We start from the raw sequence: 72089 nt of genomic DNA, 5'->3' as shown, positions 1-72089 counted from the left end.
GCTGCAGCTCAGTTTCAGGGTCTTGGCAATCTTCTTAAAGCCTAGACCATATTTATGTAGAGCAACAATTCTTTTTTTTTAGATCCTCAGAGAGTTATTTTCCATGAAGTGCCATGTTGAACTTCCAGTGACCAGTATGAGAGAGTGAGAGCGATAACACCAAATTTAACACACCTGCTCCATATTCACACCTAAGACCTTGAAACACTAACGAGTCACATGACACCTGGGGGGGGGGGGTGGCTAATTGGGGCCGATTTGGACATTTTCACTTAGGGGGTGTACTCACTTTTGTTGCCAGCGGTTTAGACAATAATGGCTGTGTGTTGAGTTATTTTGAGGGGACAGCAAATTTACACTGTTATACAAGCTGTACAGTCACTAGTGTTGTCACATGAAAAGATAGAATAAAATATTTACATAAATGTGAGCGGTGTACTCAATTTTGTGAGATACTGTATGTTTAGTCTTGTTTATAAAAAATACATACACACACACTATAAATATATATATAGATAGAGAGAGAGAGACACACACACATTCTAGTTAATGTCCTTGTAAAGTATTTTTCATTAAAAATTGTCTCTGTATTTTTTTGCCTCCTTCTGTCATCCTCCATCAACTCCCAAATCTACACTTTAGCCCGCAGCCCAAAGCCCATTTCTGGAAGTTAGGTTAGAAAAAAATGTAAATATATGGGGATTTGGAGAAGTCCGAGATCAGTAAAAAGTACTTTTTTGGGTTAAGAACACATACCTAAATTGGATTTTTTTAAACCAGAGTTTAGTGTCACTTCTTACCATCTAACAAAAAAGGAGAGTAATTGGCTGCCTATTAGGGGATGGAGGAGGCCGGATTTTTTTATACACTAAATAATATTTTTTTTCAGTAGAAATTCATACACATCCACTAGTTAATGGTCCTACTACATCCCTCCTTTTTCCCTCATGTCTGTTTTAAAACGAGCAGTGCATCTTATTTGCAGTCATGTTCACTGCTCTATGTACACTGCACAGCACATAGCCCAAAGTTCATAGCCCTAGCCCAAAGCCCTTTTCAGGAAGTATGATCATTAAAAAATAATAAATGGACCAGAGTTTAGTGTCACTTCTTTACCAACTTACAAAAAAGCAGTGTGATCGGGCGGCTATAAGGGGAGAAGGAAGCCCATAGCCTATAGCCCCGAGCATAAAGTCTAAAGCCCAATGCCTAAAGTCCAAACTTCCTAGTCGAAAGCCCATATCCCAGAGCCTAAAGTATAAAGTCCAAAGCTCATTGCCCAAAGCCCATAGCCCAGAGCATAAGGTCTAAAGTCCAAAGCTCATAGTCCAAAGCCCAGAGCCCAGAGCATAAAGTATATAGCCCATGGCCAATGGTGCATGGCCCATGGCCCGAAGTCCAAACCTCCTAGTCCAAAGCCTAGAGCCTAAAGTATAAAGTCCAAAGCTCATTCCCAAAGCCCATTGCCCAGAGCCCAAAGTCCAAAGCTCATAGTCCAAAGCCCATAGCCCAGAGCATAAGGTCTAAAGCCCATAGCTTAAAGTCCAAAGCTCATAGTCCAAAGCCCATAGCCCAGAACATAAAGCATATAGCCTATAGCCCATGACCCATAGCCCAAAGTCTAAACCTCCTAGTTGAAAGCCCAGAGCCTAAAGTATAAAGTCCAAAGCTCATTGCCTAAAGCCCATAGCCCAGAGTCTAAAGTCCAAAGCTCATAGTCCAAAGCCCATAGCCCAGAACATAAGGTCTAAAGCCCATAGCCTAAAATCCAAAGCTCATAGTCCAAAGCCCATCGCCCATAGCCCACAGCAGGAAGTCGGATCAAAAAAAAAATGGAGATTTGGAGGAGTCTGAGATCAGTAAAAATCACTTTTTTGAGTTAAGAACACATACTTGAATTGGATATTTTTAAAAAAAAAAGTTTAGTGTCACTTTTTTAACATCTAACAATGAAGGAACATGATTGGCCGGCTATTAGAGGAGGAGGCCGGATATTTTTTTTTTTTACGACACTAAATAATATACATTTTTTAAATCCATACACATCCATTACCTAATGTCTCTGTCATTTATTTTAATTAAGTAATTGCTTATTGTGTTTTCTGCCTTCTTGCAACATCCTCCATGAGCTGCCACACCTCTCCGTTTCTCCCTCCCTTCTGTTTGTTTGGAACAAGCAGTGTATGTTAGTTGCAGTCATGTACATTGCTCTATGTACACTGAAAAGCTCATAGTCCACTGTCCATCCCAGGAGCGAGAAACAGAGAGAGAGAGAGAGAGAGGCTATGCTCCTGCGTACAGAGAGGACCATGGAGAATGAACGTAGCCACCCTCCAACAGAAAGTCACATCACAGGGTAAAAAAAAAGGAATTTGGAGATTAAGAGGGTGAGAGCAACAGAAGGGACTTTTTTTGAGTTAAAGTGATTGTAAACGATCACCTTGTAAGACAACCTATTCAGTTTAACCACTTCAGCCCTGAAAGGTTTACCCCCTCTTCATGACCAGGCCATTTTTTGCACTGCGGTCCTTTAACTAACAAATTGCACGGTCGTGCCACGCTGTACCCAAATAAAATGATGCAATTTTTTCCCCACAAATAGCTTTCTTTTGGTGGTATTTTTTTTATCTCAGCAGTTTTTATTTTTTGCGCTATAAACAAAAAAACACCAACAATTTTGAAAAAAAAAAACTATATTTTTTACTTTCTGCTATAAAACATACTCCATAAAAAAAAATTAAAAAATCTCATTTCTTCATCAATTTAGGCCAATATGTATTCTGCTACATATTTTTAGTAAATAAATCCCAATAAACGTATATTGATTGGTATGCGCAAAAGTTATAGTGTCTACAAACTAGGGGATATTGTTATGGAATTTTTATTTATTTATTTTTACTAGTAATGGCGGCGATCAGCAATTTTTATTTTATTTTTTTTTCTTTAGTGGGAGTGCGACATTGCAGTGGACAAATCGGACACCTGATACTTTTTAGGGACCAGTGACACTAATACAGTGATCAGTGCTAAAAAATATGCACTGACACTGTACTAATGACACTTGCAGGGAGGGGGTTAACATCAGGCGTGATCGAAGGGTTAAGTGTGCTCCAAGGGAGTGCTTTCTAACTGTGGGGAGAATGCTGTGACTGGAGGAACACAGAGATCTGTGTTTCTGCTTAGCAGTGCATTTTTAATCACACTGATCGCTGTATAAATGTGAATGGTGCCAAAAGTGTCCGATATGTCCGCCATAATGTCGCAGTCACGATAAAAATTGCAGAACGCCGCCATTACTAGTAAAAAAAAAAAAATATTAATAAAAATGCCATAAAACTATCCCCTATTTTGTAGACGCTATAACTTTTGCGCAATCAATATACGCTTATTGCAAATTTTTTTTTGCCAAAAATATGTAGAAGAATACATATCGGCCTAAACTGAGGAAAAAAAATGTTTTTTTATATATTTTTTGGGGATATTTATTATAGCAAAAAAGTAAAAAAAAAGTGCGTTTTTTTCATATATGTCGCTCTTTTTTTGTTTATAGCGCAAAAAATAAAAACCGCAGAGTTGACTAAATACCACCAAAAGAAAGCTCTATTTGAGGGAAAAAAAGGACGTCAATTTTGTTTGGGAGCCACGTCGCACGACCACGCAATTGTCAGTTAAAGCGACGCAGTGCCAAATCGCAAAAAAACGCTCTAGTCTTTGGCCAACCAAATGGTCCGGGGCTTAAGTGATTAACAACACATACCTGAACAGAACATTTATATATTTTTTTAAACCAGAGTTTAGTGTCACTTTTTGCAAGAAAGGAGCGTGATTTGTCCGGCTATAAAGGGAGGAAGAGGCCGGATTTATTTTTTTTATTTTTTAACATCTTGCAAAAAAAAAAGAGTGTGATTGTCCAACTATAATTAGGAAGAGGAAGCCGGATATTTTATTTTGATTATTAGGTGTCTGTTCACACTGCCCGCACATCAAACTGGAGCGGTCCAGTGTGCAGGCAGCTGTCCATTCCGGTGTTGTAAAACATTCTGTGACCTATGCAGAACTTCAACTCGCGTCACTTCCTGTGCGGCTACATCACTCACACAGCTGATCATGGGCTCCACTGTGCATGCGCTGCTTCACTGCGTCTATAGCGCGCATGTGTAGACTCTCCTTTCAGTCGAGAATAATTTTAGACTCGAGTGGGCGGGCGGAGGCTGTGCGAGTTCCTTAATTACATTATCGTCAGCACTGCCTCCAGCCCCGCCCCTAATACGCATAGCACAGTCTATATCAATGGGATATGGTCGAGGAAAAATATAGAGCTGCACCTCCTTTAGTCCCGCCCCCGCCCCCCTAGCCTGCGCTGGTGAAGGGGGGTGGGCCCCTTGCATAGCACTGTCTATGTACATTGTTCTGCCATCAAACGCACCCACTGTGCCCATTAACTGCATCCACTGTGCCATCACAGCCAATGTGCCCATCAAACGCAGCCACTCTGCCCATTAAATGCAGCCACTGTGCCCATTAAACGCAGCCACTGTGCCCCACCAAACGCAGCCAATGTGCCCACCAAACGCAGCCACTGTGCCCATTAAACGCAGCCGCTGTGCCCCATCAAATGCAGCCACTGTGCCCATGAAACGCAGCCACTGTGCCCATCAAACGCACCCACCGTGCCCATCAAATGCATCCATTGTGCCCATCAAACGCATCCACTGTGCCATCGCAGCCACTGTGCCCATCAAACGCATCCACTGTGCTATCGCAGCCACTGTGCCATCAATTGCATCCACTGTGCCATCAAACACAGCCACTGTGCCCATTAAACACAGCCACTGTGCCCATCAAACGCATCCACTGTGCCCATCAAACGCAGCCACTGTGCCCATCAAACGTAGCCACTGTGCCCATTAAACGCAGCCACTGTGCCCATTAAACGCAGCCACTGTGCCCATTAAACACAACCACTATGCCCATTAAACGCAGCCACTGTGCCCATCAAACGCATCCACCGTGCCATCAAACGCATCCGCCGTGCCATCAAACGCATCCACCGTGCCATCAAACACAGCCACTGTGCCCATCAAACGCAGCCACTGTGCCCATTAAATGCATCCAGTGTGCCATCGCAGCCAATGTGCCCATCAAACGCAGCCGCTGTGCCCATTGAATGCAGCCACTGTGCCCATTGAACGCAGCCACTGTGCCCCACCAAACGCAGCCACTGTGCCCATGAAACACAGCCACTGTGCCCATCAAACGCATCCACCGTGACCATCAAACGCATCCACCGTGCCCATCAAACGCATCCACCGTGCCATCAAATGCATCCACCGTGCCATCAAACGCATCCACTGTGCCATCAAACGTAGCCTCTGTGCCCATCAAACGCAGCCACTGTGCCCATTAAATGCATCCACTGTGCCATCGCAGCCAATGTGCCCATCAAACGCAGCCACTGTACCCATTAAATGCATCCACTGTGCCATCGCAGCCACTGTGCCCCACCAAATGCAGCCACTGTGCCTATTAAATGCAGCCACTGTGCCCCATCAAATGCAGCCACTGTGCCCATGAAACGCAGCCACTGTGCCCATCAAACGCATCCACCGTGCCCATCAAATGCATCCACTGTGCCCATCAAACACATCCACTGTGCCATCACAGCCACTGTGCCCATCAAACGCATCCACTGTGCTATCGCAGCCATTGTGCCATCAAACGCATCCACTGTGCCCATCAAATGCATCCACTGTGCCCATCAAACACATTCACTGTGCCATCACAGCCACTGTGCCCATCAAACGCATCCACTGTGCTATCGCAGCCATTGTGCCATCAAACGCATCCACTGTGCCATCAAACACAGCCACTGTGCCCATCAAACACATCCACTGTGCCCATCAAACACATCCACTGTGCCCATCAAACACAGCCACTGTGCCCATCAAACGTAGCCACTGTGCCCATTAAACGCAGCCACTGTGGCCATTAAACGCAGCCACTGTGCCCATTAAACGCAACCACTATGTCCATTAAACGCAGCCACTGTGCCCATCAAACGCATCCACCGTGCCATCAAACGCAGCCACTGTGCCCATCAAATGCATCCACTGTGCCCATCAAGCGCATCCACTGTGCCCATTAAACGCAGTCACTGTGCCCATTAAACGCAGCCACTGTGCCCATCAAACGCATCCACTGTGCCCATAAATTTCCTCCATGTCTTTTTCCGTCCTCTCTCAGGCATCCAATCACAGCGCCTGACGTTTCAACCAATCAGGTGACAGGTAACAAACCCGAGCACCTGATTGGCTTAGAGGCGGTTCAGTGTTAACAAAGCACATTCATTCGCTTTGCTAACACAACACTGAGTGAATAGCGAACGCACAGCATGGCGCCCGCTGTTCACCTTTTTGGGCGTCTATTAGAGCCTATGGCTCTAATCATGTGCTTCCAAAAAATGCCCCTGCCACTGTAATTCAGGATTACAATGCAATGCATGAATCTATCTATGGTGAAAGAGTGGTGCCAGGAGAGACAGGGCAGGGCCCATGCGCCCCTTATGGACGCACCGCCACTGCTCCGTGTACTCTTTGTTCTTTTTTGAAAAGTGTGCTGTAGATAGAGCATGTCAAGCCGTAGCTGTGCTCCCTGGAGATATGCTGATCGCCCATCCGTGCTGCTGGAGGGAGCCCAGACTACCATAAATGAGGGACCTGCAGACTTGGTCATGGTGAGTGAGACCATCCCATATCACAATCCATCCACCACGAGGACAGGGACCCCCCCCCCCCGAGGACAGGGACTCCCTCCCCCCCCCGAGGACAGGGCAACCCCCCCCCAGAGGACAGGGACCCACTCCCCCCCAGGATAGTGACCCCCTCCTCCCCCCTGAGGACAGGGAAACCTTCTCTCCTGGGGACAGGGACTCCCTTCTCCCCTGAGGACAGGGGCCCTCTTGGCCACTCACCTGGGGACAGGAACTCCTTCTCCCTTGGGGACAGGGACCCCCTTCTCAGCTTTATCTCACCTAGGGACCCCATCTTCCCTGGGGATCAGGACCCCACCTCCCCTAAGAACAGGAACCTGATCACCCTGTGTGTGCCAACCTCACTGCCCTGCCTTCCATGTGTCCTGTGTGAGGGCCCTCCTGTGACAGCTCTTATCGGGACTTCATCCCACTGTGTGATCCCCTACATGACTGACCCCTCTGTGTGCACCCCTTACATGGGGAACCCCTCTGTTTGCTCCCCCTACATGTCTGCATACTCTGACCACCACCTGTACCATTTCCACATCCTGTGACTGCCTCCTGTATCCTGTGCACACGTTCTGACCACCTCTTGTACCATGTCTGCAGCCTCTAAGCACCTCCTCTATCCTGTCCGCAGCCTCTAACCATCTCTTGTATCCTGTCTGCAATCTCTGACTATCTCTTGTCTTTTATCGTGTCTGCAGTCTCTAAGGGGGAGTCTGGAGAGGAATCAAGAGTGAGAGCATCGCCAGGATTGGGATTACGGGAGGAGTCAGACATGTACGGACTGTGGAGAAAAGACTATAGAATAAAGCCCAGAGCCACCAACCTGGAGCCGTCTAACTGAGCCCTGCACAAAACCCTGATGTAAAGGGGAACACTGATGTAAAGGGCAATGCTGCAGACCCTGATGTAAGTGGGAACTCTGATGTAAATGGGAATGCAGTGGACTCTGATATAAGGTGGTCTCTGGTGACCAGAGCACCCCTTACATCAGAGTTCCTCCTTAGATCATGCTCTGCAGCATTTTCCTTTACATCTGAGTTCCCTTGCACTGTAAGGGTGAATCCTGCCGACTCTGATGTAAAGGGGATTGCCGGGAAATTTGATGTGATGTGGGGGGGGGGGGGGGACTCTGGGGACCAGAGACCACCTTCCGCAGAGTGAATACACTAAGGTAAAGGGGGGGGATGTTACTGAGATAAGGGGAAACCTTTATATCAGTGCCCCCTTACATAATTGTATTCACTCCCCCCCCCCCCCCGTACATCAGTGACCCCCCCCCAGACTGGCCTGACAGCGCTGTCACTGACCTCCTCTCCAGTGCAGTGTGCAGGGCTCAGTTAGACGGCTCCAGGTTGGTGGCTCTGGGCTTTATTCTATAGTCTTTTCTCCACAGTCCGTACATGTCTGACTCCTCCCGTAATCCCAATCCTGGCGACGCTCTCACTCTTGATTCCTCTCCAGACTCCCCCTTAGAGACTGCAGACACGATAAAAGACAAGAGATAGTCAGAGATTGCAGACAGGATACAAGAGATGGTTAGAGGCTGCAGACATGGTACAAGAGGTGGTCAGAACGTGTGCACAGGATACAGGAGGCAGTCACAGGATGTGGAAATGGTACAGGTGGTGGTCAGAGTATGCAGACATGTAGGGGGAGCAAACAGAGGGGTTCCCCATGTAAGGGGTGCACACAGAGGGGTCAGTCATGTAGGGGATCACACAGTGGGATGAAGTCCTGATAAGAACTGTCACAGGAGGGCCCTCACACAGGACACATGGAAGGCAGGGCAGTGAGGTTGGCACACACAGGGTGATCAGGTTCCTGTTCTTAGGGGAGGTGGGGTCCTGATCCCCAGGGAAGATGGGGTCCCTAGGTGAGATGAAGGTGAGAAGGGGGTCCCTGTCCCCAGGAGAGAAGGAGTTCCTGTCCCCAGGTGAGTGGCCCAGAGGTTCCCTGTTTCCAGGGGAGAAGGGAGTCCCTGTCCCCAGGAGAGAAGGTTTCCCTGTCCTCAGGGAGTAGAAGGGGGTCCCTGTCCTCGGGGGGGGGGGGGAGGGGGTCCCTGTCCTCGGGGGGGGGATCCCTGTCCTCGTGGAAGATGGATTGTGATATGGGATGGTCTCACTCACTATGACCAAGTCTGCAGGTCCCTCATTTATGGTAGTCTGGGCTCCCTCCAGCAGCATGGATGGGCGATCAGCATATCCCCAGGGAGCACAGCTACGGCTTGACATATTTTTCAACAGCATATTTTTCAAAAGAACAAAGAGTACACGAAGCAGTGGCGGTGCGTCCATAAGGGGCGCATGGCCGCCGCCCCGTCTCTCCTGGCACCACTCTTTCACCATAGATAGATTCATGCATTGCATTGTAATCCTGAATTACAGTGGCAGGGGCATTTTTGGAAGCACCTGATTAGAGCCATAGGCTCTAATAGACGCCCAAAAAGGTGAACAGCGGGCGCCATGCTGTGCGTTCGATATTCACTCAGTGTTGTATTAGCAAAGCGAAGGAATTTGATTTGCTAACACTGAAACGCCTCTTAGCTAATTAGGTGCTCGGGTCTGTTACCTGTCAGTCACCTGATTGGTTGAAACATCAGGCGCTGTGATTGGATGCCTGAGAGAGGACGGAAGAAGACATGAAGGAAATTTATGCATACAGTGACTGCGTTTGATGGGCACAGTGGCTGCATTTGATGGGCACAGTGGCTGCGTTTGATGGGCACAGTGGCTGTGTTTGATGGGCACATTGGCTGCGATGGCACAGTGGATGCCTTTGATGGGCACATTGGCTGGGATGGCACAGTGGATGCCTCTGATGGGCACATTGGCTGGGATGGCACAGTGGCTTCGTTTGATGGGCACAGTAGCTTCGTTTGATGGGCACAGTGGCTGCGTTTGATGGGCACATTGGATGCATTTGATGGGCACAGTGGCTGCGTTTAATGGGCACAGTGGCTGCGTTTGATGGGCACATTGGCACAGTGGATGCGTTTGATGGGCACAGTGGATGCGTTTGATGGGCACGGTGGATGCATTTGAATGGCACAGTGGCTGCTTTTAATGGGCACAGTGGCTGCGTTTGATGGGCACAGTGGCTGCATTTGATGGGCACAGTGGCTGCTTTTAATGGGCACAGTGGATGCGTTTAATGGGCACAGTTGCTGCGTTTGATGGGCACAGTGGCTGCGTTTGATGGGCACAGTGGCTGCTTTTAATGGGCACAGTGGATGCGTTTAATGGGCACAATGGCTGCGTTTGATGGGCACAGTGGCTGCGTTTAATGGGCACAGTGGCTGTGTTTGATGGCATACCAATGTACATACACAGTGCTATGCAAGGGGCCCACCCCCCTTCATCAGAGCAGGCTAGCAGCGGGGCTGAAGGCGATGCAGCTCTATATTTTTGCACAACCATATCCCATTAATTGATAGACTGTGCTCTGCGTATTAGGCGCGGGGCTGGAGGCGGTGCTGATGATAATGTAATTAAGGAACTCGCACCGCCTCTGCCCGCCCACTCGAGTCTAACATTATCCTCGACTGAATTGTTTACAACACCGGTCACAGTGAGTCAGCGGTAGGAGGCGGAGTGATGTACGTTCTACCGCATCACACGGCTCTATTTTTTTTTCTCTTTTTTGTGTGAACTTTATGTGAAGTGCACAAAGTGACACATCATTCATGTCACCGTAGAGCAGTGCAGTGTGATGTACAGTAACATGTAGTGCCTTCCCGTGCGCTATGATACAACGCAGCATGTCTGCATTTTACTGCGGCTCCAGGATGCATTGCAGAACTCACAGACCACATAGATAACAAATGTGTGACTGGCATTCTTCCAGTGCAGAAAAATGCCAGTCACCGTACTATGTGTGAAGCGGCACAGAGCTTCTTCATTCTTCCATACACCAGGTCCACTCACAGGTGCCGAGGCTTGATGTGTCCCAACACACTCCAATGCAACAGTAATAAGGAGAGCCGGCAAAACTGTAATCCTTGAAGTGTCGTTTATTGGTACATCAGAGTGACAATAAAACAATAAAGCTAACCCGTTTCGGCAATAGCCTTAGTCGTAGCTACGACTAAGGCTATTGCCAAAACGCGTCAGCTTTATTGTTTTATTGTCACTCTGATGTACCAATAAACGACACTTCAAGGATTACAGTTTTGCCGGCTCTCCTTATTACTGTTGCATTGGAGTGTGTTGGGACACATCAAGCCTCGGCACCTGTGAGTGGACCTGGTGTATGGATTGAGTTTTCCCTGCAGAGAGCGCTGTTACTTTTCTTCTTTTCCTTACTGCACAGCAACACACATGCATGGTGTGAACAAGGCACATAGAATACAATAGTTTCCTATAAGTACTGCTCGTACTATACATGTGTGGAGGTGTGCAGCAAAATGCAGCTCAAAGGACATGATGTGAATGAGCCCATCTTTAGTATGTTGTGGAAATTTTTTGAAGATGTATTTTAATATGTATTGTCAAAGTGTCTCCCAGTGTTAGTACTCCCGCAGCCCACTCTAAAGACCTGACTGGGGCAGACTAATGCTGGTTGAGATACGTTTGGTAGTGGAACGCTCCTTGGGGATGTAGAGAAGTGTTTGAAGAGTGGAGGCATGTCCGCCAGCGAAGGGCCCCTGTGCGAGGCACAGAACGATCGTCTGGGGGGATGTGTTCGCTCTGCAAAGACATTATCGGTTTAGCGTATGTGCGCTCGTGTCACCCCTGTATGCCTGATCAACATATTTATGGTGCCATGAGCATACAGCTGCAGATAATCTCTCATCCACAAAGACAGTAGTATAGTCCGGGTATGCTTTGTTCTCTGAACAACGCAGAATAAGAATTCACGAACAAACGATAAGAATGGGATTCTTTGAATCGTTGTGGTCGGGAGAAGTGTTCATGATCTCAGGCTTCCTGTGATCATGCTGACAGAGACAGGGGGCTGGAGATTGTACACGCTGCCCCCTGCCCAGACACGCCCATAATTCTCCCCTAGTCATTGTTCATTGGTTGTTGTATAAATTAATTTCTCCTGTGTTGAAATTCACATCCTTTGTTGTCATATCCTTATTTGGTCATATCCTGTGAGGTCACATCCTGTGTAGGAGATGATTGGCTGTTGGAGGCAGGCCTTTCAGTTTGTGACTTCCTGTTTGTGTGTGAATAAAAGAAGCAGTGAACTGCTCGGCTGGTGTGATGCTGAGATGAGGACGTAAGAATGTGGTAATGTCTGTTTACTGGGGAAAGGGGGAGACATGGGTTATTTTAACCTGCATTATACCATTATGGTGGAAGGGCGCTTATTAGCATTAAGAGTATAGTGGAATATCCACCACAAGTATTCCAGCACTGGACGGTGCTCATGGGATACCCCTTCAATATAATGGAAGGACAGCTCGCTGCCACTGCTGAAAGAATGAGGATATGCAACTTTCTTAAGTGCGCAAACAAGAAAATGTGTGGATATAACACGGCTTTGTGATTTTTTATTATAGGCTCTTGTATGTATTTACATTTCAGGAAATAATAAAAATATAAATCTTTATAGCTCTTGTCAGTGGATTCATTTGTCCTATTACGAAAATAAAACTATTTAAAGTAATACTAAAGTCTCCGTTTTTTTTTTTTCATTTAAAAAAAACAAATATGTTATACTTACCTGCTCTGTGGAATGGTTTTGCACACAGCAGCCCCCATCCTCCTCTTCTCTGGTCCCCCACAGGCTCTCCTGGCCCCTCCTTCCTGCTGAGTGCCCCCACAGCAAGTTACTTTCTACGGGGGCACCAGAGCTGCTGCTCTGTGTGTCCATTTAGACACGGAGCCGCTTTCCAGCCCCGCACAATCTCCTCATTGGCTCACTGACTTTGATTGACAGCAGTGGGAGCCAATGGCGCCATGCTGCTGTCTCAGCCAATGAGGAGGGAGAGTCCTGGGCAGCCGAGACTGTCCTGCAACATCGCTGGATCGAGATGGGGCTCAGGTTAGTATTAGGGAGGCTGCTGCACACAGAAGGATTTTTATCTTACTGCAAAGAATGCATTAAAATAAAAAAACCTTCTGACTTTACAACCACTTTAAGTCTGATTTGTTTTTATGCAATAGTCAGCAGTGATCGATTCCTCCATCTGCACTGCTAGCAAGGTGAGATTTATAGAACACGTAAAGTGATTTTAAACCTCAGATATGACATATGAATAAAGCATATCCGTTTATAGTGTGTACTTATCTCAGTTAATTAACATTATTTTTAATCCTCATGCTGCTAGTCTTAGTAAATAGATGGAAAAGTATACCCTATTTACTTGTTTTAAACTTTTTTTTTTTTTTAACCATTTCTTCAGTTACTTCCTGGTTTCTTGCCTAGGCAAATGTCGGAGTCTTCAGGAGGGGAGGAGGGTTTTTCTCAACTAAGCACACTCCTGCATGCAGGCCTGAGCTAAAGGCAGATGGAATCCAGGAAGTAAATGTTACATGAATCATTGCCCTTGCTCAAGATGGTGATGGCCAGAAATGCTAGGGGGATGTTTTTCAAAGTGATTTCTCAACAAAATAAAGCATAGATAGAGACATGGATGGATGGATGGGGGAGTTTGCTTTGAATATTAAAAATGAATTAAATAGTGTTTTTGGTTTAGTGTAAAGATTGGTACAGCGCTCCCCTAAATGATAAGGGGTTGTCTGGAGCTACTCCAATAAATGCCCCAAGACAAAAAATGGGAATGGACTATCTCGGTACCCAGGGATGAAGCGATTGAATATAAAAGAATTTTTATTGTACATAGACCGTTTTAACACACAAGTACAGAAAATGATTTAAAAACATTGTTGCATACAGAAGCAAAAAAGATTATTTTATACAGACTTTATGAGGTAAGAACCCCACAGTGTAGTGGGGCTTCGAAGATGTAGGTCCAATTTGGATTCCTCTACACGTTTCGTGAATACATTCGCTTCCTCAGGAGGAATTGGCCTTGTACATCTAGAGGGAAATACAATTCTTTATTGATATTGTCACAAATTATAAAGATAATAGTTGGCAAAGAGGGAAGGGAAAGGGGGGAGTGGACACTCATATACAATTATTACAAGATACTTGGAGTAAGTTAATAAAGTTGAGTCTGGCTTACCAATGAAGACCCAACCGGGATCACGGGAGGCAAAATGTGAGGCAACCAATATTATTGGGCAATCCCCCTGCGGCGGACACAGGGGACACTCTATAGGGTGCAATGAATGAGAAATAGTATAAACATGGGAGTTATGAGCCATATTAAGTGAATTGGTGACATTTGTGACATTTTTCTTGACAAGTGCAAGAAAAAATGAGTGCCAAGATGGAAAAAAAAAGGGGGGGGGAGTGAAAAAGAAAAGGAAATAGGTGATCAAGGGGTAAGAAGGAAGGAGAAGGGAGAGAGAGAGGACAGGGAGGGAGAAGGGAAAAGGGGGGATAAAAAGAAAATGATCAATTAGAAGAAGGAGTCAGGTAAGCGTGTGGAGAGTGAAACAAATGTGATAGTGAAGAGAGGGAAGGAAGGGAAGGTGAGTAAAGAGAGGAGGGTAAGGATGAGTGAAATGTTGCAGAAGAGGAGGAGTGAAGTGGGGGAAAAAAGGATACTATGAGGAAAAAGGGAAGGAGGGGAGAGTGGAGGGGGAAAGGAGGGGGAAAATGTAAAAAGGGAAGTGAGAAAAAAAGATTGAGAAACGTGAGGGGGGAGGAAGAAAAAAAGGGGGGGGGGGAGTGGGATAAGAAAAAGTGAATATGGGAAAAGTAAAGTAAGAGAAAAGAAAAACAATAAAGATAAAAAGTGTAAGAAGAAAGGGTGGGAGGGGAAAAAGGGGAGTTAAAGGGGAAAAGGGGGAAAGCAAAAGAAAGGAAAGAAGATAAAGGAAGGGTGTGATGTGAAGTAAAAACAGAGGGAGTGTTTAGCATTAATGAAGGAACAGGAAAAATTGATGGAATGGGAAGTGAGGAGAGGGGAAAAAAACAAAGGCATGATGGTGTGTGAGGGAAATAAAATAAGTGAAAAAACGTGAGTAAAAACAACTATTACTGGAAAATGACCCACCGACTGTATGTCTAATGGTATATACGGGGACCAGTAAAATAGTATCCAAACCAAAATCGCTGCAGTAATGCTGACAGGGGTTTCCCCTTGATAGGCAGACATGTCAACCTGCAACGACTCATTTCAGGGAGGTGGCACCCCCCCACAGGGGAGAGCAGTGAGCAGTATATGAGGGAGAGCAATATACAGTGGGGCGGTGCCGTATACGGGGGGAGAGCAGTGAGCAGTATATGGGGGGAGAGCAATGAGCAGTATATGGAGGGAGAGCAGTGAGCAGTATACGGGAGGAGAGCAGTGAGCAGTATACGGGGGGAGAGCCGCGAGCAGTATGCGGGGGGAGAGCAGTGAGCAGTATACGGGAGGAGAGCAGTAAGCAGTATACAGGGGGAGAGCAGTATACGGGAGGAGAGCAGTGAGCAGTATATGGGGGGAGAGCAGTGAGCAGTATACGGGGGGAGAGCAGTGAGCAGTATACGGGAGGAGAGCAGTGAGCAGTATACGGGGGGAGAGCCGTGAGCTGTATACGGGGGGAGAGCCGTGAGCTGTATATGGGGGGAGAGCAGTGAGCAGTATACGGGAGGAGAGCAGTGAGCAGTATACGGGGGGAGAGCCGCGAGCAGTATGCGGGGGGAGAGCAGTGAGCAGTATACGGGAGGAGAGCAGTAAGCAGTATACAGGGGGAGAGCAGTATACGGGAGGAGAGCAGTGAGCAGTATACGGGGGGAGAGCAGTGAGCAGTATACAGGAGGAGAGCAGTGAGCAGTATACGGGGGGAGAGCCGTGAGCTGTATACGGGGGGAGAGCCGTGAGCTGTATATAGGGGGAGAGCAGTGAGCAGTATACGGGAGGAGAGCAGTGAGCAGTATACGGGGGGAGAGCCGCGAGCAGTATGCAGGGGGAGAGCAGTGAGCAGTATACGGGAGGAGAGCAGTGAGCAGTATATAGGGGGAGAGCAGTATACGGGAGGAGAGCAGTGAGCAGTATACGGGGGGAGAGCAGTGAGCAGTAAACGGGGGGAGAGCAGTGAGCAGTATACGGGAGGAGAGCAGTGAGCAGTATACGGGGGGAGAGCCGTGAGCTGTATATGGGAGGAGAGCTGTGAGCAGTATATGGGGGGAGAGCAGTGAGCAGTATACGGGAGGAGAGCAGTGAGCAGTATATTGGGAAAGAGCGGTGAGCAGTATACGGGCAAAGAGCGGTGAGCAGTGTACGGGAGGAGAGCAGTGAGCAGTATACGGGGAGAGAGCAGTGAGCAGTATACGGGGAGAGAGCAGTGAGCAGTATACTGGGAAAGAGCAGTGAGCAGTATACAGGGAAAGAGCAGTGAGCAGTATACAGTAGGGAGCAGTGGGCAGTATACAGGGGGGGAGCAGAGCAGTGAGCAGTATACAGGGGGGAGCAGTATACAAGGGAGAACAGTGAGCAGTATACGGGGATGGCAGTGGGCAGTATACAGCGGGGGGAGCAGTGGGCAGTATACAGTGGGGGGGAGCAGTGAGCAGTATATGGGTATGGCAGTATACAGGGGGGGAGCAGTGAGTAGTATTTGGGATGGCAGTATACAGTGGGGGTGGTAAGCAGTGAGTAGTATATGGGGATGGCAGTATACAGTGGGGGGGGAGCAGTGAGCAGTATATGGGGATGGAAGTATATAGGGGGGGTTAGCAGTGTTCAGTATATGGGGATGGCAGTAAACAGTAGGGGGGAGCAGTGAGCAGTATATAGGGATGGCAGTATACGGGGGGGGGGGGGAGCAGTGAGCAGTATATGGGGATGGAAGTATACACTGGGGGGAGCAGTGTTCAGTATATGGGGATGGCAGTATACAGTGGGGGGGGGGGGCAGTGTTCAGTATATGGGGATAGAAGTATACAGTGGGGGGGGCAGTGTTGAGTATATGGGGATGGCAGTATACAGTGGGGGGGGGAGCAGTGAGCAGTATATGGGGTTGGCAGTATACAGTGGGGGGGTGAGCAGTATATGGGGACAGCAGTATACAGTGGGGGGGGGGAGCAGTGTTCAGTATATGGGGATGGCAGTATACAGTGGGGGGGAGCAGTGAGCAGTATATGGGGATGGCAGTATACAGTGGGGGGTGGGGCAGTGTTCAGTATATGGGGATGGCAGTATACAGTGGGGGGGGGGCAGTGTTCAGTATATGGGGATGGCAGTATACAGTGGGGGGGGGAGTGTTCAGTATATGGGGATGGCAGTATACAGTGGGGGGAGCAGTGAGCAGTATATGGGGATGGCAGTATACAGTGGGGGGAGAGCAGTGGAGTGATTTGGGGGGAGCAGTGAGCATTGGCAGTATAGGGGGCACAGTAAGGGGAGGAGCAGTGAGCAGCATGAAGTGTACTGACCACATTAGGGAGTTTAGAGAAAGATTGTAGATGGAGAGAATTGATGCAGGAGTCACTTATCATATTGATGGAGGTGAAGCCTTCCGGGGTCACCATGGATGTTCCTCCTCCCAGTCCTCTACCATGCAACCACCTGTGCATGTATGTGAAGATGGCCCACCAGCTCAGGAAGCTTGTGGAGAAACTGCCAGCTGGGAGAAAGACCATCGGGTCTGCCAGCCACAGAAGGCTTCACATCGGGGAAAAGGCTGCACTGTTCCAAAGCAGAGGCAGCCCTGGTTTCATGGTGTCATACAGGTGCCCTCTGTCAGGTCACCTGTATCCAGGTGACAGATGCACCCCGTTGGGGTCAGGAGTGCACCGCTATGATAGTGGACCCTAAGGCTGACTGCTGCGGATGGAACTCGGGGTGGTTCAGGAAGGCAGGTCCCCTGGAGCCCAACACGGATCTCACAGTGAGTTAGAGCATAGATTCCCCAGGGCGCGCAGTCTAAGAGCCAGCAGGTGTTCACCAGAGCCTCTAGTGGTGAGGACGGACTGGGCTGCAACTGGCTCCAGGTCGCAGCCCCCAGGGTCTCCCAGCTCACACTCACGGTAGGCTACAGGAGGATGGAGAGGAAACAGTAGCCCAGGACAGCAAGGGATAGTAAGGAGGTAGCCAAATGTCGGGGCGACTAGCAGACAAGGATAACAGAGAACACGCCAAAAGTCAGGGTCACAGGCAAACAGGGATAGTCGAGAATGCGCCAAAGGTCAGGGTCACAAGCAGACAGGGATAGTCAGGAACAAGATCGGTAACAGAGACAAACTTAGAGCACACGGCAAACAGGAAGCCAAACACACAATATTGCACGGCAAGGCAGGCTTGGAGAATACGGTGTTAAATAGTGGTTCCTGTTGAGGCTGGGGTGGAGCCACACAGAGGGAAGATTACTTAAAGCAGTTGTATAGTCTTTTTTTTAACTTTTACCTACAGGTAAGCCTATAATAAATTTCACCTGTAGGTAAAAAAAATATCTCCTAAACCTGTACGGTTTAGGAGATGTTCCCCTTGCTATGAGCCGCTGACTGTAGGGGCGCATGCACACAGGGGATTCTCGGCTGAAGGCCCGGCAACTGCCGGACCTTGCCGGGAAAGAAATCTCCCGTACGCATGCGCGGGAGTGATGACATCGCGGCTCCAGCCACTCACAGCGCTGGAACCGCGATACCCGGAAGACACACCGAGGCAACATGTCAGCTGCCTCGGCGTGGACCAGGTAAGATACCGACGCCTCGTTCTAAGGTAAGTATTTCATAATGAGCTAGTATGCAGTGCATACTAGCTCATTATGCCTTTTGCTTTACAGGGGTAAAAAAAAAAAAAAAAAATTTCAGCGGGTATACAACAGCTTTAAGCATGCAGGTGTGAGAGTACAAGCCTCAAGGCTGATACACAGACCAGGTAAGAGACAGACAGGTCATGAATGTATTACTGCAAGGTCATGACAGTACCCCCCCTCTTACGAGGCCTCCCCCTCCTCCGCTTTGGACCAGGCTTGGAGGGGAACTTCAAATGTAACTTCCTCAGAAGACGAGGTGCGAAGACTTCAGATGCAGAAATCCAAGATCTCTCCTCAGGACCAAAACCTTTCTAATCCACGAGATATTGAAGGACACCTTTATAGAAGCGACAATCCAAAATTTGACTAACCTCGTACTCCTGATCATCTTCAGAGACTGGAGCCAAGGTAGGGAGAGGTCGAGAGAACTTATTGAACACTAAAGGTTTCAGAAGGGATACATGAAAGGAGTTTGAGATCCTGAGGCTTTTAGGGATCTGGAGTTTAAAACAAACAGGATTCAGCTTAGAAATTATATTGTAAGGACCAATAAATCTGGGGGCAAACTTGAGAGAAGGAACCCGGAGTCTGATGTTCCTGGTAGAAAGCCAGACTTTGTCTCCTGGCTGTAGAGAATGCGGCTTACGCCTGCGACGGTTAGCAAAACTTTTGAACTTGTTGGCAGCTTTCTGGAGGGAATCATGAACGTCAACCCACAAGGAATTGAATGATTCCTGAACAGTAGCCAAAGCTGGGATGTCAGAAGAACAGGTCATAGGAAGAGGGAGCTAAGGATGTCTTCCATAAACAGTGACAAAGGGTGTCTTCTGAGAACTGACATTGACATGATTGTTGTGGGATAACTCTGCCCACGGGAGTAATGATGCCCAATCATAGTGATGAGCCGAGACCAAGGTACGGAGAAAGGCCTCCAACTCCTGATTAACCCTTTCAGCCTGGTCATTGGATTGGGGATGGTAAGAAGAGGTGAAATCCAAGGTAATGTTGAGGGTTTTGCAAAAGGCTCTCCAAAAGCGAGAAGTAAACTGAACACCCCTGTCCGAAATGACATGGGAAGGGACACCATGAAGACGGAAAATCTCTCGTACGAAAATGGGAACCAAAGCAGGAGCAGAAGGGAGATCAGGAAGAGGAACAAAATGGGCCATCTTGGAGAATCGATCAATTACCACCCAAATGACTGTATTCTTCTCAGAAGGTGGAAGATCGGTGATGAAGTCCATGGCTATGTGAGACCAGGGTTCCTTGGGAATGGGCACGGGCATGAGAAGACCAGCAGGAGCCTGCGTGGAGGACTTAGACTGGGCACAGACATGACAAGCCTTAACATAGTCTTTGACATCCAAACGGAGAGTAGGCCACCAGTAGTGGCGACTGATGAGGAGGAAGGATAAGAAAGGATATCCACTCCTGGTGGAGTATCCCTACCGACATCTTAACAGGAGGGGTCTGGAAGCGGATAGGCCCCCCTGGAAGAACAGTGCCATCAATCGCCGAGACCACCAGTGGAGTGGTGAGGGATAAAAGGGTAAGGTTCATGGAAGATGCAGTTCTCCAGTCCATAAAGTTGCCAGCGGCTCCCGAATCCAGATAAGCCAAGGCCGAGTGGGAGGAAACGCCAACATGAAGAAACACCGAAAGAAGGAGACGAGAAGATGACTTTTCTGGGTCCAATACTCTACCTTCCAGATGTATTACCTGAGCTTTTCCTGGACGAAATGAGCATGTGTCACGAAAATGACCTTTGCCCCCACAGCAGAGACACAGGCCCAGAGTTCTGTGCCTAGCACGTTCCTCGGGGGATGGCCTGGTCTGGCCCAGCTGCCTGGGATCCTTAGTTGGCAGGAGATGCTCCACAGGACGAAAATAGGGGAGCTCAGGCTGACTAAGACTGGCGTCGCTTTTCTAGGGTCCTTTCCTGCTAATTCGTCCTTCACTCTATCAGAAAGGCCATGCAGAAAGGTTGCGACTAAGGCCTCATTGTTCCAGCTCAGCTCAACTGTCAGTATGCAGAAACGAAGAGCATACTGTTCCATAGAAGCAGACTCTTGGCGGAGATGTAAGAGGGCGCTGGCCGCTGAAGAGACACGACCTGGTTCCTCAAAGATATTCCGGAAGAGTTTCAGAAAATTAGAGAGGCTGGAAACCACTGGGTCTTTCCTCTCCCACATAGGGGCAGCCCAAACTAAAGTCTCGCCGGGCAGGAGAGAAATAATATAGGCTACCTTTGCCTGATCAGACTGGAAGTTTTGGGGTTTAAGTTCGAAATGAATGATACACTGACTAAGGAACCCTCTGCAGGCCTTGGAATCCCCAAAGTAACGGGACGGAGCTGGTAAGTGCAAAGGGTTAGCGGCTGCGACTGTAAGCGGAGCTGATACGGCAGCCGATTGTGGTTGTAAATCCGGGGAGCCTAAGGAGGCTTGAAGTTGTTCAAAGCAGGAAGCCAAATCCTGAAGGAATCGCATCACCTGGGTCTGATTAGATTCCTGGGTCTCGAGTCTGTGGACTATGCCCTGCAGCTGATCATCGGCAGATAGCGGCACATCAGACGGGTCCTTGGCTGTGCAAACTGTCAGGTCAACTGTATCCACGTGACTGATGCACCCCGTTGGGGTCAGGAGTGCACCGCTATGATAGTGGACCCTAAGGCTGACTGCTGCAGATGGAACTCGGGGTGGTTCAGGAAGGCAGGTCCCCTGGAGCTCAACACGGATCCCACAGTGAGTTAGAGCATAGATTCCCCAGGGCGCAGAGTCTAAGAGCCAGCAGGTGTTCACCAGAGCCTCTAGTGGTGAGGATGGACTGGGCTGCAACTGGCTCCAGGTCGCGGCCCCTAGGGTTTCCCAGCTCACGCTCACGGTAGGCTACAGGAGAATGGAGAGGAAACAGTAGCCCAGGACAGCAAGGGATAGTAAGGAGGTAGCCAAATGTCGGGGCGACTAGCAGACAAGGATAACAGAGAACCCACCTTAAAAGTCAGGGTCACAGGCAAACAGGGATAGTCGAGAACACGCCAAAGGTCAGGGTCACAAGCAGACAGGGATAGTCGGGAACACGCCAAAATCGGTAACAGAGACAGAGACAAACTTAAAGCACACGGCAAACAGGAAGCCAAACACACAATATTGCAAGGCAGGCTTGGAGAATACGGTGTTAAATAGTGGTTCCTGTTGAGGCTAGGGTGGAGCCACACAGAGGGAAGATGCATGCAGGTGTGAGAGTACAAGCCTCAAGGCTGATACAAAGACCAAGTAAGAGACAGACAGGTCATGAATGTATTACTGCAAGGTCATGACGCCCGCACAGATCCCCTGCAGCATGGGAGGGGCGCAATTGCAAGACCTGAAGGTCCTCCAGTGGGTAGGAGAGGTGGCATATGGAGGAACCAATGTGTCCATTTCTCTCTTGCCGCCGCTGGGTGTGTGCAGGGGAGAGAGGAGGAAGAGAATCGGGCATTCAGCGGTGGCAGGAGAGAAATGGACACATCGGTTCCTCCATATACCACCCCTCCCCTGGCAGAGTGTGACAGGGCGCATCGGCCTTGCAGCCGGGATATCGCACAGCACTCTCAGGTGCCCGGGAGCCACAGCCTAAATGCGGGAAACTCCCGCACCTCGCGGGAGACTTGGCATGTCTGCCCTGTCAGAGGAGCAGCCGATCGGCTCTCCTCATGTCTGACAGACGCGAGTGTGGAAAAGCCGATCAACGGCTCTTCCTGTTTACATCGTGATCAGTCGTGATTGGACATGGCTGATCACATGGTAAAGAGTCTCTATCAGAAACTCTTTACCTAGATCGCAGTTGCGGTGTGTCAGATCGACACACCGCAACAACGATCGCCGCGATGCACGCCTACCGGGGACGCGCAGCGGCTTGATATCCTGGCGACGTCATATGACCCCCGGTCGGGATATCGCAACCACTTTGCCGACGTCATATTGCTATATGGCGGGTGGCATGTGGTTTAAACCTAAGAACATAGGACATAGAATAGGATCACAAATGAAAGTTTTTTTTGTTGTTTTCGTTATGCGCTGAATATAGTAAAGGTTGATTAGCATGATACACCTGTTTTGGAGGTTTCATGGCATAAGGAAATTGGAGAAACACATTTTTATCGGGTGTATTTTTTTTTTGCTTTTGGATTTTATTTTATTAGGTTTAGCACAGGGAAACACTTTTTGAAAGATAAAAAGTGCATTTTATATACAACTATATAGATCAGACCAAAATGAGGGGGGAAGAGGGACAGAGGGGCTCCAAATCAGGGAGAGTCGCTCGAAATCAGGGAAAGTTGGGAGCTATGGTTTAGGGTATAGGTCCCTTCTACTTCCCTGCCATGTCTTGGTATGTTTGTTTTTCAGGGAGGGTAGTATAAAAGGACAGGGTAAATGTTTTGTTGGTGGGTAAGGGTTTTGTTGTGACTTGGGGATGTAAGGAAGGGAAAGGGTGTGGTTTGGTGTACCTATGGATATGCTCTGGGGTTTCTATGGGGCTCAGCCTGTCTTGGAGTTGGTCTAGACATTTAATAACCACTTGCTTACTGGGCACCTAAACCCCCCTCCTGCCCAGACCAATTTTCAGCTTTTAGCGCTGTCACTCTTTTTGAACGACAATTGCGCGGTCATACAACACTGTACACAAATGAATTTTTTATCATTTTTTCCCCACAAATACAGCTTTCTTTTGGTGGTATTTGATCACCTCTGGGTTTTACATTTTTTTTTTTAAATTAAAAAAGACAGATTTAAAAAAAAAAAAATACAAAACCGTTTTATATTTTTTAATACATTTTGCAAACAGGTAATTTTTCTCCTTCATTGATGTACGCTGATGAGGCTACACTGATGGGCACCAATAGGCTGCACTGATGGGCACTGATAAGGCGGCACTGATGGGCACTAATAGGTGGCACTGGTGGGCACTGATAAGTGGTATTGGTGGGCACTGATGGGTGGCACTGATGGGCGGCACTGAAGGACATTGATAGGTAGCACTGAAGGGCACTAATAGCTGGCAATGATAGGTGGCGCTGATAGCTGGCACTGATGAGTGGCAGTGATGGGCACTGATCGGCACTGGTAGGTGACACTGATTGGCAGCACTGATAGGTGTCACTGGTGAGGCACTGATTGACACCACTGGTGGGCATTGATAGGTGGCACTTGTGGGCACTGATAGGTGGCACTGATGTACTGTGGGCACTGATTAGTGGGCACTGATTCGTGGCACTGCTTGCTGGCATTGGCAGGCGGTACTTGTGGGCACAGAGGCTCTTCCTCTTCGGGACCGATGTCTCTGCAAACAGAAGCTGGCGATCGGCTTTTTTTCTTCTCGCGCTGTTAGCGTGAGAAGAAAAAAAAATGATTACCGATGCTGTTTACATCACGGGATCAACTGTCATTGGCTGACAGCTGATCTTGTGGTAAGGGGCCGGGATCGGCCCCTTACTCGGATCTGTGATCACCCCAGTCTCATTGTCTCGAGTGATCACAGCGCGCACTGTGCGCCCCCTTCAGGTGGGGCGTGGCCAGCTTTGAAAGGTGGTCCTCCGAGATGCATTCTGGGCGAGGGTATTTATAGGACAGATGCCATATTGAGGGGTCTGTTTTACAGCCACCTGCTGGCCCTCCTGGCCGACAGGTATGCGTTAGAGAGCAATCTCGTGGTCCTCCGTTCTGGAGGCCCACGCTGCTGCGGCGCAGGGGTGGGCCCAGAAAATTGTCTGGGGCCTACCACAGCGGCCGAGGAATGGTCCTCAGCTGTCTATCCCGAGTGAAGAAGCTGGACAACCGAGGAGATCCCAGGGGGGGACCCGTCATGGAAGGATCATGCAGAGTGCTGGTCTGGAGAGGGGCCTGGTGACTCGGTTGGAGGACGTATCCTAAAAATTAACTATACAGCATGGTATTGCCGGTTTGGCTTAAAGGTTCAAGCACTGTGACTGATGTTCATTACAGAAAACCGATACATCCTGTGGCAGAGACTTTTGTTCGTGTTACGTACTGGCTGCTAGGCAAGTGAGAGAGGCCTATGCAGGCCTGCAGAGAGCGTGTCCCACGAGGGGAGCGCATTCTATTGTAATATCTAAATCCTACCAGGACATTTGTCAAGAGCCTACAAGAAGATATTTGAGTTTCTTCTGCAGTTTCCCTTCTGTCTCTTTCCTGCTACTTCCTTAGTGAATTGTTTAATAAAGCATTGAAAACATATTCAAGTGTTGGTGCGTGTATCATCCAGAGGTAAACTCAACGGAACCCCTAGACCCGGTGCCGGTAAAACAGAGGGAAGGAGAGTGAAGGTAACAAGCCCGCTTAAACCAGCAGCTCCACCGAGAGTTATTGCTACATATGTTATCATGGTGTTTACACTGTGGCAACAAAAGTATGTTACAGCCGCAATTTATATTCCCCCTTCTTTTTCTCCTGAGATACTAAATGCAATATTGGAGAGGATTATCCAGCACTGTCCAGCAAAGTTACTTTTTATGGGAGATTTTAATTCTATTATATCCCCAAATTTAGATAGACCAAGATCCCCTAAGCAACATTCAGCGGAATTATATAATTGGACGCAAGCGGCAGGAGTTACAGAAGTTTGGAGATGGAAAAATCCAACAAAAAGAGCATATTCATGCTTTTCCACCTCCTATAAAACTTCATCTCGAATAGATCTAGCTTTTGCAAATCTAGCTTTGATGACAGATATTATAGAAGCCACATATCTACCGAGCGATCTTTCGGACCATTGCCCTCTCTATCTATCTTCAAAAAATGCATTATTATGGAAATTGGGACCCCAGTGGGTCTCTTACCTTGCAATAGAAGAAAAAATGCCATTCATAATAACTGAATACAGTAAAACCTTGGATTGTGAGTATAATTCGTTCTAGAAACATGCTTGTAATCCAAAGCACTTGTATATCAAAGCGAATTTTCCCATAAGAAATAATGGAAACTCAGATGATTCGTTCCACGAAAATTTATTCATAAGTCCTTCAGTTTATAGTCCATATAAAAAAATTATAGCAATGTGATAGGTTGTGTAACCATAAAAAGTCCATCCATAAATGGAAGCCTCCACAAGGGGATTAGAAGCAAAATCCAGCAGGAGCTACAGAGTATAAAAGAGAAGAGAGCGGCCTCTAAGTGTAGTAATATGGTTACATTTAATGAAGGGACAACAGTTAGCAACTCACATGGTTGATGATTAAAAGAGGCACATCTAAGTATGCAGGAATCTGGGGTAAAGCTGTCCACATAGACCGTCCTCCTCACCGCTGGCTCTCACCGATGTCAGTCTGCAATCGTGACTGGGAAGACTACCCTGCAGTAGAGCGATCTGAAAGCGAGGATTGAAGCGCTCATGGAGCGCAGTGTGGAAGGAATGACATTGATGGCGGTGCGGGGGATGGTCTATGTAGACAGCTTTACCCCAGATGCCTGCATACTTAGATATGCCTCTTTTAATCATCAACCATGAATAGTGTTAGTGGCTGGAATAATAAACCCTGGCATTGGTGTCAGTGGCTGCAATAACAACCCTCAGCACTGGAGTTAGTGGCAGCAATAACAACTCCCATCGTTGGCACTGGCCGCCACAATAACCCTCAGCATTAGGGTGAGCGGCAGCAAAAATAACCCTCTACTAAAGTGTCAGTGGCTGCACTAATAATCCACCAGTACGGGATTCTGTGGCCGCAATTATAACCCCCAGCATTTGTGTGAGTGGCTGGAATAATAAATCCCAGCATTGGTGTCAATGTCCAGATAATAAACCCCATCACTGGTGTCGGTGACTGCCATAATAACTCTCAGCACTGGGGTAAGAGGCAGAAATAATAATAATAATTTTCAAATTTTTTGATTTTTGGATTTTCGTTCTTTCGAATTTTTGTTTTTTTTCGTTCTCATTTCGGATTTTTACGAATTTATTTGAAATAACGAATTTTGATCATAACGAATGACCCGAAAAACTAAAAAAAAAAAATGAATGAAACTAACCAAAACAAACACATTTTTTGGCAGTGCTCATGTCTACTCAGCAGCCTCCGGGGCTCTGATTACAACATTCAGAGAATCCACAGCACTTCCAGGTCTGGGATTTGCAGATAGCTGGAGGGACTCCCTTTAAAGTGGAGGGCCACCCTAAAAAAAGAAAATTGCACCAAAAATCTGCAAATAATAAAAAAAAAACGTGAAAAAAACAAAATGACTTACCTCAAACCCTTGTTGCTAGGCAGTCTTCCTAATCTGCCTCTTCCTATTCCGCGGCATGTCCTGCTCCTCGGTGAGTGGCCCCGTTGCCTTCTGGGAACTGTGTGTGTTCCCAGAAAACCACGGGGCCATTCACAGAGTGCTGTGCCGCTCGAGCGTGAGCAGTAGGAAACGGGCAGTGAAGCCGCAAGGCTACACTGCCTGTTTCCCTTAGTTAGGATGGCGGTGCCGGGACCCGAGAGCCAAGGGACGGGTCGGCCTCGGGCGGCCGACATCGTGTGTACCCAGTGTTTGTAGCTGCTGACTTTAAAATTTTTTCGCAGCCGGAACCCCGCTTTAACCTTTTTGCTGCCAGGCCCTGCGCTCCACTTTTGAACTCAGCTGGCCGGACCATTGTTGCAATTTTTTTCATTGCCTTTTTAATTTTTCCCTTATAGCTTTCAGAGTGTGTAAAAGACCCCTCAAACCATATATATTTTCTGAAAGCACATGACCAGTAGAAATAAAAAAAGATGCTAATTGATTTTTAAGGCCCTGCGATATTTGTGCAAATGTTTATCAAAGCAATATTTTCACTGAAAATACACTAAAATCGTTATTAGCAAATAAAAACAGCAAATTTTACAAAATTCCTGAGAAATATAAAAGCTTTAACCTGTATTGAGTTAATTAAAAAAATATATATATTTGTCAATTTTAAATTCCTTCTACTTGCGAAATGGTGAAAATCGAATGTACGCAAAAATGTAAATATCCAAATTTCTCAAAAAATCTGGAGTTTTTCATTTTTCCCTTGTAAAGCACCCCCCCAAACCATATATTTTCTGAGAGTACATGACCTGCAGAATAAAAAAAAGGTGCTGCTAATAATGATTTTAGTGTATTTTAAGCTAAATTATTGCTTTGATAAACATTTCCGCAAATATCACAGGGCCTTTTAATAATTATATGCATATTCATATCAGAAATATGTTAAATATGTTCCTATGTATGTTTAACTACAATATTCCACCCATAATCCCCATGTAGAAAAATAATTATATGCATATTATTATCAGTAATGGGTTAAATATGTTCATTGTCAGGTGTTAACATGATATTCCTCCCATCAACCCCATGAGAAATAATAATTCTACCCATATTCATATCAAAAACTGGTCAAATGTAATTTTTCCATTAGCAAGTAAACAGTTAAACATTAGAAACTGCTTTTTGCAACATTGTATCAAGCACTGCAGGAAAGAATAACATATTTTTAGAAACAACAGAGTCATTACCATATATATATATATGTATATAACGTACACTGACATCTAGTGAGAGTTCTCAGTATTGCAGCCAATAATCCAATCATCCCAATATGCAGTTTAGTACATCCCAGAAAAGTGTTATTTTTTTTCCCATTTATTTAGCAAATAATAAAAATACCACCAAAAGAAAGCTGTACAGTGAAACCTCAAATCGCGTGTAACGTGGTTTACGAGCGTTTCGCAATACAAGCTATTTTTTTTTTTTATATCTGATTTGATTTGTGAGCGTTGTCTTGCAAGACGAGCAAGATTCAAGCCACTGGGATGTGCAGTACCGCATTTGGCCAGAGGTGCGGGGGCGCCGGTGATGCTCGGAGACACTCCGTTCCCGAGTCTCTACGGCGCCCCCCCACCTCAGGCGGTACTGCATACACCGACGCCCCTGCACCTCTGGCCACAGACGGTACCGCCCCCGCATCTCTGGCCACAGGCGGTACTGCATACACCGGCGCCCCCGCATCTCTGGCCACAGGCGGTACTGCATACACCAGCAGTCATTGTGGAACGAATTATCTGAATTTCCATTGACTTCTATGGGGAAACTCGCTTTGATATACAATTACTTTGGATTACAAGCATTCTTCTGGAACGGATTTTGCTCGTAATCCAAGGTACTACTATATTGGTCTCCAAAAACTTATAAGAAATTTCATATCGGCACGCTGTTGCATGACCGCGCAATTGTCATTCAAAGTGAAAGCTGAAAATTGGCCTGGGCAGGAAGGGGGGTAATAGTGTTGGATATTGAGGGAGTTAATGATCGGCGATGCACTTTGTGACAATGTGACGTCTCTAATAAAATAAAAGTTTTTTTTTTCTGCAGCAAATAGCATTTTTGGGAAAAAAAAAAAAAAAAAACAATCAGCAAGTAAAACCTTCATACAAGTGACAGGTGCACTTTAAATTGATTAAATCTGACCTGTGATCTCATCACTCTCCAGCATGCAATGTGTGCAAATAATATATAAAGCACCAAACAGTCATTTATTATAATTTATTAAATGATATATAATGCAGTCTTAGAGGTCCTGGATGGTCGTGCTGGGATTTGTAGTTCAGCAAGATCCGCACAGCTCCTCCCACGATGACGTCACCCCTTTACAGGACAGCGATGAGCAGCTTAGCACGTAGAGTGCCAGACCACGCCCACGGTCCTGTGCACTCGTCCTTAGACCAAACCCTGTAGGCTCGTCTTGAGATCAACCACGGCCCCACCACCCCGTATGCTTGTCACGAGTGAAACCACGCCCCCGACCCTGCCTATGTGTGTCCTGAGACCAAACCACACCCCCCCCGGCTCTGTACGCTTGTCATTAGCCCGGTGTCTTGTCAAATACAGTCCCCTATCATATAGTGTCCTCCCTGTACTGCGCAGGCGCGCCGGCCCCCGTAGTATTCTTATCATTAAAGCAGACCACGCCCCCGGACTGCAGCTTGTCATGTGAACCGCACCATGCCCCCAGAACTTTGCGTTTATTACTAGACTAAGCCACGCCCCCGGGCCTGTACACTGGTTATTAGACCAGACCACGCCCCCGGCTCTTAAGCCTTTATTGCACAAGACCACGCCCCTGGACCTGTACGCTTATCATATGATTCCTGTGCGCTTATGATTAAACCAAGCCACGCCCCCCGTGTGATTATATTACACCTGACCACGCCCTTGCCCTGTCCACTTGTCATTTGGACCAACCCCCGCCTGTGCTCTTGCTTGTAAACCAGACCACGCCCCCCGGCCGTGTGGGCTTGTGATTGGTACGGAGGTGTGATGGGCGTGGTGCCCCGGGGGTGGGGGTGCGGGCGATATACGGGGCGGACTACATAGAGGACGTACATTCTCTAAGGAGATCTGCGGTGACGACAGAGATATGCAGAGTGTCATCAATAGGAGTGTGCTCGGAGGAGTCCGGAGATATGCCATGGCAGCCGCAGGGAAAGGCCTCATCTTCAGGCAGGTGAGTGCTGAGCCAGGAACAGAGAGGATTATGGGAGGAGAGGGGGAGAACCAATCAAAGGAAGTGCTGATCCTTTCCCCCAATCATTCATGAAAAATCCAGAAATAAGAACTGTGTGTGTTGCAATGTGACCACTCACTGTACTCAGCCGTGCAATAGAAAAAGAGGGCTCATTCATAGAAGGTGTGCGCCGTATACTGTGTGTTCACATTGTGTGTGTGTATGGGGCGCTTTTACAATCCCACCCCTCTTTTTTTTTTTTTTTTTTTTTTAAATTAATTTTATATTTTGGACACTTCCCCCCCCCCCCCCCTCAACTTTATCCACTTAAGGACCAGGCCTATTTTTTACACTCAGTGTTTACAAGTTTAAAATCGTTTCTTTTTTTCTTTTTTTTTTGCTAGAAAACTGCTGAGAACCCTCCAAAAAAAAACAAAACAAAAAAAAAAAAAAAAAAATGATATATATATTGTGAAAGATAATGTTACGCCGAGTAAATTGATAACCAACATGTCACACTTCAAAATTGCGCCCGCTCATGGAATGGCGAAAAACGTTGACACTTAAAAAATCTCCATAGGCGATGTTTAAAAACTTCTACAGGTTACCAGTTTTGAGTTACAGAGGAGGTCTAAGACTAGAATTATTGCTCTCGCTCTAACGGTCGCGGTGATACCTCACATGTGTGGTTTAAACAGTTTACATATGTGGGTGCGTTCTCTTCTGCACGCCAGCTCGGCAGGAAGGGGTGCTTTAATAAAAAAAAATAAATTTTTTTTTTTTTTTTTTTACACTGTCCTTTTTAAAACAAACACAAGAAGAAATAAATACAATAAAAATTTGAATCACTTTTATTCCTATTACAAGGAATGTAAACATCCCTTGTAATAGAAAAAAAGCATGACAGGACCTCTTAAATATGAGATCTGAGGGTCAAAAAGACCTCAGATCTCATATTTACACTAAAATGCAATAAAAAGCAATAAAAAAAAAAAAAAAAAAAAAAAAAAAATGCTTGTGTTTGTTTTTTTTTTCTTCAATAATAATAAAAAAAAAATTCCCCTTTTTTAAGACCATTGGGCGGAAGTGACGTTTGACGTCGCTTCCGTCATCCAATGTTATGGAGTCGAGTGGGGGGGGGGGGCATCATTCCCTCACTCGGCTTCCAGCCTCAGAGGAGAAAGGACCCGATTGGCTCCGGTAAGCGTCGGAGACGACCTGAATGTGGCGGGAAGGGGGGGTGGTCACCTCTCCCGCCGCCAATAAAAGTGATCTTGCTGCGAATCCGCCGCAGAGACCACTTTTATCTGAAAGCGGACCACCCGCCGTTTTTAAAAATGCCGGGGTTATGGCAGCTCTCTGCTGCCTTAACAACTGTATTCAACATAAAAGGACTGACGTATAACGACAGCGGCGGGCGGTCCGGAAGTTGTTATTACTATCACAAGGGGGGGGAATATATTATGGGCTGGTGACAGGTCCTCTTTATGGAGCCATCAGGGGGTTTATTGGATCCCTGATGTCTTCCCTGCCCCTTAGTGCAGCTAATCAAGAGCAGATCCCGTTTGATTAGCTGCATGCTGAGCTGGGTAAGAACAGCCACGGTGGAGGGGGATCGGGGACATTCCCCTGAGTTCATCTTGCAGTCTGTGTAAGGCTTCTGTCACACTGCTCGTCTCAAAAAACGCGTTAAAACTGCGTTTCCGGTGCATTTTGCACCTCTGTAAAAAGGTCACGTGACTTCAAAAATGCACTGTGGTTGCGTGTTTGATGCGTTTTTCATTCATTTCAATGGGGAGGTGTGTGTTTGGGGTTTTTTTTTTTTTCTGAACCAAAATGCAAAAAAACGGATCTGAATAGCTCCATAGGATTTAATGGTTGTTCTTTTTTTCCTGCTTTTCTTGACACAAATAAACGCAAGAAAAAGTGATCAGCGTGAAAGCAGCCTGAGCCCTGGTTCCCACTGGTGCAGCTTTGAAATCGCACAACTTCAACGCAATGTCAAAGTCAGTGCGATTTGGATCTCCGATCTCATCGTGCCTTGCGACTTCATTAAACAGAAGTCAGTGCAATTCGCAATTAAATCGCAAAAAAAACAAAATAGAGCAGGAATCTTTCTCAGAGTCTTGGAGGCTTTTCACACTAATCAGTTTTTTTATTTGATTATTTTTTTTAATTTTTTTCCTTACCAAAAGTAGGAGAAAAAAGCATGAGCATCAAATCCTGTGAAGCTCTTCTCACTGGTCAGTTGCGTTTTTAAAAAATCTGCATGCTGCATTTTTTTGGTGCGGTTATAAAAAAAAAAAAAAAAAAGCACCTCTCCGTTGACATAAATGTAAAACGAATAAAAAACGCACCCACAGTTGTGTTTATGGTGCGGTTTTTGAGTCACATGTACTTTTTTCACAGGTGCAAAATGCATCGTGCTTAAAGTGCTTAAAAAAAAAACCGCATATGCATTTTGACTGTGGTGTGTGTTTTTTTGTTTTTTTTTTTTGTGTTTTTTTTTTTTGTTTTTTTAAATGGGATAGTATGAAAGCAGCCTTGGCTACGGTCTCCCCGGAAAAAACAGGAGCGTCTAGGAACTACCGCGGGCAGCAGGATTGGCACCGTCAGACTCCTGTATGAGGGAGTGGGCAGCTCTAGAAAGTCCTTTCACCTCCTGTAAGGTTCCATTCACTTCTGTGTGATCTGTGCGTGTTTTTCTGGAACGTGCAAAAAAAAAACGCACATCACGCTTTTGGGGGCCATTCACTGTTAACAGCACCCCAAACGCGGCGAGCAGACCAAACGTGCAATAAATGCGCAAAGTGGTAACAGACAAATGCTCCATGCGCTACATTGCCGCGTTTTTGTCTCGCAGGGGACAGCGCATTGAAATCAATGGGCTGCCCTATGTGTGCCGCGTTAAAAAAACAAACATATATATATTTATTTTTAATTATTCATATAATAATTTTATTTTTATTTTTTCCCCCTTCCCTGTAATTTTTATAACTCGGCCCCTTTGATGTCCAGTGTTCTGCAGGGACACCTCTCTAGTGAGTGGGTCGATGGTCCGGTCTGAGCGGTGGAGGCGGATTTGGGGGGAGTGTTGTGGGACACTGTGGAAAGTCGCGGTTGGGAAGGGTGTAGCTGTTGACAGGCGGATTCCTTTCATACTACAGAGAGTTCAGACTCCTCCAGCTGGTCTGTGGGTGACACCATGGGGAGGGGACATGGAGAACTAGATTGGAGGATGACGGTTTATTGTGCAACACGCAATACTCACCGAAATAACAGGAGTGTGTGCAACTTGGACATTTCCTCTGACGTCCTCAGGAATTACAATTTTGGTAGTTGTCTGCCAAAAATTAGAAACAATGTACACTTTGATTGTTTGGGTTGTTTTGCTGGGTAAGTAATGCATATTAATGGATAATGCAGGGGAATGATGCATGTTATCTGTCAAAGGAAACCTGTCATTTCCCTAACAAACTATGACTTCACCACTCTTACCCTGCTCTTCTCTGCCCTCACTGCCCTTCCCTCCTCATCCCCCTGCCCTTACACCGCTCATCCCTTGCCCTTGTCTTACCCTTCCGCTGCTCTTCCTCTGCCCTTACCGCTATTTCCTTGCACTTACACAGCTCTTCCTCTGCCCTTCTCTTGCCCTTGCACTGCTCTTACTCTACCCTCACCGCTTTTCCCTTGCCCTTCCTCTGCCCTCACCGATATTCACCTTCTCTTGCTCTTCCCTTGCTTTTATCTAGCCCTTCCACTGCTCTTCCTCTGCCCTCATCGCTATTTCCTTGCCCTTCTCTTGCACTTACCCCGTTCTTCTTCTGCCCTTATGCTGCTCTTTCCTTGCCCTTGCGCTGCTCTTCCCCTGCCCTGCCCTTGCGCTGCTCTTCCCCTGCCCTGCCCTTGCGCTGCTCTTCCCCTGCCCTGCCCTTGCGCTGCTCTTCCCCTGCCCTGCCCTTGCGCTGCTCTTCCCCTGCCCTGCCCTTACGCTGCTCTTCCCCTGCCCTGCCCTTACGCTGCTCTTCCCCTGCCCTGCCCTTACGCTGCTCTTCCCCTGCCCTGCCCTTACGCTGCTCTTCCCCTGCCCTGCCCTTACGCTGCTCTTCCCCTGCCCTGCCCTTATGCTGCTCTTCCCCTGCCCTTACGCTGCTCTTCCCCTGCCCTTACGCTGCTCTTCCCCTGCCCTGCCCTAACGCTGCTCTTCCCCTGCCCTGCCCTTATGCTGCTCTTCCCCTGCCCTTATGCTGCTCTTCCCCTGCCCTTATGCTGCTCTTCCCCTGCCCTTACGCTGCTCTTCCCCTGCCCTTATGCTGCTCTTCCCCTGCCCTTATGCTGCTCTTCCCCTGCCCTTACGCTGCTCTTCCCCTGCCCTTATGCTGCTCTTCCCCTGCCCTTACGCTGCTCTTCCCCTGCCCTTATGCTGCTCTTCCCCTGCCCTTATGCTGCTCTTCCCCTGCCCTTACGCTGCTCTTCCCCTGCCCTTACGCTGCTCTTCCCCTGCCCTTACGCTGCTCTTCCTCTGTCCTCATCGGTATTTCCTTGCCCTTCTCTTGCACTTACCCCGTTCTTCTTCTGCCCTTACGCTGCTCTTCCCCTGCCCTGCCCTTACGCTGCTCTTCCCCTGCCCTGCCCTTACGCTGCTCTTCCCCTGCCCTGCCCTTATGCTGCTCTTCCCCTGCCCTGCCCTTACGCTGCTCTTGCCCTGCCCTTACACTGCTCTTGCCCTGCCCTTACACCACTCTTGCCCTACCCTTCCCCTGCCTGCACGCCCTTTTTTTTTTTTCCCTGCCCGCACACCACTCTTGCCCTAGACTTCCCCTGCCCTCACCACCCTTTTTCCCGGCCTCCACTTGCTGTCACCACCAAAGCTGCCAACCCCTTTGCCCATCCCCAACCTTGCCTGCTCTAGAACAGGTACACTTTTACACTTTTTCGCTAGTAAGTCTGTAAGGCGATCCTGTTGCTACACCAAAAAATGGAAAGCCCAACTGGACTTTCAGGTTTAGTTAAAGTTGTTCTAAAGCCAACACATTTCCCCTGCATTAGATAAAAAATGTTTTTCCAGCTTGCTGTCCTCCTCCACCTCTCTAAATACTTACCCGAGTCCTCCACCGATCCAGCGCTGTGCACAACTGTATCTCTTCTTCTCTCATCTCTTCCTCTTCACACAGGGACTCTGGCAACAGCAGAAGCCATTGGCTCCTGCTGCTGTCAATCAAATGTGATGAGGAGGGAGCACGGGGGGCCAATCTGCGCTATGTGTGTCTATAAAGCACAACTCCATAGACGCACATAGCTGGGGAGCAAGCATGCACATGTGCCCCCATAACAAGTGGTTTGCTATGGGGGCACACGGAGAAGAGGAGGTGCCGGGAGCACCAGTATTTATTATACCAGTAATAAATGTTTATTTTATATCTAAAATATATAAAAAAAAAATAAAAAAAGAAAGTTGTCTTTAACACTTTTTTTAAAATCCTTCCAGGTGCATCAAAACAATAGCATGGAGTTTACCCACACAAGCACAGGGAGAACATGCAAACTCCATGTAGATAATGCCCTGACTGAGACTTAAACTAAAGAACTCCAGTGCTGCAAGGCAGACGTGCCAACCAATATACTCTCCTATGTGCCCAAGTCAGCATGAGTAAGCACAATTTAATGTGAAACTCATCAAGGAGTTTTGTTGTATTGCTGTACTGTCATGCACCTTCTTTAACCATTTATGGACCGCCGCCGTCGTTATACGTGGGCTCTTTGACGTTGAATATCGTTATGGCAGCAGAGCGCTGCCATAACCCTGGTATTTTTTTTTTAAACAGTGGGCGGTCCGCTTTCAGATAAAAGTGGTCTCTGCGGCAGATTCGCCGTAAGATCACTTTTATCAGTGGCAGGAGAGGTGACCCTCCCGCCGATCTCTGGTGGTCTCTGCCGCTTACCAGAGTCGTTGGTAGCAGCGGAGATGATCGGGTCCTTTCCCCTGAGAGGCATGGAGCCGAGTGAGGGAAGGATGGCCCCCACTCGGCTCCATATCATTGGATGACGGAATCAACGTCAAATGTCACTTCCGCCCAATGGTCTTAAAGGGGAATTTTTTTTTTTTTTTTATTGCATTTAAGTGTAAATATGAGATCTGAGGACTTTTTGACCCCAGATCTCACATTTTAAGAGGTCCTGTTATGCTTTTTTCTATTACAAGGGATGTTTACATTCCTTGTAATAGGAGTAAAAGTGACCCAAACATTTTTTTTTTTAAATGGACAGTGTAAAATATAAAGTAAAAAAAAAATAAACATAAAAAAAAAGCGCCCCGCCGAGTAAACGTATACGTAAGTCGCACCCACATATATAAACGGTGTTCAAAGCACACATGTGAGGTATCGCCGCGATCATTAGAGTGAGAGCAATAATTCTAGCCCTGGACCTCCTCTGTAACTCAAAACTGGTAACCTGTACAAATTTTTAAACGTCGCTGATGGAGATTTATAAGTGCCAACGTTTGTCGCCATTTCACGAGCGGGCGCAATTTTGAAGCGTGACATGTTGGGTATCAGTTTACTTGGCGTAACATTCTTTCACAATATAGAAAAGAGTTGGGCTAACTTTACTGTTGTCTTAGTTTTATTTATTTTTAATTCAAAAGTGTTTTTCCAAAAAAATTGCGCTTGTAAGACCGCTGCGCAAATACAGTGTGACATAAAGTATTGCAATGACCACCATTTTCTTCTCTAGGGTGTCAGAAAAAAATATATGTAATGTTTGGGGGTTCTAAGTAACTCTCTAGCAAAAAAAAAATGATTTTAACTTTGTAAACAACAGATCTCAAAAAGAGGCTCGATCCTTAAGTGGTTAACAAATGAACCTTATATTGAGCAGTGAGCACCTTGCATACGCTCCTTCTATTGACTGGGTCTTGATTAAAGTGTATCTAAATCATTCCAAAACCAAAAATGTATTATACTGCAGTTTACTAGTCCTTGGTGTGGTGGCTGCAGTTGTGGTGTTTGTGCTTTATTTTCACATTGTAATCCTACAAATGACACTTCCTGTCCTTGGGTGGCTACGTCACTCCTCCACCTTATCTAGGGAGGGAGCCATGGCTGCCTCCCTAGGCTGCTCCCCAGATATGGACTGCAAACATGTCTGTATCTTTTTATCTCCATTACTTGGGCAGCAGAGCAATTGGTAGATTGCAGAAGATACAGTTGTGCTCATAAGTTTACATACCCTGGCAGAATTTATGATTTCTTGGCCATTTTTCAGAGAATATGAATGATAACACAAAAACTTGTCTTTCACTTATGGTTATTGTTTGGCTGAAGCAATTTATTATCAATCAACTATGTTTACTCTTTTTTTTTATTTTTAAATCGTAATGACAACAGAAACTACCCAAATGACCCTGATCAAAAATGTACATACCCGAGTACTTATTACCATGTATTGCCCCCTTTAACATTAATGACAGCTTGAAGTTTTTTGTGGTATTTGTGGATGAGGCCCTTTATCTTCTCAGATGGTCAAGCTGCCCATTCCTCTTGGCAAAAAGCCTCCAGTTCCTGTAAATTCTTGGGCTGTCTTGCATGAACTGCAGGTTTGAGATCTCCCCAGAGTGGCTCAATGATATTGAGGTCAGGAGACTGAGATGACCACTTCAGAACCTTCACTTTATTCTGCTGTAGCCAATGACAGGTCGACTTGGCCTTGTGTTTTGGATCATTGTCATGTTGGAATGTCTAAGTACGTCCCATGCGCAACTTCCTGGCTGATGAATGCAAATGTTCCTCCAGTATTTTTTTTATAACATACTGCATTCATCTTGTCATCAATTCTGACCAAATTTCCTGTCCTTTTGTAGCTCACACATCCCCAAAACATCAGCGATCCACCTCCGTGTTTCACAGTAGGAATGGTGGACCTTTCATCATGGGCCTTGTTGACTCCTCTGCAAATGAAGTGTTTATGGTTGTGGCCAAAAAGCCAAATTTTGGTCTCATCACTCCAAATGCCAGAAGGTTTGAGGCTTGTCTCTGTGGTGTTTGGCGTATTGTAAGTGGGATACTTTGTGGAATTTGCGAAGTAATGGCTTCCTTCTGGCGACTCGACCATGCAGCCCATCTTTCTTCAAGTGCCTCCTTATTGTGCATCTTGAAACAGCCACACCACATGTTTTCAGAGAGTCCTGTGTTTCACCTCAAGTTATTTGTGGGTTTTCTTTGCATCCAAACAATTTTCCTGGCAGCTGTGACTGAAATTTTAGTTGGTCTACCTGACCGTGGGGTTTGGTTTCAACAGAACCCCTCATTTTCCACTTCTTGATTAGAGTTTGAACACTGCTGATTGGCATTCGCAATTCCTTGGATATCTTTTTATATCCCTTTCCTGTTTTATACAGTTCAACTACCTTTTCCTGCAGATCCTTTTGAGAATTCTTTTTGCTTTCCCCATGACTCAGAATCCAGAAACGTCAGTGCAGCACTGGATGAAAGATGCAAGGGTCTGTCAGGAGTCCAGAAACCTATCGATCTTTTATACACACACACTAATTACAAGCAAACAGATCACAGGTGAGGATGGTTACCTTTATTAGCCATTCAAACCCCTTTGTGTCAATTTGTGTGCATGTTATCAGGCCAAAATCACCGGGGTATGTAAACTTTTGATCAGGGTCATTTGGGTAGTTTCTGTTGTCATTATGATTTAAAAAGAGTAAACCCAGTTGATTGATGATAAATGGCTTCAGCCAAACACTAACCATGAGTGAAAGAAATGTTTTTGTGTTATCATTCATATTCTCTGAAAAATGACCAAGAAATCATACATTCTGCCAGGGTATGTAAACTTATGAGCACAACTGTACTTGGGAAGGAACATATTCTTTGCAGCGCACAGGAAGTGACGTGGACATTGTAATTTTGGCAGGATCAGCAGATATTTTCTGTATTTGCTAAAAAAATGCTCTTGGCATGCAAAAAAATAAAACTAAAGCAGGTTTTTGGGTTTGAATTCCAGGTATGGCAAATTTGACATAATTACATTTTTCCAGTTTAGACTAATATAACTATTTTATTATTCATACCTGTTGGATCCCCATTGAAGCTGGAAGGCCCGTATTAGACAGCGCTACTACAGTGATCACCACTACCATCTAGTTCCTGTGCATAGCTGCTGCCGTGCTGCCCAGGGAACAAAGGATGTCGCTTGCTCAGCACAGACGCCATTCAGAGCATACTTTGCCTTTTCTCAGTAAATGCAAAAGCGCTCTCTGATTGGACAAGGTAGAAATCGAGGTGTCACCACCCAACCACTCCGCCTCGTCCAATCAGAGAACACTTTGCATTCATTGAGCAGATACAAAGTGTTCTCTGAATGGTACCTGTTACCAGCAAGCAAGTTCCAAGTTTGGAGACCACCGGACATTATCACCAGATGTGGGGGGTGAGTACCTAAGCACTGTGTATTCTCATTACTCGGGGGGCTGATTGCTGCAAAGCTAACTGGAGAATCCCATCGCTTTCTAGCACACAGTAGGTGATAGACAGCCTCAGTTGTGCATGACACTGTGTAGAGGGGTGTGTCCACTTCTCTCCACTCAGGTCTCAGATTACACTCGGCTCCCTTCTCTATGCTGTGCAGTGTGGGACATCAGCTCCCTGCCCCCTGCTTTTAGGAACTCAGAAATTCAGTGCATGCTATACATTTTGAAGGGCTGTAGAGGAGAGAGGGCTGCAGATAAACGGGTGCAACTTATATAGGAGGATTTGCTTCATCTGTGTGTCACTTCACTGGGTATATCTAAGGGTTTAAAACCACTTTATGTATTGCTAATTGTCTTGTTTCTTCCTCCCCTTGCAGCTCTTTGAGCCCATCAGCTGTACATATACTTATCTTCTTGCCGATGAGGCCAGTAAGGAGGCTGTTCTAATCGATCCCGTGCGGGAAACCGCTAACCGGGACTCCAAACTCATCAAGGATCTTGGCCTGAACATGATTTATGCAGGTACGGCTTGTTCTAGGTTGCACTCTCCAGGGGATGCTGTAATGGCCGTTTCTTCTCAGGAAAGAGAAAGCCTATTGAGTGTCTCCATTCTGAATCCAGGGAGTGAAGAGGTCCGCCAGGGAACTGGTCAGCGTGCATTGCCGCTGTCAGACTTGGAGAAGGGTTTATGACAGTAGAGAGCGATACGGGCTCTTGTAATTGGCTCACTACCTATCCAAGTAGTCTGTACAAAGCTTGAGTTCATTTTATAGGCAGCCTGTTGCATGGAATATGGCGTCCTTGGGTTTACCGCATTGCAAGTTTTATTGCAGCAATAAATGTCTGTGCGTGCCCCAAGAGGTAAACCTATCTGGGATTTGACCACCAGGCTCGGGTTATCCTTTATGATTTTGTGCTGATCTGGGATACATCACCTTTATTCCTTTTTTTTTTTTTTTTGTTTTTTTGTTTTTTGTTTCTTTGCATGTTCAGTTTTGTTGTTTATTATTATTATTAGTAGTAGTAGTACAATGTAGGATTACATTGCTGCTTTATCACTACTACTATTATGATTAATAGTAGTAGTAGTGTTATTAATAATATACAATGTAGTCATAATAATGCAATGTAGTAATAACAATACAATGTAATAATAAGACTATTTATCTTTTTTATTATTATTATTATATAATATATATATATATATTTTTTTGCTTTTTCTTTTTTGCACATCCATTTACTGGATAGGGGTGGTTATTGATGGTGATCTAAAATTGTTTGTGCTGTGTGTGTGTGTGTGTGTGTAATGAATATAAATATATAGTGTGTGTGTATGTGTGTGTGTGTATGTATATATATATATGTATATATATATATGTATATATATATATATATATATATATATATATATATATATATATATATATATATATATATATATATATATATATATATAATTTTTTTTTATATGGTGAATTACAATACACATGGCCAGGGTTATACCAATGCTCTGATGGAGGATAACATTTCTATAGGGACTGGTGTATTGATACACTTACTTGTTTTTTGTTTTTTATATATAATTTTATTTTATATATCTATAGTTTAAAATGGTAGGTTGTTTACACAGTACATTTGTTTGTTGTCATGTAGTCTTATAATCGATTTTTTTTTTTTTAATTTTCTCATACAGGTTTTGTCGTGGTGTTTTTTGTGTGTGTATTTTTTTTTTTTTTTGGAGGGGGGTTTATCAATTAAACTGGGTCAGGATGTTGCCAATTGTCTGCCGTCCACCATTACCCCCTCATACCAGCAATCCCAGAATCCTCTGCGCTTCTATTTTTTTATGTGCAGTACGTGACAAGATGCAGTGTAGAAGTAGTTATTGCTCAATAAAACCGCATAAACGCGTGTGTGTGTGGCTATAGATAGATATATTATAAAACATTTTGCATGTCTGTCATATGACCACCAATGTCTGGATCTAAGACTTTTTTTTTTTTTTCAATAAACTCTACAATAAGTGGACTTTGCTTTGCTGTTTTGCTTATAAAAGTTGAGTGTTTGCAGAAGGTTATAAACTGGATTGGTTACGATTTAAATACTACATATAGGTCATCGCCCTGTAAAAATTTTTCTCTCTCTCTCTCTCTCTCTCTCTCTCTCTCTCTCTCTCTCTCTCTCTCTCTCTCTCTCATTTTTTGGCCATGGGGCCATCCAATGATTCATAGCTACACCCCTGCTTTGTATTTTATTTTACAGGGCGATGGCCTATATGTAGTATTTAAATCACGGCCAATCCAGTTTATCACCTTCTCTGCAAACACTCAACTTTTATAATCACAACAGCAAAGCAAAGTCCACTTATTGTAGAGTTTATTGTTTTCACTGGAGGAAAAAAACAAAAAGAAGTCTTAGATCCAGACATTGGCGGTTATATGACAAACTGGGGACATTTCCGGTGTTGGAGATCCTCCTCTATATTTTGATATGAGTATTTGGTGGCTTTTTAAAGAACATTTTGCTGTTTTTATCAGCCGGCTGATCTGCGTCTTTCTGTGTTCCTCCAGCCAACACTCACTGCCATGCCGATCACGTTACCGGCACCGGGGCCCTGAAAAAGCTGCTGCCTGGATGTAAAAGTGTCATTGCCAAGGACAGCGGGGCCCTCGCTGACCTCCACATCCAGGAGGGAGATGTCCTCAAGTTTGGGAAATTTGTGAGTATCAAACTTTATAAAAGGGATTCAGTCAAAGCTTGCAAAGCCAATTGCTGTTAAAGGGCAGGCGGGGAGAGCTATGGATTGGCATTTAATCCAGTTCTGTTTCAATACAAATCATTGAATGTATAATAAATACAAGCAGTATAAAAAATGTAAAGCTGCCTTTATATTGGGTTCCTCTAATATCCTTCAGAGCAGGACTGAGCCTGGAAGAAGGAGGGGCAGCACCGTGAGCCAATCCAGGCAATGTGTGTGCCCCCATTCAATGATGTCACAAAGGGATGGGGGGGGGGGGTCACCCAGTGACCTCACTAGGAGACCCCGCCTCTTAGTGGGAGACAACTGATGGGTATGGACTTTAAAAAAAAACAAAAAACTTTACATTTATTTATTTTTTATTTTTTTTGTGCAGGCTAGTGGGTGGTGTTCATCATGGTAGATGTTGGATTTACTTGAAGGCTCTTTTAAAAAAAAAAGAAAAAAAAAATTTTAATAAAAGAGCCCTCAAGTAAATCCAACATCTATCATGATGGACACCGCCCACTAGCCCGCACCAAAAAAAAAAAAATTTAAAATACTTTTTTTTTTTTTTTTTTTTTTTTAATAAAAGACTTGTCAAACACTGAAACCAAAAATGACATGTATAAATATTTTTTTAAAAACAAATTGTATTATCAAATTTTTAATACCATCAATTTAAATGAATATGAATTTATCGTCAGCTATTATTGGCACCTTTTTAGCGCAAGAAAAAATGTATCGCTTTAAATTCTATGCATGTCTGCACGCTGGTCCGTTGTGATGTTAAAAATCCTGCTTGCTGCATTTTTGGTCAGTAAAAAAAAAAAAAAAAAAAAAACACCTCCCCCGTTCAAATTAATTGAAAACGCAGCAATAACGCACCTATGAAAAACACACCATAGGCACAGTAAAATCAGGGGGAAAAAAATCGCAGGGAATTTGTGGTAAAATTGCAGCATCATCGTTGTAAATTTGCGGTAAAATCGCATGCGTTTTTTCGGTGTCATGATCGGCACCTTTTTTATTTATTTATTTTCTGAATACCGATAACACCATTTTCATCTGAAATTTCGGTGCATCTCTAGTTGTGGGCCAAAGGCCCCTGTCCTCATCATTATGAGCCCACCTCCCCACCCCCCCATGTTGAGGACATGTGACTTGGTATGGTTTGGGTTGGGGGGGGGGGTGGTACATGCTAGACCCCCTCTTTCCTGGGCTCTATACTCAGATAAGGGTCTGGTATGGATTTTGGGAGACCTCACAGCTTTTTTTTTTTTTTTTTTCTCTAATAATATATTTTATTTGTATTTATTTATTTTTGTTTGTTGTTATTATGCTGGCTCTTCTTTCATTTACATTCTGCTATCAGCAGGGAATCCCTTTGACAGCAGATGAGTTACTGGTAGTTAAGGGCTCCTTAACAACCAGCTATTCCCTGGTTAAGGATGCCGGTGGATGGCAGTGTCAAAACACCGAAAAGGTTTTCACTACTAAAATACTGAATCACTTCAAGAAATAGGACGTGAAGTATTTTGATTTTATTTTTAGTTTGTTTGTGTTTGTAAAAATATTTTTATTTATTTTTCTTTGCAAAAAAAAATGTAAAGTGCGTGTGTGTGTGTGTGTGTTTGTTTTTTTTTTTTTTTTTTTTTGTGTAAATATGAGATCTGAGGTCTTTTTGACCCCTGGTCTCACATTTTGAGAGGACCTGTCATGCTTTTTTTTTCTATTACAAGGGATGTTTACATTCCTTGTAATAGGAATAAAAGTGACCCAAAATGTTTGTTTTTTTTTTTTTCTTAAAGGATGGTGTCAAAATAAAATAAAATAAATAAGAAAAAAAAAATTTTTTTTAAATCCCCCGTCCCGCCGAGCTCGCACGCAGAAGCGAACGCATACGTAAGTCGCGCCCGCATATGAAAACTGTGTTCAAACCACACATGTGAGGTATCGCTGCGATCATCAGAATGAGAGCAATAATTCTAGCACTAGACCTCCTCTGTAACCCAAAACTGGTAACCTGTAGAAATGTTTACACTTCACCTATGGAGATTTTTAAGGGTCAAAGTTTGTCGCCATTCCACAAGTGGGCGCAATTTTGAAGGGTGACATGTTGGGTATCAATTTACTTGGCGTAACATTATCTTTCACAATAAAAAAAAAAATGGGCTAACTTTACTGTTTTACACTTTTTGCAAATTTAAAAAAAATATTTTTTTCCATAAAAATTGCGCTTGTAAGACCTCTGCGCAAACACAGTATTGCAACGAATGCCATTTTATTCCCTAGGGTGTCTGAAAAAAATATGTTTGGGGGTTCTAAGTAACTTTCTAGCAAAAAAAAAAAAAAAAAATGATTTTAACTTGTAAACACCAAGTCTGAAAAATAGGCCTGGTCCTTAAAGTGTTACTAAACCCACAACAGTACAATCAGTCTGTATATGCAGTAAAGCATTCTTGTTATACTCACTGTGGTACTTAAGGAGTTAATCCTGTCTTCTCTGATCCTCCCCTGGGGAAGGCCAGCTAACACAGGGAGAGTAGCTGACCTACACATGCTCAGTTGTGTCTTTTATGCTGGAGAGAATAATTACTTGTTCTCAGAGCTAGCCAGGTCACATGATAGTGACATCACACATGTGGGCGTGTATACAGGCTGTAGTGGAAATCTCCTCCTACCTGAACTCTCAGCACTGGAGAAACTCTGCAGTTTATCATGTAATCGTGGTATACAGATCATCCATAAAGGTATATAGTGGCAATATTTTAATGTAAAAAGATTTATAAGCTGTATACACAGTGTGGGGGGGGGGGATGAACTATTTTCATATTACTGGGTTTAGTAACACTTTAACCCCTTCAGATCTGCGCTATAGCCGAATGACGGCTAAAGCGCGAATCTGCTTTGCCGGAAGGCCTTCAATAGGCGTCCTCCCCTTTGCACGCTCGCCACGCCCCCTGAAGGGCGCACGCGGCACGCGCTGTGATCACCCGAGTCGATGAGACTTGGGTGATCGGAGTAAGGGGTCAATCCCGGCCCCTTACCACGTGATCAGCTGTCAGCCAATGACAGCTGATCACGTGATTATGTAAACAGAAGATCGGTAATCGTTTTTTTTTCATCTCACGCTGACAGCAGAAGAGACATCGGTCCCGAAGAGGATGAGGTGAAGCCGCCTCATATGTGCCTGCCAGTGCCACGAATCAATGCCCACCAGTACATAAGTGCCAGCAATCAGTGCCACCTATCGATGCCCACGATTGCCACCTATCAATGCCCACCAGTGGTGCCAATCAGTGCCTCATTAGTGCCACCTCATCAGTGCCCACCAGTGCTGCCTATTAGTGCCCATCAGTGTAGCCTCATCAGTGCCCATCAGTGTAGCCTCATCAGCGTACATCAATGAAAGAGAAAAGTTATTTGTTTGCAAAATTTATTAAAAAAATATAAAACTGTTTTGTATTTTTTTTTTTTTTTTTTTTTTTTTAATTTCGGTCTTTTTGTTAAAAAATAAAAAACCCAGAGGTGATCAAATACCACCAAAAGAGAACTCTATTTTTTAGGGAAAAAAAAGATAAAAATGTCATTTGGGTACAGTGTTGCATGACCGGCGCAGTTGTCATTCAAAGACAGCACTAAAAGCTGAAAATTGGCCTGGGCAGGAGGGGGTTTTAGGTGCCCAGTAAGCAAGAGGTTAAAGCAGTAAATAACATTTCATAGATTGAGCCCACTCAAGCTAAATGTTTGTTGGAAAAAAAATCCTTTTTTTTTTTTTTTTTTTTTCCCAGCCTTTCTATTAAGGAATAATCAATTATTGGCATGCATTTGATGTACATTATATAATGTGTGTATAGAATGTGTAGGCTAACTGTGCCAATGGTCCCCTGTCAGCAGTGAAAAACCACATTACCCCCCCCCCCCCCTTTGGACCGCACATTGCAGGAAAAACACATGGCAAAATTTAAAAAAAGTTATGGTGCATTCTTGCTTTGTACTGTGCAGAAGTCTTAGGCAGGTGTGAAAAAATGCTGTAAGGTAAGAATACTTTTAGAAATAGAAATGTTAATGGTTTATTTTTATCAATTAACAAAATGGAAAGTAAATGAACGGAAGAGAAATCCAAATCACTATGGCCGCCCTTTGCCTTCAAACTACCATCAATTCTTTCTAGGTACACTTCCACGCACTTTTTGAAGGAACTCGGCAAGTAGGTTGTTCCAAGCATCTTGGAGAACTAAGCACAGATCTTCTGTGGATGTAGGCTGCCTCAGATCCTTCTGTCTCTTCATGTAATCCCAGACCGACTCAGTGATGTTGAGATCAGGGCTCTGTGGGGGGCCAAACCATCACTTCCAGGCCTCTTCCAGGTTCTTCTTGACACTGAAGATAGTTCTTAATGACATTGACTGTATGTTTTTGGCATCATTGTCTGCTGCTGAATAAATTTGGGGAAAATCACACACCTCCCTGATGGTATGATGTGATTGATAAATGTCTGCCTGCATTTCTCAGCATTGAGGACACCATTGATCGTGACCAAATCTCCAAATCCCATTTGCAGAAATTCTGCCCCAGACTTGCATGGAACCTCCACCATGCTTCACAGTTGCCTGCAGACACTCATTTATTAAACTGCTCTCCAGGCCTTCACCAACAAAATGCCTCCTGCTACAACCAAATATTTCACATTTTGACTCACGAGTTCAGAGCACCTGCTGCCATTTTTCTGCACCCAGTTCCTGTGTTTTCCTACATAGTTGAGTCGCTTAGCCTTGATTCCACTTTAGAGGGAGGGATTTTTGCCCGCAATTCTTCCATGAAGACCACTTCTGGCCAGACTTCTCCACACAGTAGATGGCTGTACCTGGGTCTCATTGGTTCTCACCAGTTCTGGGCTGATGGCACTGCTGGACATCTTCCAATGATGAAGGGAAGTAAGCATGATGTGTCTTTCATCTGCTGCATTCCTTGGCCAACTACTGAGCCTACAGTTCTCAACGTACTCATTTCTCTGTGCTTCTTCAAAAGGACTTGAAACCCCAGTCTGCTTAGAAATCTTTGCCCGGGAGAAACCTTGCTGATGCAGTAAAACAACCTTATGTCTTGTTGCTGTGCTCAGGCTTGCCATGATGTATAATCTGTGACCCGAAACTGTCTTCTACAACCTCACTGTCAGGGCTGGGCTCAGCCCTTCCTTCTCTGAGCTGGCCGCTAAGCTGTCGGCTAATTGCCAGCTCCTATCTTTCCACAGTGACTCACCTGTTGATATCCTGCTCCTCAGTCCTGGCTACTTAAAGCCGCCCAGCTCACTTCATCTCTGCCTTCACCTTTGGTCACTTCTCAGAGACTTTCTCCTGCATTCCTGTTGAAGACTTGCTAGGCTGACGTCCCTTCTGGCTCCTGATCCTGCTTGCTGTACTACTACGTTGATCTCTGGCTCTCTGACATTGGCATTGGCTGACTACCCGATCTGGTTACTGAACTCTGGCTATGTATTGACTACGCTTACTCTGTTTACCTTTTTAATTATTATTAAACAAGTGTGATTAACTGTACTTCTGTCTCGGTCTGATTCATGGTTTCTGACACTCACCTTAGTAGCAGAGTTTGGTTGTTCCTCACCCAGTTTTAAGCCTCCTACACAGCTGTTTCTGTTTCAGTTAACCACTTAAGGACTGGAAGGATTTACCCCCTTAATGACCAGGCCATTTTTTGCAATACAACATTTTATGAGTCATTTTAACTGACAATTGCGCGGTTGTACACAAACAAAATTGATGCCCTTTTTTTTTCCCTCCACAAATAGAGCTTTCTTTTGGTAGTATTTGATCACCTCTGCGGTTTATTTTTGTGTGTGTAAAATATATATATATATATATATATATATATATATATATATATATATATATATATATATATATATATATATATATATATATATATTACAGTGGGGACGGAAAGTATTAAGACCCCTTAAATTTCCCTCCTTAACCCCCATTAACTCTTTGTTATTTTGCAGCCATTTTCTAAAATCATTTAAGTTCATTTTTTTTCCTCATTAATGTACACACAGCACCCCATATTGACAGAAAAACACAGAATTGTTGACATTTTTGCAGATTTATTAAAAAAGAAAAACTGAAATATCACACGGTCCTAAGTATTCAGACCCTTTGCTCAGTATTTAGTAGAAGCCCCTTTTGATCTAATACAGCCATGAATCTTTTTGGGAAGGATGCAACAAGTTTTTCACACCTGGATTTGGGGATCCTTGCCATTCCTCCTTGCAGATCCTCTCCAGTTCTGTCAGGTTGGATGGTAAACGTTGGTGGACAGACATTTTTAGGTCTCTCCAGAGATGCTCAATTGGGTTTAAGTCAGGGCTTTGGCTGGGCCATTCAAGAACAATCACGGAGTTGTTGTGAAGCCACTCCTTCATTATTTTAGCTGTGTGCTTAGGTTCATTGTCTTGTTGGAAGGTAAACCTTCAGCCCAGTCTGAGGTCCTGAGCACTCTGGAGAAGGTTTTCGTCCAGGATATCCCTGTACTTGGCCGCATTCATCTTTCCCTCGATTGCAACCAGTCGTCCTGTCCCTGCAGCTGAAAAACACCCCCACAGCATAATGCTGCCACCACCATGCTTCACTGTTGGGACTGTATTGGACAGGTGATGAGCAGTGCCTGGTTTTCTCCACACATACCGCTTAGAATTAAGGCAAAAAAGTTCTATCTTGGTCTATTCAGACCAAAGAATCTTATTTCTCACCATCTTGGAGTCCTTCAGGTGTTTTTTTAGCAAACTCCATGCGGGCTTTCATGTGTCTTGCACTGAGGAGAGGCTTCTGTCGGGCCACTCTGCCATAAAGCCCCGACTGGTGGAGGGCTGCAGTGATGGTTGACTTTCTACAACTTTCTCCCATCTCCCGACTGCATCTCTGGAGTTCAGCCACAGTGATCTTTGGGTTCTTCTTTACCTCTCTCACCAAGGCTCTTCTCCCCCGATAGCTCAGTTTGGCCGGACGGCCAGCTCTAGGAAGGGTTCTGGTCATCCCAAACGTCTTCCATTTAAGGATTATGGAGGCCACTGTGCTCTTAGGAACCTAAAGTGCAGCAGAAATGTTTTTGTAACCTTGGCCAGATCTGTGCCTTGCCACTATTCTGTCTCTGAGCTCTTCAGGCAGTTCCTTTGACCTCATTATTCTCATTTGCTCTGACATGCACTGTGAGCTGTAAGGTCTTATATAGACAGGTGTGTGGCTTTCCTAATCAAGTCCAATCAGTATAATCAAACACAGCTGGACTCAAATGAAGGTGTAGAACCATCTCAAGGATGATCAGAAGAAATGGACAGCACCTGAGTTAAATATATGAGTGTCACAGCAAAGGGTCTGAATACTTAGGACCATGTGATATTTCAGTTTTTCTTTTTTAATAAATCTGCAAAAATGTCAACAATTCTGTGTTTCTCTGTCAATATGGGGTGCTGTGTGTACATTAATGAGGAAAAAAATGAACTTAAATGATTTTAGCAAATGGCTGCAATATAACAAAGAGTAAAAATTTACCCTCTCTATGTTAATAAACTCATTAAGTCACCATGTCTGTATTACCATGTTCAATTGCCATTTGCCTAACACAAAGTCCCAACTTCCTTCTCATGTTGCTACATATGGAATTGATGATCATTAGCACTTGCTTGGTATAATTGGTTAATCGTACACCTGACACTCTAATCCTACAAAATCCATAAGACCCCTTTCACATTGGGGCATTTTTTTCAGGCTCTTTCGGGCTAAAAATAGCACCTGAAAAACCCCTACCCTGCTTTCACACTGTGGCGATGCGCTGGCAGGATGTTAAAAAATGTCCTGCAAGCAGCATCTTTTGGGGAGGTGGAGGAGCGGTGTATATGCTGCTCCTCCCCATTTAAATGAATGGACCCCGAGGCGCTTTGGTAGTGGTGTCCATTCATTACATGGGAGCATTTAACCCTTTATTCGGCTGCTAGCGGGGGTTAAAAGTGCGCCGCTAGCAGCCGAATAATGCCACTAAAATGACGGTAAAGTGCATTTTACCGTCAACGTCCGCCCGCCCCAGTGTGCAGGGGGTCTCTATTTGTGCAAGTGTAAGAACTGATGCTGGTTTAAAAAATAAAAAAAAATAAATGCAGCCACCACATCTAAAGCTCACCACACATGTTGCTGCAGTTTCACTTTCACATACAGGCTTCCACCCCACTCCTACTCTGTATCTGGACAGTGCAAGAACCAGCACACTGAGCTCACCTGTCACTCCGCTCTCTCCTCCTATCAGCTTGCTCCTTGCACTGCAGCAATATTGATTGGTCCTTGTGCTTCTTCTCCCTCCCTCTCTCTGGGCTCTGCTGTACACTTGGCTGATACTACGTTTCAGATGCTAAAGGTGCCTGCAAAAAAAAAAAAAAAAAAAAATACATTTTAATGGTGTAATGATTACATAGTTTAGTTATGTTTATATCTGCCTGGAGTTTTTAGCTTTAAGGATTCTTTTCCTCTTTCAGTTCCTGGAGGCGCGGTCCACCCCAGGCCACACGGACGGTTGCCTAACCTATGTGTTGAATGATAAAAGCATGGCCTTTACCGGGGATGCTCTGCTCATCCGAGGCTGTGGCCGTACCGACTTCCAGCAAGGTAGGTCCGGAGCGGACACAATGCTGTGACGGGTGACGACACGGGGGGTGGATATTGGGGGTGGCAGTTCCTATGATAAAGGATTTGGCGTGTTTTGGAATGTCCTCATTTAGATCTGCGCCGTGGTTTGCTGCCATGGCAGGCTACCTAACATTCTGGTTCAAGTCATGTTTAGCAGCTCATCACCGGGACGGCAAACTTTTTGTCAGGTCAAACCCCCTTTAGACTCATTCACACCTCCTGCAGCATTTTGAAATTTGCTGGAAATTGCTTTATCAAAGAAGCAAGCGGGATTACTTAACCACGTGCCTACTGGGCACCTGTACCCCCTTCCTGACCAGGGCAATTTTCAGCTTACAGCACTCTCGTACTTTGATAATTACTCAGTCGTGCAACACTGTAGCCATATGAATTTGTTGCCCTTTTTTTCACATAAATAGAGCTTTCTTTTGGTGGTATTTAATCACCTCTGGGTTTTTTCATTTATAGTGCAAACAATAAAAAAGACTGCATTTTTTTTTTTTGTTTTTGTTCTTTTTACAAATTTTTTGTTTTTCTTAGTATCTGTTATAAAATTTTGCAAAGTGTCCATTTTTCTTCATAAATTTTGGCCAAAATTTAAACTGCTACATATATTTGGTAAACGTAACCAAAATCTGTGGATATTATTTGGTCTTTGGGAAAGTTATAGAGTCTACAAGCTATGGTGCCAATCACTGACAATTGATCACACCTGATGTACTGATGGTCCACCTCCTTTCTTGAGGCCCTGAAATGTCAGGACAGTAAAAATACCCCCCAACTGACCCCCTTCTTTGGAAATTAGACTTTCCAAGGTATTTAGTAGGAGGCATGGTGGTGTGTGTGTGTGTGTGTGTGTGGTGGTGTTTTTTTTTTTTGTTTTTTTTTTTTTTGAAGTTGTAATTTTTTCCCACAATTCTTTGCAAAATGAAGATTTGATGGGTTTTTTTTATTTTTATTAATTTTTTTTCACAAACTTGTCATATTAACAGGTTATTTCTCACACACAGCATATGCATACTTGCGACTACACCCCAAAATACATACAGAGGCCCAACATGCAAAGAGCACTGTCAGTAGTTCTAGGGACATAAATTACACATATAATTTCTTGACTACCTATTACACTTTTGAAGGTCCTGGAGCACCAGGACGATGGAAGCGCCTGCAAAATGACCCCATTTTGGAAAGCAAACGCCCCAACTTATAATCCAAGAGACATAATGAGTCTTTTGAACATGTCACTTTTTTTTTCCACAAGTTTTTGGAAAATGTGGAAAGAAGATAAAAATTATTTTTTTTTTTTTTTTTTTTTTTTTTACACAAAGTTGTTAATTTATAAGATATTTCTAACACCTAGCATGTACGTAGCAAAAATTACACCCCAAAATAAATTCTGCTACTCCTCCCGAGTATGGTGATACCACATATGTGAGACTTTTCCACAGCCTGGCCACATAAAGAGGCCCAACATGCAGGGAGCACCATCAGGATGAGCACTGATGTGGCATGGATGAGGCATGAATGGGCACAGATCAGCGCTGTGGGCATTTCATATCCAGCCCACTCAAGCTGCTGCACTGTCTCCCTCCTCTCCTCACACACTGTACCGATCAGTGTGAGGAGCGTTGAAGAGCTGAACCAGATATGCACCGGTTTGTTGACAAGTGATCACACCGTCATTGGACAGAGCAATCGCGTGATAAAGGGCCGCCGTCATCGGCCCTTTACCCTGATCCATGATCGGACGCTTCCAGGTATGTGCCCCAGGGGGCGAACGAGTCTGGGAGGACGTCATTGTACGCCCTCTCAGAACTAGCCTAACTGTACTGCAGCCGTCATTTGGCAAGAGGTTAAAGTGTCCTCAATACTGGACACTTTTACCCCCTTCCTGCCCAGGCCACTTTTCAGCGTTGTTGCACTTTGAATGACAATTGCTCAGTCATGCAACACTGTACCCAAATGAAATTATCAGTTTTTTCACACACATAGAGCTTTCTTCTGGTGGTACTAAAATGTGTATGGTGGGGGTTTTATTTATTTATTTTTTTTTTTTAATTATAAAATAATTTTTCTTCATAAATTTAGGGCAGGATTTATAGTGCTACATTTGGTAAAAATAACCCAAATCATTGTTTGTTTATTTAGTCTGTGTGAAAGTTATAGGGTCTATAATCTATGGGACATACATTTGAGAATGTATCAATCCCAATGTAGAGACCGCCCATCTAATTTCTTCGTACAAATGTCCCCCAAATGACCTTTTTTTTTTTTTTTGGAAAGTAGAGAGTGCAAGGTATTTACAGTAAGAGGCATGGTGAGGGTTTTTTTTTTTTTTTTTTTTTTAATTTAAGAAATTGACTGGTTGACGTTACCTTACGTCGCTTAGCCTTTTGGCCACTGGCCGCTGTGAGGGCCCGGTGGGCGCGATGACCGCTGGGCACCTGCGATCGCTCCGTGACAGAGCGAGAACCGAGATCTGTGTAAGCACACAGATCCTGGTTCTCTCAGGGGAGTGGAGAGAGATCATGTGTTCATACAATTTATGAACACCGCTTCCCTTTTTTTTTTTTTTTTTCTCTCAAAAAGTAAAACATATTTGATTTTTCTTTCAAAATTGTCACTCTTCTTTTGTTTATAGCGCAAAAAATAAAAATCGCAGAGGTGATCGAATACCACCAAAAGAAAGCTCTATTTTGGGGGAAAAAAGGACGTCAATTTTGTTTGGGTACAGAGTCGCAGGACCGTGCATTTGTTAGTTAAAGCAACGCAGTGCCGTATCACAAAAAAAATGGCCTGGTCATTGAGCAGCCAAATCCTCTGGGGTTGAAGTGTGTGTGTGTGTGTGTGTGTGTGTGTGTGTGTGTGTGTGTGTGTGTGTGTGTATATATATATATATATATATATATATATATATATATATATATATATATATATATATATATATATATATATATATATATTATTAGTTTGGGGGTTCTAAGTCATTTTCTAGCAAAAAAATAAAATTATTTTAACTTGTAAAATTAGGCCCGGCCCTTAAGTGGTTAAACACCTGACGGGTTCTAATCCCCTTTACGCTTTATCCAGACTGTCCTTGGCATCTTTATGTCCAATGCAGGGATATGGTCCATCGGTCTTGATGATGTCAGGACCTTAGACCACGGGTGCATGGGGGAGAAGTTGCTGCAGGGACTGGTCTAGAAGTGCAGAGGAGCCTGCAGGAACGGAGGGTCCAGAAAGGTCATCTTCTTTACCAAATCACCTAGACAGAAACAAGCAGGTAACCCTTGAAATGCAGCTGCAGCCCCACTGGAAGGGATAATTTTTAGGTTTCCCCGAGTTCAGCTTTGAGTCTGTTATGGTCTCTGTATTTATTTTCCCTCATGTCATTGTGTTTTGCAGGTTCTCCCAACACTCTGTACCACTCTGTACACACCAAAATCTTCAGCCTGCCCGACAGCTGCTTCCTGTACCCAGGTCATGACTACACTGGTGAGTCTGAATTTTTTTTTTTTTTTTTGCCACCTATTAATTCCAAGAAGTGTTTTTGCTTTCCCAGCTGCGGGCGCTGTCTTTTTCACTAAACAAAAGGTAAGAATGCTGCCAGAAAGCAGCCGCCCTGCACTGGTGACCCTTTCAAAAGTCTTAAAGGAAATCTCTAAGGGGGCTTAGTTACTAAATATTAGTTGGCCAAATGTAAGAAACATTCATGCAAGCTGAACACATTTTTGCCATATTTTTGTAATAGATTATTTCCTGTATCTTAAGCTCCATCCAGTGGCCAAATGCAGAATATTTATTAATTTTTTTTTTTTTTTTTCATGGAGGTGTTTCGGAAAACTAGCTTCTGCATCATCGGCTCCATCTAGTGGCCAAAATTCAATATAGTTTTATGAAATACCTCAAGGATAAAATACAGTAGGGAAAATTAATTATTTGATCCCCTGTAGATTTTGTATATTTGCCCACTTACAAAGAAATGAAGGGTCTATAATTTTTATCATAGGTGCAATTTTAAATGATTGACACAGAATATCAACCAAAAATCCAGAAAAAAACACGATACAAATGTTATAAATTGAGTTGCAGTTCAGTGAGTAAAATTAATTGATCCCCTACCAACCAACAATAATTCTGTCTCCCACAGACTGGCTACAGTATGGTCTCATGTGGTACACAGATTAGTCCTTTAACTTTAAGAAGGTGCCCATAATGACAACTCGTTATGTGTATAAAAGACACCTGTCCACAGAATCTTTCTTCCTTTCAAACTTCACCAACATGGGCAAGACCAACGGACATCAGGGACAAGATTGTAGACCTGCACAAGGCTGAAATGGGCTACAAGACCATCAGCAAGAAGCTTGGTGAGAAGGAGACAAATGTTGGAGCGATTATTCGCAAATGGGGAAAAAATACAAAATAACCATCAATCGCCCTCAGTCTGGAGCTCCATGCAAGATTTCGTCTCATAGGGTAAGAATGATCATGAGAAAAGTTAGAGATCAGCTTAGAACTACATTGGAGGAGCTTGTGAATGATCTCAAGGCAGTTGGGACCAAAGTCACCAAACAAACCATTGGTAACACAATACACCACCATGGATTGAAATCCTGCAGCACCCGCAAGGTCCCCCTCCTCAAGAAGGCCCATGTACAGACCCATGTGAAGTTTGCCAATGAACATCTAAATGATTCAGAGAAGGATTGGGAGAAAGTGCTGTGGTCAGATGAAACCAAAATTGAGCTCTTTGGAGCTCTTTGGCATTAACTCAACTCGCTGTGTTTGGAGGAAGAAAAATGCTGACTATGACCCCAAGAGCACCATCCCTACAGTCAAGCACGGAGGTGGAAACATCATGATTTGGGGCTGTTTCTTTGCAAAAGGTACAAGCCGACTTAGCCACATTGAGAGGCCAATAGACGGGGCCATGTCTTGTAAAATCTTGGATGGAACTTCTTCCCTCAGCCAGAACACTGACGATGGGTCGTGGATGGGTCTTCCAGCATGACAATGGCCCAAAACATACCACCAAGGCAACAAAGGAGTGGCTCAAGAAGAAGCACATTTAGGCCATGGAGAGGACTAGTCAGTCTCAAGACCTTAATCCTATAGAAATTTTATGGATGGAGCTGAAACTTCGAGTTGCCAAGTGACAGCCAAGAAACCTTAATGATTTAGAGAAGATCTGTAAAGAAGAGTGGACCAAAATCCCTCCTGAGATGTGTGCAAACCTGGTCACCAACTACAAGAAACGTCTCACCTCTGTGATTGCCAACAAGGGTTTCTCCACCAAGTACTAAGTCATGCTTTGCTTGGGGGTCAAATACTTATTTTACTCACTGAACTGCAACTCAATTAATAACATTTGTATCGTGTGTGTGTTTGTTTTTTTCTGGATTTTTGGCTGATATTCTGTCTCTATAATTTAGGTTACACCGATTATAAAATTCTAGACCCTTATTTTCTTTGTAAGTGGGCAAACTTAAAAAATCTGCAGGGGATCAAATAATTTCCCCACTGTATACTACATGTGGCCATTAGATGGAGCTGATGATACAGAAGCTAACCTATTATTAGGAAAAATAGTTCAAAGTTTTGTTCAGCTTGCAGGAAAGTTTCTGTCCGTGCAACAAATGTTTTATCAATACACACCTTAGAGTAGCTGTTGCCATCCCATTCAGAGGTGAAGGCTGCTGCTCTCTACAAGGGTCAACTTTGCTTGGCATGGTAAGGACAAGTGTTCTCAGATTGATCTGAGGTCTGCCCCCTAGTGGTGGGATCATCAGGGAAGAGATTACTGCAGATAGTAGACCTGTTGACTTTCAGGGGACGGGAGTTTACATCACAATAGATCCATTTAAAGAAGACAGAAGCACTCCAGCAGTTGGTAGCTCTTGATTATATTTCTTCCTGTTACAGGTCAGACGGTGACCACCGTTGCAGAGGAGAAGCGATTGAACCCCCGACTAACCAAGGACGAGGCTGAATTTGTTAAGATCATGAATAACCTGAACCTGCCCAGACCAGCTCAGATAGGTGAGAGCATTCGATTTTTCACCTGTACTATAATTGACATAGATTACTTATTATAGGTTTTCATATAGCACCATGCAATGCTTTATTCACATCACCCCCTGTCCTCAAGGAGCTTGCAGTCTAAGGTCTCCCTCATGTGCAAATATACTGTGCACACTATTATTTATATATTAATTTATAAAAAGTCTACACACCCCTGTTAAAATGTCAGGTTTCTGTGATGTATAAAAACGAGACAAAGATAAATCATTTTAGAACTTGTTCCACCTTTACCCTGGGTTCACATTGATGCGATGCAAGAACCAGCGTGATTACAGCTCCCGTTCCCCGCATCACTCCTCTCCTGTAGGCAGTTCACACTACCTTGTGCGAACCGCTGCGGGTGTCATTAACAAAGTTAATGTCACCCCCAGTTTAGTTCACAGATCGCAGTGCGAACTGTGAACTCACACAGGAATCGGATCACATAGGTGAGTACACCCCTCACATTTTTGTAATTATTTTCTTCTATCTTTTCATGTGACAACACTGAAGAAATGACACTTTGCTACAATGTAAAGTAGTGAGTGTACAGCTTGTATAACAGTGTAAATTTGCTGTCCCCTCAAAATAACTCAACACACAGCCATTAATGTCTAAACCACTGGCAACAAAAGTGAGTACACCCCTAAGTGAAAATAACCAAATTGGGCCCAATTAGCCATTTTCCCTCCCCGGTGTCATGTGACTCGTTAGTGTTACAAGGTCTCAGGTGTGAATGGGGAGCAGGTGTGTTAAATTTGGTGTTATCACTCTCACTCTCTCATACTGGTCACTGGAAGTTTAACATGGCACCTCATGACAAAGAACTCTCTGAGGATCTGAAAAAAAGAATTGTTGCTCTACATAAAGATGGCCTAGGCTATAAAAAGATCGCCGAGACCCTGAAACTGAGCTGCAGCACGGTGGCCAAGACCATACAGCGGTTTAACAGGACAGGTTCCACCCAAAACAGGCCTCGCCATGGTCAACCAAAGAAGTTGAGTGCACGTGCTCAGTGTCATATCCAGAGGTTGTCTTTGGGAAATAGACGTATGAGTGCTGCCAGCATTGCTGCAGAGGTTGAAGGGGTGGGGGGGTCAGCCTGTCAGTGCTCAGACCATACGCCGCACACTGCATCAAATTGGTCTGCATGACTGTCATCCAGGAGAAGGCCTCTTCCTTATATATTATATTGTGTGTGCACACAAATTCTTCTAGCTCTTTGACCAAGAGAATGTGGTGTATGCACATATGCATGCATATTTGTGCAAAAATACTGACCGGCAACACAGTTTGGGTTTTTTTTTTCTTTTTTTTGTTTTTTATTATCTATATGCAGCACATATTTATATACAGTGGGGACAGAAAGTATTCAGACCCCCTTAAATTTTTCACTTTGTTATATTGCAGCCATTTGCTAAAATCATTTAAATTCATTTTTTTTCCTCATTAATGTACACACAGCACCCCATATTGACAGAAAAACACAGAATTGTTGACATTTTTGCAGATTTATTAAAAAAGAAAAACTGAAATATCACATGGTCCTAAGTATTCAGACCCTTTGCTCAGTATTTAGTAGAAGCGCCCTTTTGATCTAATACAGCCATGAGTCTTTTTGGGAAAGATGCAACAAGTTTTTCACACCTGGATTTGGGGGTCCTCTGCCATTCCTCCTTGCAGATCCTCTCCAGTTCTGTCAGGTTGGATGGTAAATGTTGGTGGACAGACATTTTTAGGTCTGTCACAGCAAAGGGTCTGAATACTTAGGACCATGTGATATTTCAGTTTTTCTTTTTTAATAAATCTGCAAAAATGTCAACAATTCTGTGTTTTTCTGTCAATATGGGGTGCTGTGTGTACATTAATGAGGGAAAAAAAATGAACTTAAATGATTTTACCAAATGGCTGCAATATAACAAAGAGTGAAAAATGTAAGGGGGTCTGAATACTTTCCGTCCCCACTGTACTTGTGTGTACAGGCATATTGAAAACAATGGGCTGCATTTACATCAGTTTAAAAAAAAAAAAAAAAAAAACCTGTATGCCCAAACACTGTTTTTAGGCAGCGGTGTGCAGGAATATGTTTATAAACTTGTGAAGTCTTAAAAAAAACGAAATAGTTTTTATTTTTAAACGCAGCCAAGAAAATGGAGTATATGAGGCTAAGATCTTAGAGAAACTCCGGTGTGTGAAGACTGGGACTCAGTAATGGCTTAATTAGATAGTCCTAAATGAAGCAACTTTGGTGAGCATGACAAGTAGTAATAGACGTAATCGCCACCTGTCTTTGACTATTGTGCTAAGGTTGTGCTGTATTGTAGTGACACTTGTTCACCACAAGGTGGCATGATGAGACTACTTGCTAAGTGATAGAGCAAACTCATAAATTACAGTTGTGTATGTGACTGATTCTTCCGGAATTCCTCTTAACTTTACTCTTTTTTGTATGTATACTTTATCATATGTTCCTTTTTTTTTTTTTTCTTTTTTTTTTTTTTTTTTTCCAGATGTTGCCGTCCCAGCCAATCTGAAATGCGGCATCCAGGATTAATGATGTCATCACAGACCTGAGGATTAGCGGGCCGATGCAATTCAATTCATTGTGGTGTCTTTTTTATTGAATGTTCTTCTATGAGTTGGTGGATTTGAATAAAGATAAACTGAGCGTTGTCACTCTGCTTTTACTGCGAGGAAAAATTGAGAATACTGTTTTATCGAAATGCCTCATTCTTAATGGATCATTTTCATAGCTGAACCTTTTTGTATATATTTGTAAATGATTATTTTTCCCAGTAAAAAGGATATATAACCACTTTTATGTCATTTGTTTTCTTTTATCATTCTTGTTGTAATTGGGTCATTAGAGTAGATATTGTGCACTGCCGAAAAATTCTTTCATTTTCATTTTATTGAATTTTTTCGTTTTTCGGGTCATTCGTTCTGATCGAAATTTGTAAATTATCCAAATAATTGAAAATTCCAAATAATTGCTAACTAGTAATAACTAACTATTTAAATGTGGCTGTAGGTGAACGTAACAAATACAAATTATCCAAAATAACGAATGTCGCATCTAAACAAATGGAACGGAAATAATTAAAAAATAAATAAAAAAAAATAATATTTTTTTATTAATAATAATATTATTATTTATTATTGTTATTATTATTATTATTTTGTTACGTTCCATTCCAAATTTGGAAGGAAATTCCAATACCTATAATTTAATAGTTAGTAATAGTTCATTATTAGGTTTTTTTTCAGATTTTTTAATTTTCATTCCTATTTTCGAATTTACGAATATTCATTAAACGTGTTTTCGTTCATTCGGATATTTCCGAATTAACAAATTTGTCGAAATTCCTCAAACTAATTCGTAACGAAAGGAATTGCACATGTCTATATTAATGTACAAGTATAGGTAAAAAAAAATGGGGGGGGGGGAGAGATATAAATATAGTGACATAACATGACATAACATCACGCAGTTACTGCACATCCATGATGCGAATCTCCCGTTCCACCACATCCAAAAGGTGCTCTATTGGATGAGATGTGGTGACTGTGGAGGCCATTGGAGTACAGGGACCTCATTGTCCAGTGGTGAGATGATTTGAGCTTTGTGACATGGTGCATTATCCTGCTGGAAGGACCCATCAGAAGATGGGTACACTGTAGTCATAAAGGGATGGACATGGTCAGCAACAATACTCAGGTAGGCCGTGGTGATTAAAAGATGCTCAGTTGGTACTAATCAGCCCAAAGTGTGCCAAGAAAATATCCCCCACACCATTACACCACCACCAGCATGAACCGGTGATACAAGGAAGGGTGGATCCATTCTTTCATGGTGTTTACACCAAATTCTGACCCGACCATCTGAATGTCACAGAGTGACTCATCAGACCAGACAACATTTCTCCAATTTTCTGTTGTCCAATTATGGTGAGTCTGTGCAAATTGTAGCCTCAGTTTCCTGTTCTTAGCTGACAGGAGGGGCACCCGGTGTGGTCTTCTGCTACTGTAGCCCATCTGCTTCACAGTTCGATGTGTTGTGCATTCAAAGATGGTATTCTGCATACCTTGGTTGTAACAAGTGGTTATTTGAGTTACTGTTGACTTTCTATCATCTGCAACCAGTCTGTCCATTCTCCTCTGACCTCAGCAAGGCATTTTCCTCCACACAACTGCCGCTCACTGTATATTTTCTCTTTTTTAGATCATTCACACACAAGAGATGGTTGTGTGTGAAAATCCCAGTAGATCAGCAGTTTTTGAAATACTCAGACCAGCCCGTCTGGCACCAACAACCATGCCACGTTCAAAGTCACTTAAATCCCCTTTCTTCCCTATTCTCATTCTTGGTTTGAACTTCAGCGAGTCGTCTTCACCACGTCTAGATGCCTAAATGCATTGAGTTGCTGCCATGTGATTGGCTGATTAGCAATTTGTGTTACCAAGCATTTGAACAGGCGTACTTAATAAAGTGGTCAGTGTGTGTGTGTGTGTGCATATATAATATAATATAATGTGCCTTACATTGAGTTGTATGTTACATACTCCCGACTGCCTTACATTGAGTTGTATGTTACATACTCCTGACTGCCTTACATTGAGTTGTATGTTACATACTCCTGACTGCCTTACATTAAGTTTATTTACTAAGGCTGGAGAGTGCAAAATCAGGCTCACTTCTGCATAGAAACCAATCGGCTTCCAGGTTTTATTGCCAAAGCTTAATTGAACAAACCAAAGTTAGAAGCTGATTGGTTTCTGTGCAGAAGTGAGCCTGATTTTGCACTCTCCAGCTTTAGTAAATAAACCCCAGTTCTATGCTATATACTCCTGACCGCCTTACGTTGAGTTGTACGTTACATACGCCTGACTGCCATACGCTGAACACTGGGCTGCATGTTACATATTTATGCCCACTGAACCCAGTAGGTTGGACTATACCCTAAATACTCACGATCCCTGAACACTGTATGTTGGAATGTACATTACATACTAGTGACCCCTGCACTCTGTATGCTGAACTGCACATTACATACTCCTGACCACTACATTTTGTATGCTGGGCTGTAGATTATATACTACAGAACCCTGGACAATGTTTGTTCTCCAGAGCCTCTCCCACCCTCTGGAACTCCCTGCCCCAGTATATCTGATCAGCCCCTAACCTGTCCACCTTTAGGAGATCCCTGAAAACTCACTTATTCAGGAAAGCCTATTATCCCACACCGACCTAACAACTGTCCCCGAGCCACCCCATCAAATCATGCCCCGCATCTATTACCTTTTGTACCACCCCCTCCCTTTAGAATGTAAGCTCTACGAGCCGGGCCCTTCTGTCCCTTCTGTATTGAACTGTACTGTAATTGTGCTGTCCCCCTCTACATTGTAAACTGCTACATAAACTGTTGCCGCTATTTAAAGCGTGTATAATAATGTACATTACATACTCCTGAACCCTGCACTCTACATGCTGGGCTGTACATTATTTACTCCCAAACTGTGCAATCCATACGCTGGGCTGTAGCTTATATACTGTAGAACCCTGCACACTGTATGTTGGGTTGTACATTACATACTCCTGACCCCAGCAATGTGTCTACTATATTGTATACATACTCCTAACCCCAGCAATGTGTCTACTATATTGTATACATACTCCTGACTAAAGAGTACTGTATATTGTTGCAACAATTGCTGGTTGCCTGTTTGTCTCTGATTGTTTTAATGGACTTCTTCTCAAGGTAGGCCCAGGCAAAGTGTTATTGTCTATATTCGAGGTGGAGAAAAGTGTCTGTAATGAAAAATGAATGTGTCTGTACGACTCTCACTTGTGGCACAGTAATTAAAGCATATTTTGTGGGTACTGTACATGATGTGTGGTATATATGTCCTTGGTATAGTCTTGGGTTCTATTTACCCATACACCTTTACCCCATCTATTGATGTTCAGGGTCCTACCATAGACACATAGGCTATTTTGGTCGGTTTTACACCATGCAAACTGCACTAACTGGAGCACAAGTGTGCTGCTTTGCTAGACCGTTCTGTTGGTTTATTATCTACTTTAGGCTTAGTAGTGGATTTGGGTGATTTATCCACACCCCCCCCCCCACCCCCCCCAGGACAGGGCATAAAGCTACATCTTAGAAGCATCAACTCCGTCTACAGCAGGGGTAGGCCACCTCGGCTCTCCAGCTGTTTTGAAACTACAAGTCACATGAGACATTGCAAGACCCTGAAAATCACAGGCATGACTCCTAGAGGCAGAGGTATGATGGGATGTGTAGTTTCACCACAGCTGGAGGGCTGAGGTTGCCCACCCCTGTGCTCTACTGGGACAGCTGGCTGAACGGCCATGTCAACCAGACATGTTACGAAATAAGAGGAGATAACGTGTTATTTATTATTGGCCTTGGAGTTATTGTTTTGACCCAAGTCCAGGAACAGGAGGAGGAGGATTTCTTGCACCAAAAATTGGTTGCTTTATTAATCGTGACCAATTATGTCATAAGCCTTTGCTGCGGGAGCTCCAGGAGAATAATCTAGATGATTTTCGGAATTATCTCCGGATGACGGACCCCTGCCTTCACCAACTCTTGGCATTGTTGACCCCCTATATTAAGAAGCAGGACACATGCATGAGGCTTTCATTTTATTTTTTGGTTGAATAATGATTTGATTTGATATATTTTCTATATTTTTGGATGCATAGAATGCACTTTTTGGTTAAGTTCTATTGGCAGATAGCATGTCTAATTTTATTTTTTATTTTTTTTAATGCACAATAAAAAAATTGTGTAGAATAATACTTAGCTATGTGTTTTACTTCAAATGACAGTTTGGGAGTAGGCAGTTACATTTTATAAAATACAATGTAAAATGAACAAGGGACACCAACATAGTTGTATCTTTGATCTTAAAAACTCCGGGATAATGGTGTTGTGGTAACTTGCCCAAATAAAAAAAAAAGCATAATAATATTATTCTTGATATCACTAGAAAAAAAAGCCTTTGAAGATTTGTTTGCAATAACTCCTGTGCTGCAAAAACTGTGCCTAGAAAAAGGGCAAAGGATCACCAATATTACCAGTGGTCCTCCTGCAGCTGATTTTTTACCCATTACTGATTTATCATGCTTTGTTCTGCACAGTGTGGTCAATTTACTAAAACTGGATAGTGTAAAATCTGGTGCAGCTGTGCATACCCTAATTGAACAAGCTGAAGTTAGGCTTGGTTTACACATATGAAGTTTGCTTTTGATCCGTTTCAGCAGTGCGTTTTGCGTTTTTGCACACGTGTTTTCTAATGCATTTTGCTTTTTTTTCATGCTTTTGTTGTTTTTTGGGCAAATTGTTGTTGGGCAGAAATAAAAATGCAAATCGTGGCAAAATTGTGGCAAAAACGCACTACATGCTTTTCTGCAGCTTCTCCATTGAAGTCAATTGAACCAAAAACAAACCGTTTTGCGTTTAAAAATGTCCCCGAGCCTCGGTTCACACCCCGCATCACACAGAGTCCATGCAATCTGCTGCGGCTATCAATGTTCGATCAAAGACATCCGAAAACAGATTGCAAAATGCAGTGCGACTGCCAAAATCGCATCGTATGAGTGTGAACACCCATGCGATGGGATTCAGGTGCAGGGAAAAAAAAAGTGTCCTGCATCATTTTTATGCGGTTGTGATGCAGTATGAGCCATACATCGCACAGACATCGCATGTGATGTGCACAGGTATGCAGCGTGATCCCTGTGTGAATCACATGCGGTGTTCCTGACGCACCAGTGTGAACTAGGCTGGCCCTTTTCGAAAATGCAGCAGCTGAAAAAAAGCACAGATGTGATCGTGTCCCATGGGAAACCATGTTAAATGGACTGTAGTGCGTTTCTGCAAAAAGCATTAAAAAAAAAAAAAAAAAAAAAAATGCATAGGTGTGAACCAGGCCTAAGAAGCTGATTGGCTACCATGCACAGCTGCACCAGATTTTGCACGCTGTAGTTTCAGTAATTCAACAACCGTGTCTCTGCATGGAGGTAGCCATCTCGGTAGAGAAGCAGGACTTTGTTTGTGTAACACCCTGGGGTTTAGTTAGAGAGCCCCTCACAAATGTATTTGCCAAGAGTAGTTATCATGGTTGATCGATAGAGATCTATTGATTTCTCCCCAAGTTTGGCCTTGTTGCACTTTTCTCTTCTACCACTAGGTGGCCAGGTGCTTTGTGGTACTGGATATGAGAAGGGCAACCCAAGGTCAGGTAATGGGCAGGGGTTTTCAGTTCAGCCTGCTGGGAGAACCTATATATTCAGGTGAGGTCAGGTGATCTGTGTTCTGTGCCATCTGGATGGCTGTCTGGGTGGACGTGTGTTGTACGCCCCGGGCTGCTAGGTCGGAGATTGGGCCTACCCCGGGGGGGCATCTGGCTGCCAGGCTGTTCAGGGCCTATCCAGAAGTAAGAGGGTAGCGCAGGGTTGGGGCTGCGGCTTGCAGTCCGACCAAAAGTTGCAGTTCTGTCGGCCGGAGAACCTGTCGGTGGTCGAAGGTAGAAGAGAAGCTGTTGCCACAAAGGGACCAACCACCATATTACCAGGGACCACAGTGAGTAACTGAAGAAAGTACCGGAACCACATTCTCACCGAACAGGCACGGTGGAGAATCGGGAAACTTCAGGCTGCGATCAAGTCAGGGACCCAACCTACGGAGGAGAAGCTTGCAGAGCAGCCTTGTGAGTCAAGCCAGGGACTTAGCCGCTTAGCAGGGGTGAAGCTTGAGAAGTATCTGGAGTGCCAAGCTAGGGACCCAGCAGGGAAGCGTGGGTGATGCTTGAGGGGATACCACCGCCAACCTTGGAGGAGCTCAAGGGATTCAGTGTTGAAGAACTACAAGAGGCAGTTGTAGTGGAGCTGAAAGGACTGTTACATTCGAGTTAGGAATGGTTAAAGACTGTTACCATAGGAGGAGACAGCATTGGCTCCCACTGCTGTCAATCAAAGCCAGTGCCACAGGAGCCAGGGGGCGGGGTCGAGTCCCGCTGTCTGTGTCAATGTCAAGCAGGACATGGGAGCGAGCCCGCACAAGTGCCTCCAGGGAATTCCGGTTTCCGTGGGGGCACTCGAGAAGAGGAGGAGCCAGGAGCGCAGCTGGGGGACCCCAGAAGAGGAGGATCGGGGGGCCCTCTATGCAAATCCCTTGCACAGAGGAGGTAAGTGTGACATGTTTGTTATTTAAAAAAAAAAATGAACCTTTACAACCCCTTTAAAATGGTGATATACCCCCAATGCGGAAGTTGTACCTATAGGTAAGCCTAGAATAAGGATTACCCATAGGTACTGTAAATATCTCCTAAAGGTTTAGGAGATATTTACCTTGTAGTGCGCCGATAATGTCATCAGCGCCTGCGCTGTGAAGAAACAGCCCTCCATGCTGTTTCTTCACTAGCAAGTGCCTTGACTGACGGCTCCCGTGCGCTTGTGCAGGAGTGACGTCATGCCACTCCGGCCAGTCGCAGAGCCAGAGTCCGCGGCCCCGGAAAGGAAGAGGGGCAAAGATGGATGCGGCCACCAGCGGTGACAGCACGGGCTTCGTTTGCAGGTAAGTGGCACATAATGGGCTAGTATGCTATGCATACTAGCCCATTATGCTTTTACTTTGCAGGGGAAAAAAAGAGGAAGTAAAACCCAGCAGGGTTTACTTCCTCTTTAAGCAATGACAAAGGTAAGGTGCACTTCTAGTGCAGAGTTTCAGGTTTTCTGGCCACTGAGTACCGTTAAAGAGGAGTTCCGCTTTAAAAAAAAAATTACAAGTCAGCAGCTGCTGACTTTTAATAATCGGACACTTACCTGTCCCAGGGTCCAGCAATGCGGGGGAACAAAGCCTCGCTGGTCTCCCCCTCCTTTCTGCGGCACCGGCATTGTCACTGTGGGCTACCGGCTGTGACTTCACACCCGGGCACCCATGAGCCGCGTGGTGCGTCGTGACTGGCCGATCAATCATCTTGGACCTGTGACGTGTCCCAGATGATTGCCGGGAGGGAGGGGGGGAGAGGTGATCTCGGGAGGAAGTAGGAGCTGGAAATCTCTAAAAAGAGGGTTTCCGCTCCCCCCCCAAAAAAAATATGACATGCCAAATGTGGCATGTCAGGGGGTCACCGTCCCTTAAAGCGGAAGTTCCATTTTTGGGTGGAACTCCACTTTAAGTCTTATTCCTTCTGAAGGCAGCACTGCAAAACGTTAACAAATGTGAGCGAAACTTTCATCTGTCCAGTTTGTAAATTAAAGGCAGGAGCTCCAGAAATATCTCTACAAAAGCAGCTGAAAGAACCAAGCCAATAATTAGCCCACCTGTTGCCAATTAGGCTCAGCCACAAGACGTACCAACCCTATGGGGATGAAGAACTGCAGACTGCGGTTTGTGCATTAGGGAGATGGTTTTACATTGAAGTCATGATGTCAAGTTCCAACTGTCTTTAAAGGGACCCTGTCAGGGTAGGAGTATGGGAGCTGACAGAGTTAGGAATGCCATTTTTATTCTTGATTCACTGCTTGGAAGTGACCATCTACTACTCCCACCTCTTCCTGTACGGTACTAGCCAGTCTCCAGCATCCAGTGGCATTGCATGCTGTGCTGGTTGAGCAAGGTGTGTGTGCCTGCCGGTGGCTGTTGCGGACTGCCTGCATCCAGACAGGGTAGTGTGGGTGTTGAGGGGCACTGTTGTCTACTATGTCAGCTGGGATGATGCTCGTGGGAGGTTGGTGGGCACTGTGTGTGTTAAGAGGAACTACATTCCACTATGGAAGGTTTGGGGCTCTATGGGAGCTGTCAGGCACTGTGGTACACTATCAAAAGGTCAGGGGGCCTTGGTGGGTGCAAAAGTGGTAAAAAGTCATCGGGCGCCAGACACTTCTTGGGTGTAAAGAGGTTTTATTTTTTTGACAGTCCTTTTTTATACAGTGCCTTGAAAAAGTATTCATACCCCTTGAAAGTTTCCACATTTTGTCATGTTACAACCAAAAACGTAAATGTATTTTATTGGGATTTTATGTGATAGACCAACACAAAGTGGCACATAATTGTGAAGTGGAAGGAAAATGATAAATGGTTTTCAAATGTTTTTACAAATATGTGAAAAGTGTGGCGTGCATTTGTATTCAGCCCCCCTGAGTCAATACTTTGTAGAACCGCCTTTCACTGCAATTATAGCTGCAAGTCTTTTTGGGATGTCTCTACCAGCTTTGCACATCTAGAGAGTTGCCATCTCATCCCTTTAAACCTGAACACCTTTGAATTACACAGGTTCTGAGGCTAATTAAATGCAGATAAGGCACCAAGTGAGTTTAATTACCACCTTAATCAGCCACAGAACCTGTGTAATTAATATGTGTTCGGATTTAAAGGGATGAGGTGGCAACCATACTAGAGAGTGACATTTTTGCCCATTCTTCTTTGCAAAATAGCTCAAGCTCTGTCAGATTGGATGGAGAGCGTCTGTGAACAGCAATTTTCAAGTCTTGCCACAGATTCTCAATTGGATTTAGGTCTGGACTTTGACTGAGCTATTCTAACACATGATTATGCTTTGATCTAAACCAGGGATATGCAATTAGCGTACCTCCAGCTGTTGGAGAACTACAAGTCCCATGAGGCATAGCAAGACTCTGACAGCCACAAGCATGACACCCAGAGGCAGAGCATGATGGGACTTGTAGTTTTGCAGCAGCTGGAGGTCCGCTAATTGCATATCCCTGATCTAAACCATTCCATTGTAGCTCTGGCTGTATGTTTAGGGTCGTTGTCCTACTGGAAGATGAACCTCCTCCCCAGTCAAGTCTTTTGCAGACTCTAATGCCCTGTACATCGGACATTTCAACAACAAAATCCATCTGATTTTTTCCGACGGATGTTGGCTCAAACTTGTCTTGCATACACATTTGCATGATATCATTTAGCAATGATACCTCAGCGGGAGGAGGAAGATAAAGGCCCACCAGCACCAGTCCCCTATCATATAGTGAGGCGTTAATGATAACAAATCTACCCCCCGGGTCAGTTCTAACCTCCAAAATTTGCAAGGAAAGGGACCTGCGGACGAAAATGCTCACACCCCTCGCATAATTAGAATAGGTGGAATGGAGATGAGTTCCCACCCATGCCCTCCGGAGTCCCAAAATACGTGCGCCCATCAAATGAGTCCCCTGGAGGATACAGATGTGAGGGTTGTAATTCTGCAGATATTTAAAGACCAGCGTCCTCTTTGTGGCTGAGTTCAGGCCCCTGACATTCCAGGATATAATAGTCAACTCATCCATTGTTTCGTGTGTGTAGGTATTCGAGCAGGGTCCGCACGTCCCATCCCCAACCACCCCCCCAGAGGTAGAGAGTTAAACAACCTTTTGATCCCCCTTATGCTTAAAAGGACGTTGTACAATATGTTTTTATGCATATAATGCTTGTGTGAATTAGTAACACTCCAACTACAAATGAGCAACTCCATTATAGAACTTAAATACTTAACAATCCTAAGTTTCTGCAACGGCAGAAAACCCCCCCTCCCCTCCCCACACCATCCACCAAAACTGATGATGTATCATACCCTGAACCCCCAACATTATACTTTATCGAGGGCGAGCACTTATAGCGTGGAGTGTTACCTAACAGAGCAACAGAGATGCTGGTTAACTTGGCATAACTTCTCTCCTGGGTGACCCCAGGGGTACATGTCTTAGTTGCTAAACGACTTTAACATATAGCTGGTAATTATGGATCACGCATCTTAATTATTGTCCAACCCTTTAGTCGCAAGCATAAATCCGCAGCCGAACTTCAAGAAAAACATGCTGTAGACGAGGTAGTCCACATTTATTACTACACGAGTCTGCCGAAGTATTCCACAGGATATGCCCCTCACGAATTCCAGGCTTCCATAGTCACAGAACTCAGTTGTCTCCTGAGATCAGAAGGATAAAGACCCAGCAGCTAAAGCAGTCTCAGTAGGATTTGGAGCAAATGCTTTAGTTCCCTCACTTACGGTGATATAGATATAGTGAACACCTTTTTCATTAGCATCCGCCGTTCAAGTTTGAGGAACCACAAGACATATTTTATCCCATAACTGAAGCCAGAAGAAACTAGTGGAGTTGGACAGTAGGGCAGAGTGAGCAGCATTGCTGTTATGTCATCTAGGGCAGACCCATGCAATCGTTACTCCAAGTGCGTTGTTCAAGTCTCACTCATAGTGCAGCAGGACGACCACCCATATCAACATTGAGCGCAAAATAGGGCATATAATCGTGGTATAGGCAGTTAAGTTATTTTCAAGACCCGGAGCGAAGCCCGGGTAAAAGATCGGTACGTTGCTTCAACGTAGATACGTGCAGGCGACCGAAATTCAGAGTGATCCTAAAGCATCATAGAGTCCATTATGGCATATGGCATCTAAATATAGTTAGGGCTTATGTGCAGCCAAAGTGATGCAAATAAGATGTCACAGCCAGCTCTACAGACCAGTAAACTTGCTAATGCAAAAAATAAAAAATGAGAAAAGGGAAAAAAGCAAAGTAAATAACAGAAATCTGGTCAGCCGGAGGCCGGTTTCCTTTATCATCTAACGCTGAGGAACAGGAGGCAGGAAATCCAACCAAGCAGCGGCGTCCCGGGGCGCTGTGAAGAACTTAACAGTCTCTCTGTCTTGTACCCTCAGCTTGGCGGGAAACAGAATACTATATTTAATGTTCTGCGCCCCCAACCCCACTTTGATTTGGTCAAAGGATCTACGGAGTTTTTGAGTCTCAAGTGAGAAATCGGGAAAGAACATAAGGTTGGCATTGTGATATTTTAACTCACCCCGCCTTGCGAGCTGCCCTGAGAGTCTCATCCCGGTCCCTGAAGTTGAGCAGCCGAAAGATTAGGGTGCGAGGGTTAGATCCAGGCGGTCCCGGAAAAGGGGGGATCCTGTGTGCACGCTCCACTGTGAAGTACGGAGAGAACTGCGCAGCCGGCAACAGACCCCTGAGCAGTTCCTCAACAAATACCGTGGGGTTTTTCCCCTCCGTACCTTCGGGCAGGCCAACAATCTGGAGGTTATTCCTCCGATTCCTGTTTTCCGCGTCGTCGACTTTATATTCCAAGGCTCGGACCCTACTCTGCAGAGTACGGATCGACGCTGTGTGCTTTGTAATAGCATCCTCCGCAAGCCCCACACGCTGTTCCGCTTCCGATACCCGAGATCGTACCTTGTCAAGGTCCTGTCGGATGAGACCGACATCCAGCTGCACAGCCTCTATCTTGTTAGTCAGGGCAGCCTGACACGTAGCTATCGCAGCCATTACTTCCTGGAAGCCAATCTGCTGTTCAGCGGTCTGCTCCTCCATGCCCGTTTGCGACGCCATATTCCTAGCATGCCTGGGGCCGACTGCCACGTGGGAGGCCGCTCCCGGAGGTGTATCTTCCTCACACGGCGGAAAACAGAGTTTTTTCCCCCTGTGCCTTGTTCTGTAGGACATCCGGAGTAACCAGTGTATTTTTTTGCCAATAAAAAGTCAGTCAGGAGAAAGGATAATTAACAATATCCAGCAGAGCTCTGGAACCTGCGTCCTCTCAGATCGCCATCTTGGCCACGCCCCCCGTCTTGCATACACATGGTCGCACAAAGTTGTTGGAAAATCCGATCGTTCTGAAGGCGGTGACGTACAACACGTATGTCAAGACTATAAACTATAGATCCTTTAAATTCCGATCGTGTGTAGACAAATCCGACGCACAAAGTGCCACGCATGCGCCGAATAAATTAAGAGGCAATAGCCAATAGCTTTCGTCTCTTAATTTATTCGGCGCATGCGTGGCACTTTGTGCGTCGGATTTGTCTACACACGATCGGAATTTAAAGGATCGTATTTTGTTGTTAGAAAATTATATCCTGCTCTCAAACTTTGTGTGTCGGAAATTCCGACGGAAAAAGTCCGATGGAGCCCACACACGATCGGAATTTCCGACAACACAATCCGATCGCACTTTCTCCATCGGAAAATCTGATCGTGTGTACAGGGCATAACAGGTTTTCTTCTAAGATTGTCCTG

The 72089-nt window shown here is 44.7% G+C and overlaps 1 protein-coding gene across 1 annotated transcript; it reads left to right on the top strand.

The window, feature by feature from the left end:
- Nucleotides 1-29853: 29853 nt before the first annotated feature.
- On the top strand, nt 29854-59819 carry ETHE1 (ETHE1 persulfide dioxygenase). Its single transcript, XM_073601961.1, has 7 exons — nt 29854-30027; nt 39886-40030; nt 42079-42227; nt 50791-50920; nt 54347-54436; nt 56867-56983; nt 59515-59819. Exons 1-7 carry the CDS (start codon nt 29941-29943, stop codon nt 59556-59558), a joined length of 762 nt encoding a protein of 253 aa, XP_073458062.1. The 5' UTR covers nt 29854-29940; the 3' UTR covers nt 59559-59819.
- Nucleotides 59820-72089: the final 12270 nt, after the last annotated feature.

The sequence above is a fragment of the Aquarana catesbeiana genome, linkage group LG10 (genome assembly GCF_042186555.1).
Source record: "Aquarana catesbeiana isolate 2022-GZ linkage group LG10, ASM4218655v1, whole genome shotgun sequence".
Lineage (NCBI taxonomy): Eukaryota > Metazoa > Chordata > Amphibia > Anura > Ranidae > Aquarana > Aquarana catesbeiana.
The sequence above is the reverse complement of the archived record's forward strand: the minus strand, read 5'-3'. Positions and strand labels throughout refer to the sequence as shown.

What these genes read in the sequence shown, in the direction of transcription:
- ETHE1 (XM_073601961.1), top strand. Translation starts at nt 29,941, where the DNA reads ATGCAGAGTGTCATCAATAGGAGTGTGCTCGGAGGAGTCCGGAGATAT. An exon ending in CCTGAACATGATTTATGCAG is followed by an intron (nt 40,031 to 42,078) that starts GTACGGCTTGTT and finishes GTGTTCCTCCAG; the next exon opens with CCAACACTCACTGCCATGCC. An exon ending in TCCTCAAGTTTGGGAAATTT is followed by an intron (nt 42,228 to 50,790) that starts GTGAGTATCAAA and finishes TTCCTCTTTCAG; the next exon opens with TTCCTGGAGGCGCGGTCCAC.